Here is a 72,089-nt window from a genome sequence, read left to right on the forward strand (position 1 = left end):
CTATCTTTGCATTTGGCTTTTTCTAGTGTTAGTTTTGATTTTCCTTTTGGTAATTGTTTACTGTGCGATGGCTCAGCAAAATGAAAAGGCACTTGTTGGGCAGAATGTTTATTAGAGGTATTTTCATCACCTGTTTCGACTAGTTAATGTTATTGTAAAGTTAGCTCTCGTATAAACAGTAGCCGTAGATCTGAGAGCTCAAGTAGGTGGAAAGTGTTGTATGACTGTACAGTATTTCAGACGCATATCATACTCTGCGAGTCTCTCAGGTTTCCAGTGTTTGGTTATTTTGCTGTTTGTAGTATTGGTCCTAATTCTAAAATACCTCTTTTTTTTTTTTCTTTCTTTTCTTTTTTCTGCAAAACATTTGTATTCATACCTGCAAGAGAATCATATGCTTTTTATTTGTCGCATGCATGTTATCGGTTCATTTCTTAAATTCAGCAGCTTGACTATCAGTGACGGGCAGAAAGAAGAAATGTGGGCTTCGTTACCATTTCAAACTGTGAGAAGGTTCTTAGTCAGACATGAAATGATAGTGTTCAGAGTTTTTCCACACATCTAGTTGAATGAGAAGCGTAAGATGCCACCGTTTTTGGATATGACGGGAGCAATTATAATAAACTCAGCTGAAAAACTAATGAGCTTTTGTGTGTTATTTTCAGACTTTACACTTTTTGCAAAAAGCCTGGGAAGTCGCAAGAACTTGTTTGGTTTGTTTTAATCCGGGTTAATGCTTCTGTAAACTGTAATATTGTGGGAAGATTATCACTGATATATTGAAATGTATGCTCTACTTGGTAACCATTTTAAAATTGAAGTGTAATTCAATCCTGTGATGTTACAGCTCTGTTTTCAGCATTATGATCTTTAAGAAATCATTGTGGTGTTATCCCCCAGATTCTGAATACTTTAAATAAAACAAATATAATGTCAATGTTTTGCAACAATGTTGTCAGTTTCTTATTAATTGCAGTTCAAGAAATATATTTTTAAATACTTTTAAAAAATGTTTTCAAGCTTCGATTTTTCTTTGTGTAGATCTGTCCTGTTACAGTCACCAAATAAAACTCCTTTTTTGAAATGCAATTCAACTATCAAAGGTGTTAATGGTCAATATAGTAAAGAAATTACCAATTTAAGGCTCATTCTGTATGATGTCATGCACCATATATTTAGATTCAGGTAACAAGCAGTGGGCAAAAAGAAAAAAAAAAAGTTGAATCAACAAAAAATATGTAGTTATTCGTGAGATTAAATATACGCCATAATGCATGTGAATTAGGAGTCCGTTTCTAAAATCTAGAGTTTCTCATACAGTACGTTATGGGTGATTTCTTTAATATCAGCTTCTAGTCAGGTAAGAGGGTTTTGCTGAGAAAAAAAAAAACTGCTTAAACCAGCCTAAGCTGTTTTTAGCTGGTCGACCAACCTGGTTTTAGAGGGGTTTTGGCCATTTTAGGCTGGTTTCTAGCTTGGTCTTAGCTGGTTAGACTGGAAAATGTCCAGCCAAAATCAGCTTGACCAGCCTGGTTTAAGATGGACATAGGTGGTTTTCGCTGGGCTCCTAGGCTGGTCAAGCTGGTTTAAGCTGGTCGTTTTCCAGCCTGACCATGCTGGAAATGGCTAAAACTCCTCTAAAACCAAGCTGGTCGACCAGCTAAAACCAGTCTAGGCTGGTTTCAGCTGTTTTTTTTTTCAGCAGGGACATTTCTTCAAATAGTCAATTTTGTGTGGATTAGCAGCGTTTGTTTTCCTACAATGCGATGGCTGACTCATAAAATCTTATTCAACCAAAATTCTTCACAAAAGAGCAAAATTACATTTAATGACACCCACATAAATGAGTTACATAATTGTAGTCATGTATCAGTTTTAAATAGTGTCTGTGGTATTTTGTTAAAACGTGCCAGTTAATCAAAATAAGACTTTCATATGAAAGCTTTCATGTGTCAGTTTGAAGTTGGCAAGCAGCTTTTAATGTGCCCTAATTCGGTTGTTAACAGCTGTCCTTCATGTCTTAAGCCTTGGGGAAAAATATGAATTAAAAATTACAAAAAGGCTTCAGTCAACAAAACCGCCCTTTTAGCGTTAGCATAAGCTTATTAGCATGACTTACGATTTACTTTAACCCTACCCTGTATTTAAATATTTATTGTAAACTTTATCCACTAGATGTCACTAAAGCACCGTACAACAATCAACCAGATCTCCAGAATCTGCTTTTGATTAAGAAACGGAGAGATGTGAAAGATATCTTTTTTTTTAGCCATCCCTTTGTTTACATACGAGTCTGTTAACACTAGCCCTCAGGCACTGCCAAATGGTTCCTATATAGAAAATGTGTTCTGCTATACATTTCAGAGACGGGTTGTGAAGTGAAGAGCTCTGTTTACATTTCTCAGCTCAGAAAGAACAACGTACATTCTAGAGGCCAGAATTTAAGACGGAGATTCAATGCAGATGTAGATGCACTTTGTGTCCATATGGTCTTTTATGTACATGTGTGTGAAGGAAAGAAAGGGGAAAAATTGTTCTACCACATGCATTAGTTTTAATGGAGCACAAATCCAGGGGTGACTCTTGTTGGTGCTCGAATGTACCACTGCGCATTGCTTCCAGATGGACAAGAATCGGTCATTTATTTCTTGGTACTTGTTAAATTGTTGGAACATGCAGAGTGACAGCAGTTCTCACTCGTGAAGAAGATTGAATTTAATAGGGGGTGTATATGTGGTTTCTTCCTTTGAAAACAAATATGTGTTATAATAACTTGAGATGAGATGGTTTGTATGCATTATACCATGAACTTCAGATCTAAGGCATCTGCACTGTGTTATATGTAAACCGTCTGCTGCTATAGATTTATATCTATTACTAAACAGTCCCACATTTTCCCTACTTTCACCTTTTGCAACAAAATTCTAACAAAACTTATTAAATCACACTGATTATGTATAATTTCTATATATAAACTTACATAGTGTGGACTCGTGGACAGATATCTCTTAGGTTTTCTGACTGTATTTGGACAGATATTGTCCATAGCTATATGATTTTTTTTCTTTTCTGTTCATTTATTCATTATTTAGTTTGGGCATCATGGTGGTGCAGTGGGTAGCGCTGTCGCCTCACAGCAAGATGGTCACTGGTTCAAGCCCCGGCTGGGTCAGTTGGCATTTCTGTGTGGAGATTGCATGTTCTCCCTGCGTTGGTGTGGGTTTCCATCAGGTGCTCCGGTTTATAAGTGAACTGAATAAACTAAATTGGTTGTAGTGTATGCGTGTGAATGCAAGAGTGTATGGGTGTTTCCCTGTGCTGGGTTGCGGCTGGAAGGGCATCCACTGTGTAGTAACATATACTGGATAAGTTGTCGGTTCATTGCGCTGTGGCAACACCTGATTAATAAAGGACTAAGCCGAAAAGAAAATGAGTAAATATATTATACAGTTGAAGGCAAAATGGATGGCCCTCCAGTGAATGTTTTGATCCTTTTCAAATATTTTCCAATGGAACAAGGACATTTTCACAGTAGTTTCTATATTTTTTACTTTATCCTCCTAGGGCTTGAGTGTCCACATACGTGGACAGCACATTTTAGCTTATAAGTGGCTATTTAAAATACTTTGAATGCTTTATATTTTGTTACAGACATACAGTGTAATCCTGCAACTGTTTTGCAGCATATGAAATGTCCCAAACCTGATTTTGAACTGTCCAAAATGGGACAAAATGTTGTTTTTACTCTTTGATAGTCAAAACATATGTTAAATATGCATTTAAAAAAATCAGAAAAAAGTGTTTTATGTAAATTTGGACCACGAGTCCTCAAATATGGACATCATTTCTCTCTAAAAGTACATCATATCAAAAGATGATACTTATTTTTTTATTCGAATTAGGTTCTAATAAGGCCAAATAGCAAAGAGAAATTAAAAATGCATGTAAAAAACACCTTGGGCCTGAATAGATTAGAGTATTTTGTCTTTTAGTTTAGCTGCAATTAAAGCAGTTTTAAACATTTAAAATCAATATAAAATACAGAATTTTTTTTTGATTGGCTACAGAACAAAACCACTGTTGTCCAATGACTTAGTTAACCTTATTAACTTAGTTAAGCCTTTGAGCTGCACTTTAAGCAGAATACCAGTATCCTGCAAAATAGCTATGAAGATATTATGTCTTCATGCCAAAGACAAAATTACCTAGAAAAGTAAAGTTCGTATACAACCTTCATGGTGGTTTGAGAAAGCCTCGTCTGAAAGTGTCCGTTAAAGTAGTTTTAAAAAAGTTTGAAACAGTTGGCATAGAGAGATAACTACATACATGTTAGTGTGTTTCTAGTATGGATTGGCATGTTTCTTGCTAGGTGTTGATAGGGGGTTCTCAGTGGTTGCTAAGGTGTTCTAAATGGTTGCAAAAGCGTTGCTATGGTGTTCTGAGTAGTTGCTAGGACGATATTAGGATGTTTTGACTGGTTGTTAAGGTGTTGCTAGACGGTTGCTAAGGTGTTCTGAGTAGTTCCTAGGGTGTTCGAGGTAGTTGCTAAGGCGCTGCTAGGTGGTTGCTATGGTGTTCGGAGTGGTTGCTAAGGTCTTCTAGGTCATTGCTAAAATGTTGCTAGAGTGTTCTGAGTGGTTGCTAAGACATTACTAGAGAGGTGCTAGATTGTTCTGAGTGGTTGCTAAGGCATTGCTAGGGTGTTCTAGGTGGTTCCTAAGCAGGTACTAGGGTATTCTGAGTTGTTGGTAAGGCGTTGCTAGGTGGTTGCTAGGGTGTTCTGAGTGGTTGCTAAGGCATTGCTAGGTGGTTGCATGGTAGTTCTGATTGGTTGCTAGGCGGTTGCTAGGGTGTTCTAGGTGGTTACAGAGGTGTTACAAAGGTGTTCTAGGTTGTTGGTAATGTGTTGCTAAGGGTGTTCTGAGTGGTTGCTAAGGCGTTACTAGGTGGTTGCTAAGGCATTGCTATGTGGTTGCTAAGGCATTGCTAGGCTGTTCTAGGTGGTTGCTAAGGTGTTCTAAGTGGTTGCTAAGACGTTGCTAGGGTGTTCTAGGTGGTCGCTAAGGTGTTGGTATTGTGTTCTGAGTGGTGTCTAGGACGCTGCTAGGCGGTTGTGAGGTTGTTCTGAGTTGTTGCTAAGGTGTTGCTATGTGGTTCCTAAGGCGTTGCTAGGCAGTTGCTAAGACGTTCCTAGGTGGTTGCTATGGTGTTGCTAGGTGGTTGCTAGGATATTCTGAGTGGTTGCTAAGGCAATTCTATGTGGTTGCAAGTGTTCTAGGTGGTTGCTAAGGTGTTGCTTGGGTGTTCTGCGTGGTTGCTAGGGCGTTGCAAATGTTGGTTGCTAAGGCATTGCTAGGCAGTTGCTAGGGTGTTCTGAGTGTTTGCTAAGGCGTTGCTAGGCTGTAGGGGCCAGAAGGGCTGGTCTGTCTTCAAATGGCCTCCACAGTCAGCAGAACTCAATCCAATAAAGCACCTTTGGGATGTAGTGGAATGGGAGATTCGCATATTGGATGTGCAGCCGACAAATCTGCAGCAACTGCGTGGTGCTATCATGCCAAAATCTCTGAGGAATATTTCCAGTACCTTGCTGAATCTATACCAGGAAGGATTAAGGAAGTTCTGAAAGCAAAACTGGGTCCAGCCAAGTGGCCGGTGAGTGTATATTTCCATTTATTTCATACTAGCTAAACATCTCACATTAACATAACAGCCTATCAAAACTGCATGCTTTTAAATTATGAAATGCATCAAATTGCACATTTTTGTCTCTTGTTTACCTCTATATTCATACCTCTATATATAATTATATTGTCTCTAACCTCTATATTCATATTTGGATCCATATTTTCAAGCTTTTGCCTCAACAAAACACAAATGCAAATCATTTTCTTTTTATTAAAATTTGTTTTCTCTAAAGGTTTAATACAACAGGTTTTCTGACTTTTATTTCATTTGTAGGGGTCATTAACTTAATGAAGCAGATAAAAAAAAATCCCTGTTGTATATTCTGCCAGGGAACAATGCTGACCTTCCTCATGCTCTTTTTAAGCCACCTGTCATTTGAGGTCTATTTACTTATGAGCCATGATTTAAACTGCTCTCATCCTGAAGAGTGGAGGATGCATATTGTTTTACAGAAAACCAGTAAGGACATCCATGTAAGACTACAAACTAAAGCCTTCCAGCAATAATAATCAAAAACCCTCCCAGTTCAGCCTGTTACGCTATTCGTCTCTCCGAGGGTCACTGAGTCATTGTGCTCCTGTGTAGTCAGAGCTAATGCATACCAGGCTTTCATCACCTCCCCCTGATCCCAGACCAGTTATAACCACACTTCAATCCAGAATTGCAATAAATCCTGGTCTGAGCCAAAAACCCACTATATACTATAGATGCTGATTACTCTTCTTGATGTTGAGATTTGGTGGCACCCTGCAAGCAGTGAGTTTCATTAACCCATTCAAAACTGCTTATAAACTCCTTATGCTGTCCGTCTCGTGCGTATACACTGAATAACAATAGAAAAGTGTTCTGTCAACAGTTTAAACACAGATGTTGATTAATAGTCAATTGTGATGTGCCCCTCCAAGTAAAGACATGACATTATACATGAACAGATCATGTGTTCAAGTTGGTTGCATTTAGCATAAACTTAAATGTTAATTAATAAATTAATAAACAACATGTACGAACAAGTTATTAAGGTAGCCGTTATTTACACATGAACTCTTGTGTTGTAGTTAAAGTTAGTTCATGATTAGAGCTAGGCATGGGCCGGTATAAGATTCTGACGGTATGATAACCTTGGATAAAAATATCACGGTTTCACGGTATCATTGTATTGTGATTGCTGCTCTAAAATATATTCTTTCTAATTGTCTGGGTAAAAAACAACACTTTGAAAACAATATATTTTATTTTTTGAAAGATTTAAAATATTTTGGAGCCGTGAACATATTAGGCTAGATAATGAAAATGATTCATTGATTTCTGCAGTCATCATTAGTTAAAAAAAACAGATTTATTTACATTTTAAAAGGGCATCTTTGGATATCTTTTCTGATGAAGATACTGTTAACTAAAAACAACAACAACAAAAAAATATATATATATATATATATATATCACTCATACCTAGGGCCAGACGGAATCTGCGGATTTATGTGGAATGATTTTGGGAGTATCATAACAAAAACCTTAATAAATGAAATAAAAAGTATACCTTTTAAAATGTTATTTAATCATTACAATGCAAATCCAATTAGATGCACTTTATTTGGTAAAAAGCAAGTCTGTCATATAATAAATAATAAAAATACTTTACAAACTGTATTGTAAATAAATCAAATGAACATTTTCACATTAGTCAATAATATTACTGAAATTAATTAAAAAAATGAATAAATATAAATTTACATACATTTACACAAATAAATAAACAGAATCAATGACAAGCTAAAAATCTACGGAATTCTGCGAGCACAGATTCCGTGTGGGCCTACTCATACCTTGAATATCTATATAGGAATGGTATTACAGAAAAATTTTGCGGGATTTTAAAACCTTGACATTTCCAAACCGTGGTATACCTTGAAAATGGTAATCGTCCTATGCCTATTAGAGCACGCCTTAACTCATCATTAATACATAATAAAGTAATGTTAATTTAGACATGAACACATTATTCCTGTACTGTTATTGTAAAGTGTTACCAACAAAACAACTGAATTTACTTCTGGATCTCACTAAAATATTCTTGATGATGGAAACAGCAGGGTCATTACCTGAAGGAAGACATTCGTCAAGTGAGAGAAACTTGCTGATCATTTTTCATTATTCTTAGCCTGAAGGAACAAACAGTTTATTGTTATTCACTTTAAATATCTATATTTCATCTTTAGCCTTGTTCACAAATGTCATGTCTGAAGCGTAAAACTCCAAGAGATATAAAATAAAACTGGCTGAATCTGTTAAAATGAATGTCAGGTAGTATGTGTGAAACAGGCTATGTAACCATCCAAATGTAACCAAAAGCTTTATTTGTTCAAAGCACAGAATGAGTGTGAATGAGGACCCACCTGGTGCTGCACCAGTGCTGAGTTGAGAGCAGGTGAGCAGAGATCCAGTATCTGGACTGCAGGTGTTCTAGAAGCTCAGCAGCAGCCGCCAATAGTATCTGGATGCAGCCTTTATGATGCAAGCTGAGATTGCATCACTCAGCGATGCAATGTCAGATACAATGCACTCAATGGAGTGAGTGACGTCACTGTGACAGGTGGGGTTAGGTGAGCGCATTAAAAAGCATTGGATGCAGCTCAGATTGCACTGCGTCAGGTCTTCATCCAGACCCCTCTCGCAGCAGCAGGTATTCCCAAAGCTCTCCAATTCCTGTCTGAGGGACTTCTTCCTGTGCACAAGAGTAAAATGTCTTTGAGCATCTACATCTGGACAAATTCAGTGTGAATGTTTTTTTTTTTTGTCTCTATTAGAGCAGAATCTGGCGTGTGTTGATTCCATTCTAATCCATTTCCAGTTGTTTCTAACAAAGCAGCTAATCTGACAGCTTGACACTGGCAACTGGAGTTTTTAAATGGTATGCAGTATACAGTAATAACTATTAGTAATCGTAATATGGTAATAGCAATGCCTAGGTCACTAAAAACTTGGTCAATAATAACTGGTAATGAAAACTTTTATTTAAAAATGAATAAAACTACTGAGAATTGCGTAAAACATTACCTTTAAAGCCACACGACATCTTTTGTGTGTCTACATTCTGAATGAATCCGTGTTTTAAACCAGGGGTGCCCGAACTCAATCCTGGAGGGGCGCTGTCCTGCAGTCCAACTTGCTTCAACAAGCCAGGGAGTTTCTAGTATATCTAGTAAGAGTTTGATTAGCTGGTTCAGGCGTGTTTGATTAGGACACCAGCAATCCAGCAACCAAGTTTGGGCACCCTTGTTTTAAACAGTCCAGACAGCTGTTTACTTCTTTGTTAAATGATTCAGTTGTTTGAACGAATTGTCTTACTCATAGGCATTACTACCACCTACTGGAAGTTTTAGATACTTTTTATAACAAAATGATCATATGTTCATATTAAATTCCAGTAAAATAAAACACACGTCATTCTTTGAAATAAAGGAATGGTTCACACACAAAAACAAACATTCTGTCATCATTTACACATTCTTGCCATTTAAATCTGTATCCATTTCTTTGTATAGAGGATGGGAATGTGTCATAACAGCACAATGCATTCTGGGTATTAAGGACAAGAGAGCTTGATTCCCATTGCCCCAGCCATATCACCCTACATTCCAAGACCGGTTACTCACTGAAGCTAAGCAGGCTTAGTATCTGGACGGGAGACCACATGGGAAAACCAAGTTGCTGAAGTGGTGTTAGTGAGGCCAGCAGGGGGCACTCAATCTGTGTCTGTGTGAGTCCTAATGCCCCAATAAAGTGAAGGGAACACTATACTGTCAGTGAGCGCCGTCTTTCGGAGGAGACATAAACCGAGATCCTGACTCTCTGTGGGCATTAAAAATCCCATGGCATTTCTCATAAAGAATAGGGGTGTAACCCTGGTTTCCTGGCCAAATTTTCTCCATCGGCCCTTACGATCTTGGCCTCCCAATCATGCTTATTCACCGAACTGGCTCTATCACTGTCTCTCCACTCCACCAACAGCTGGTGTGTGGTGAGCGCACTGGCGCTGTTGTCCTGTGGCTGCTGTCGCATCATCCAAGTGGATGCTGCACACTGGTGATGGTGGTGTGGAGAGACCCCCCTCATGATTGTGAAGTGCTTTGGGTGTATGGCTATATATGTATGTATGGCTATATAAATACACATTACCTACTTACTTACTTATTTACTTACTAATTAATCTCTAATGATTTATGGTATCATATATACAATCATCAGCAATAAACTGTACGCGCTCCTAACTACAAAAAATGAAGAAAATCATATTTGGAATTATTTTCTTACAGCAGCTCGTTGATACCCTGTCAGTTACAGAAAAACTCGTACATTTATTTGTTTCGCTCTGGATCTGCATCTGTGCTCGACTTCTCAAGCTCCACATTCACCGTTGGAGATAGAACATTATGAAATGCATATTATCAGCTTCTCAGACACAAGAAGAGTGTTTATAAAGGTATATACATGTTTCATTTCATTCCGAGTGTCTGTGAGATGTTTTTCAAAAGATATTACTTTAAAGCAGTAGTTTTATTCTGTTGTGATTTCTATTGGTTTGCAATTATTTAATTCAAGATAACCAATAATAACCTTTAAGCAGTCACTTATTTTAATTTTCCCCATGGTCATAAGTATTGCATGTTTAATGAAATAATCAATTAATTTCATTTAAGCGTTTTAGTGAAAGTTGTCTCACCCATTTAAAAAAAATTTAAATTATTCTTTAAATTCCAATAAATATTTAATTCTTGATGTATGTAAGGTTTATTGTGTGTAAATGTGTGTGTTATGAATTAGTCCATCTGTAACTCCACATACAGCTGAAGTCAGAATTATTGGCCCCCCTTTGAATTTATTTTTCTTTTTTAAATATTTAAAAAGTTTGGTGGTTCATTCCGCTGTGGCAACCCCGGATTAATAAATCGACTAAGCCGACAAGAAAATGAATGAATGAATGTTTAACAGAGCAAGGAAATTTTCACAGTATGTCTGATAATATTTTTTCCTCTGGAGAAAGTCTTATTTGTTTTATTTCGGCTTGAATAAAATCAGTTTTTAATATTTTAAAACCCATTTTAAGGTCAAAATTATTCGCCCCTTTAAGCAATATATTTTGATAGTCTACAGAACAAACCATCGTTAAACAATAACTTGCCTAATTACACTAACCTGCCTAGTTAACCTAATTAACCTAGTTAAGCCTATAAATGTCACTTTAAGCTGTATAGAAGTGTCTTGAAAAATATCTAGTCAAATATTATTTACTGTCATCATGGCAAAGATAAAATAAATCAGTTATTAGAAATGAGTTATTAAAATATTACATTTAGAAATGTGTTGAAAAAAATCTCTCCGTTAAACAGAAATTGGGGAAAAAATAAACAGGGGGGCTAATAATTCTGACTTCAACTGTAGGTACCTATTTTGAAGTTTCTTGTTCATTCAGGTCACATCTTCTGTCTGGAGCCTCAGGCCAATCTTCTGCTGTCCAGAATCAGGTGGTTTGTCTTGGTCGGGCATCTCAGCTGAGACCTATCCACTATGGGTGACCCTACTGGTAGCTGTGAAGTACCAGCGGCATAGCTCTCAGAATCACTGATACACACAAGCCCTCACAGCAGATCAAGCTGCAAACCGCGTGAGGGACCCTAACCTATCCTAACCCAACACTAACAACCATTAACGTGTCAAAGACCACTCAGAGGAGAATAGCAACAAGAAACCGCCTAGACAACCTTGCTAAACGCATGCCAATATCCAAAAAAACCATCCAAAAGAACCCAGCAACCCAAAAGTAATGTGATAAAAACTTGAATGAAATATAAATGTTATGTATTACAAACTTCTAGAACTATATACAATATATACAGTAAGTACAAACGTGCCCTTGATGCTACATATGGCACTAGGATGGCTCAGTGCCTTGGCTTCTTTCTTCGGGTCTCCTCAGGTAGTGGCTCTCCACTGATGTCCACCATGATTTGAGGAGCAACTCTGGATCTGGAACTGAATTCTGTGATGAACACACGTCCATCAGGCTGCTCGGTCTACATCAGTGCAGGCCGGTCCAGCTTGTCCCACAGTCGCTGCTTGCCCTCTAGGCCTCGCTGCAACCTGTAGAGACCACCACGTTTCTTCATGATAGAGCGCGTCACACTGCGATGGATGTGCTGATAGTCCTGCACACTCCGGCCGTGGATGGAGAGCGGCTCCTCCTATTGACACTCACCCACTGAGGAGACTGAGGCTGCAGGGAAGGAGGACGGGGAGGACAGCCGCGTTTCTCAGATATCGCTCCTCCAGAGATGCGTCCGAGATGCAGCTGTAGCTGTGGCCTGACCGCCGCAGCGCGCTCCTCAACGGAGGAGACGTGCTCCAGCAAGAAGTCCTTCAGGTGAGCGGGGAGAGCTCTGGTCCTTCTTGAACGCCGCTGGTTCGTCATGAGCAACTTCCCAAAATAGACAAACTGATGAAAGTTGCCAACAGGAGGTTTGTTGAGTTTTGTAGCGCGATGATCAGGATCGATAAATTTATGGGCAGTTGTGTGGATTTTTAAAACAACTCAGGTTGCTATGGTGACAGAATGACGAGGCTCATTTAAATGTAAACAATATTTGATATCAGAGTTAAGTCAATTAGAACAGAACGGTCACTTGTATTAACTTAAAAAAAATCTTAATTATTATTAGTTGTAGTGATAGAGGGCCTATATGCCCCAAACAATAATTAAATAAATTGTCCCTGTTTTTCTTTTCTTATGATAGTCATACCTTTGAACTTGGAAATCGTCATATCCCAGATAGCATACAGTTCTGGGCCACATCTGGGCCAACTAAGGCAGATATGGCTCACTTCTGGCAATGGCAGGAGACATATGGGCCAGATCTGGCCCACACACAGCATGCCAATATTATCGTGAGTTGTGGCTCGTGGTATGTGGGCCAGATGTGGCCCGTGTGTGTCACACCGGGTGTAGTGTGAGTTGTGGCCTGCTGTATGTGGGCCAGATGTGGCCCGTGTGTGTCACACCGGGTGTAGTGTGAGTTGTGGCCTGCTGTATGTGGGCCAGATGTGGCCCGTGTGTGTCACACCGGGTGTAGTGTGAGTTGTGGCCTGCTGTATGTGGGCCAGATGTGGCCCGTGTGTGTCACACCGGGTGTAGTGTGAGTTGTGGCCTGCTGTATGTGGGCCAGATGTGGCCCGTGTGTGTCACACCGGGTGTAGTGTGAGTTGTGGCCTGCTGTATGTGGGCCAGATTTGGCCCGTGTGTGTCACACCGAGTGTAGTGTGAGTTGTGGCCTGCTGTATGTGGGCCAGATGTGGCCAGTGTGTGACACACCGGGTGTGGTGTGAGTTGTGGCCTTTTTACTGAGTTGTGAGTTGTGTATTTTTAGTTCCCATTTAACTGTGAATGAATGGGAGACTTCTCTGAAAATATTAACATTGCACGTTCTGATTTAAGACTTTCTAAGTTTGAAAATTATTCTTTAAGTTATTAAGAATAGGAATAAGCTATTGCTTGTTATTGCAGTTGGCGTTTCTGTGTGGAGTTTGCATGTTCTCCCTGCGTTCACGTGTGTTTCCTCTGGGTGCTCTGGTTTACCCCACAGTCCAAAGACATGCAGTACAGGTAAATTGGGTAGGCTAAATTGTCCATAGTAAATGAGTGTGTATGGATGTTTCCCAGAGATGGGTTGCAGCTGGAAGGTCATCCACTGCGTAAAACATGTGCTGGATAAGTTGGCGGTTCATTCCGCTGCGGCGACCCCAGATTAATAAAGGGGCTAAGCCGAAAAGAAAATAAATGAATGAATGTATTGCTTATCAGGGAAAGTATATGTTTGCAACCTTATCACTTATTAATTCAGTTAATTTCCTCAATATTGGATTTATTTTTACTTTAATGCTGCTATGAATATAAAATTATATTATCTGTTATATGTAAATGATCCAGCATGAGTAAAAATCGTCATTATTTTTTTTTCATATTATCTGGTATATCTATAAATGTCTATGAATGCAATGAGTTTCATCATTTATTATGTTTTGATCCATTAATGTTTTGTTCAGTTTCTCCATTTGAATGAATTAAGAGAGTGTCCTACTGCCACCTACTGGGTGGATTTAATTTGATATTAGTACTACCTTCTAATTAATAATTTTACAAATAATTCATAATCTAATAATACTGAATTAAAATGCATTCTTGGTGTTATTTTTGCAATTCTGCATTTGTGTAATGATTTTGTTTTTGATTTTGTCAACATTGTTGTTCTTTTTTATTTAATTTGAAAATTAAATAGACATAAATGTTTTATGTTCATGAATAAAACTAACCTATATAGAAAAAAATGGCAGAGAACTGAGCAGTAGAATGTGAATAACAGAATAACATGAATGTGTTCGTGAATCAGCTGTTCACTGTAAACAACAACAGTTTTATTTATTACTTATTCTTCAGAACACAAAAAAATATTAAAAATAAATCTGACAAATTTTAATACGCACACCTAACCCCGCTCCTAACTCTACCCCTCACATTAACGTTACTGGCTTTATTTGAGTGCATTGTGTCTGAGATTGCATGTCTGAGACAGCTTGCATATGCAAGTCTGCAGTCAGATACTAATGCTTCCTTCTGCAACACAGCCCTGAGGGTACAATCCTCAATGCTGGGAAACACCACACATTATCTTATTCACACACTACAGCCAATTTAGTTTATCCAAAATTCACCTATACTGCATATTTTTGGACTATGGAAAAAACTGGAGGAAACCAACACAAACAACATACAAACTCCACATAGAAAGGCCTAAAAGTCTCTCCTGGTTCTGTGTGTGTGCACCTGTAACCGGGTCATCAAAAATGTATAGACAATATGCTATTAATAAGCATGTTAATTAGCAATTAGTTAATTGTTAAAATATCTTAATTTAAAGTGTTATAATATTTATATAATACTGAATATTAAAAATGGCAGTAAATATTGTAGAATTACAGCATGTTATATTGACCTCAGTATCACATAAAAATAATATATATATACTGAGGTCAATGTAACATTACAGTTTTATTTCATGTTTTTTCATGTTATTCTGAAATCTTAAAATAACTGGAAAATACTATAAATTTACATATTCAGTGTAAAATCACATGAAAAACATGTCAAAGATTTTTTACACAACACCAATAAACTACCAGTACACACAGGGTGTTTTTGTGGATTATGGGGACTTTCCATAGGTTGCCATTGTTTTTATATTTTATATATTGCCTAACACATAATATAATTTTTTTTGACAAGTTGTGAATAAATAAACTAACCAGTTTTCTTCAGAATGTTCAAAAACATATTCATAAACTGCCCCCCTGGTGGCGAATATGTGTTTCGCTTCATCCTTGCATTCCTATTGGTGGACTGGGCGGAGCCTCCTGAGTGACGGTTATTTTTTTCAAACGAGGAAGTGAAGTCAAGTCCGCCATTTCAGCTTCTTCTTTACATCAGGTAAGTTATTATTTTTGAAAGCATATTTCTGAGATATTTGTCGTCAGGTGATGTTTTTTCTTTATTAGAAAAGTCCCTGTTTTAAATAGTGATAAAACTTTAACTTATATTTGGCTAATATGGATAAAAACGGCTGAGTATGATGGCCTTGTAAGCCGTTAGTTCAGTAACCTCTGTTAAGTTGATTGAGCTCAGGGTTAATATGAATTCATTTACAATTACCCTTTTATTCGCTTGTCAGTCTTAATTAAATGATCAATAACAATAAGACAGCTGTGTTATATAAAGAACATTGTTGAAACGGGAGCGTGAATGAATGAATCATACGCTGTCCGTTTTATAGATGTGATAGGTGCCGATTTCCGCTTTTGTGCTGTTTTTAGATCAAACATTGAATGAATTCGGTCACTTTTCGGTAACGTTAATCCTAATAATCTTGATTTGCTTATTAATGTGTGTTTTATCAGGTTTCAGCTAAAGTTTGCAGAGTAATGTTAGTGGTTATTGCTGGCCACTGTTGAGACTGGTCTGCATTAAAACGGCAAAATGTTTTAAAGCCAAAATGTTTGAAAAAATCCACAGTTGAAACATGATGTGACTTATGAAGGACATTACTTAGCTAAAAAATGTAGTCTAAATGTGTTATGAAATATTAAACCTTGTTAAAAAATGTAAACAATTGTTTTAAATAAGCTTAAAATCCATATCTTATGTTTTATATTTCTTATATCTTGTACTCTGTATGTATCAAGTCCAAACAAATGATATTGTGGCAAGTAAAAATAATATCTTTATAAATTGATTGTAATGTATTCATTTGTTACAGAAAATAAAGAATCATGCATGGATGCAAGCTGAAGGAAAGGACAACTCTCACATTAGTGCATTACTAATTGTTTGACTTCATCATCAAGCACACCAGGTACTATATTGTACATATTTTGTAACTTGCATATGTCAGACTGGTTGTTGGTTACTGAAATAATATATTTTGTTTTATTTATTTTTAAAAGTACTACAAGATTTAATGCTGCTATTTTATCACTGTGTGAAGTCATAGCTTATTTAAAATATCTTTATAAAAAAAATCTATTTTGAAAGAAAGTCTAAATGTTTCTACATGGTACCTTATTGGATTGTCTGGAGTCTGATGGACTTAACTTAAGGCAAGTTTGGTTCAATATATGTTATTTTATGTCAAAAGTAGATTAAATTAGTTTTTTTTTTTTACCTTGGATTGCATGTTTAAGTTTTAATTTCAGAGTGAAAAATGTAAAAGAGAACCATTGAATACAATGGCATAATGATTCTGCTTGTTCACTGGATTTAGTTTTCCTCTATTGATACACAAGTTTTTAAGACTAATGCTTGACACTTGAATTTTAAAGAGATAGTTCACTTCAAAATAATGGCATCTTTTATCCTCCACTTGTTTCAAAATATTTTTTTGTTTGGTTGAACATAAACTCAGGTGGTGCGGTGGTACAGTGGATAGCGCTGTTGCCTCCCAGCAAAAAGATTTCTGGTTCGAGCCTCGACTGGGTCAGTTGGCATTTCTGTGTGAAGTTTGCATGTTCTCCTCGTGTTGGCTTGGGTTTCCTCCGGGTGCTCCGGTTTCCCCCACAAGACATGCGGTACAGGTGAAATGGGTAAGCTAAATTGTCCATAGTGTATGTGTGTAAATGAGAGTGTATGTGTTTTTTCCCAGTGATGGGTTGCAGCTGTAAGGGTATCTGCTGCGTAAAACATATGCTTGATAAGTTGGCGGTTCATTCCGCTGTGGTGACCCCAGATTAATAAAGGGACAAAGTTGAAAAGAAAATGAATGAACACAAACCCAGATTTTCCTACTATGTATATCTATAGTTAAAGGTTTCTAACATTCTTCAAAATATCTGATTTAGTGTTTAACAGATTCAAACTGCTTTGAAACAAGTAGAGGATGAGTAAATGGTGGCAGAATAGTAAACTATATCTTTAAATGTTTTATTCTGAGATGTGTATTCATATTTGTCTTGTCTTTTGTCATATTGCCTTTCTACCTCAGATTGTGATGGACCTGGAATGTTACACCAGTTACTCTTAAGTCAAGAACCAAATGAAGCACACTTTTCCAGAGTACAGATTATGGAAGTATCTGCAGCTAACTGGAAGCAGGGAACCATACTAATAAAGTTCATTTAGGTAAAAGCCCCTGCTTTATTTAGATAGGAAGTATTTTATTTGATATAGAGTTCTATTGTTTTATTCTTATTCTAATTTTATTTTATGCATATACTGAATGGAGAACATTCAAATTTCACAACAAATGATTTGCAGATTAAATATAAAATATAATCACATTTTAATACATTATTTATTTTGGTTATTCTTTACTTCTATATATGGGCAAGTATTTAATCAATGAAAATTATTTTAAATAACTTGACTAAACCAAATGTTAGGCCCTAATATTTAAAATAGCAAAAAACAGTTTTTATTTAGCTTGTTCTTAAACACTTCTCTACTTCAGTGAAATATTGGACCAGATGTTCCATAAAGCGGATGGGAAAACCTTGTCCTCTGAAGTGGACGTCAAAGTAGACCCTGCATCATTTGTGTGGTACGTTTGCATCATACATGCATCCTCACATACACACACACACATATACACATACACGCATCCTCACATTCTCAAATACCATCACAAACAAATCTTCACACACATGCATCCCCATATTCACACACACACACACACACGTTTGTTTTTGTGAAAAGTGGGTACATTACATAGGTTTCCATTCATTTTATGCAGCCCAAACCGTATATTGTATTGCCCTCACCCCACCCTACTCCTAAACCCAACCATCAAAAGAGACAGTGTGCAGCTTTACTCTCTGATTAAACTCATCCTGTGGGATTTTTAAGCTTTTTAAGAAATGAGGACGTCACCAATGTCCTCATATTTCACCTCGTTTTTGTAATACCTTTGTGATACCTATGTCATTATACAGATTTGTGTCCTGATATGTCACAAAAACATGTACACACACACACACACACCCTGACAAATTTACTCAGACACACACTCTCACACACACCATAACAAGAAAATGTTCACACACTCACATTCAAACACATGCATCCTCACACTTGCATACACACACACTTATACACGCTTCCTAACATTCTCACACGCCCTCACACACAAATCCTTACAGTCACAAAAACACACTCTCTCCCAGCCCCACAAACAAATCCTCACACTCACATCCACACAATCTCACAGGCATTTCCACGTATACACATTGCACAAAAAAAATCCTCAAACTAACACACACTCTTGTGAATGCATTCTCATATACATACACTCACAAACACACATTCATACAACAATCTGTCTCAGTTTGTCTCACACACAACATCCTCTCTCACAGGTTTTTCTAGCAAACCTCCACCACAAGCTTGTCCTGTTACTCTGCTTTTATTTCAAACATTTTAGAGCATGATGTAGTCCATGTTTTATCACTAAGGATTTTTTCCATTCAGCAGGTTCCTTGTAAAGATGAACCCAGAGAAGGATCGAAAGTGAAGAAGACCAGATCAAGAAAGACCACATCAAGATCTGTGGTCAGTTCAAAGGTACTTTCACTAGTTACCAAGATTTCAGACTATGAATGGATGGAGAAAACTTTGAGTGTCAGATCTTCCTACATTGCATAGCAGAAATTCTTGCCAGTGTCTTAAAGTGGAAGTGATGCAGTTAATCAAGTTTACATTATTTCGTAAATTGCTTTACGCTTTAATGAAAATATAGTAAACAAACTCGATTAATGTAACAATTTTGATGAAAAGAGCATGTTTTACAAGAGCTTTTAGCACAAGGGCGCCGCCATCTTGGAATATTGCTGTGTCTGACGTCACAGGGTTTGTTCCCCTTTGTACCCCTTGGGTTGGTTTTTGTACCCCTACCCCTTCCCCTTGGCCCTTAAAAACGAGTGTTAAGAGGAAGGGCTTCAAAATTTAACCCTAAGAATTGGGACAGCACCTGCACACCATCATATGTCATCGCGATCTCATGTTTCATATGAGATTAGACAATCGCGACTGCTGTAGTTATTCTAGTTGCATTATTTTTTTAGTATTTATCTTCAGGAAATCACTGATGGCATATATTATGTTATCATAACGATCTAATGTGGCAATTCGATCGTAACTGTACTGCACATTTAACACCGTGGCCATATTCATCAATGTAAACACACCAAACACAACACTAACATTATAGCAGACACTGTGAACAGCTCATTCCTAGCCACTAGACTTTTCTGACAGTGTATTCGAGTGTCATCGAATATAGTAAAGTGAAACTTAGCCTAGCAGAGTTTTTTTTTGCCTAGCAGAACTTTTAGCAAAGGTGGAACTTTAATTTCTTTACGGCAAAAAATATGCTGGAAATGTTTCTGAATGAGGTATATGTATGATTTATACAGGCATTACAGGTCAAAGCAATCTGTTGTAACATTTATCAAAATAAACAATAAGGCTCTAAAAACACTATTTTGAAAAATGTAGTGTTGTCATATTTCAAATACCTCAAGTGAAATAAAGTCATTTGTTTTATTATTTTTAAAATAAATATTTTTGTAAAGTCATTTGTTTAACGTCATGTAAAATAAAATGTCCATGTACTGTAAAGTTATTTAAGCAACAAATATGCCAGATTGTAAAGGCAGACACAGAATGAGCAAATAAGAACAACAGTGTAAAATGTGTAAATAAAAGGCAAAATTTTTACATTTCTTTTCATCATATACTTGAAACCTTTCCAAGTTTAAAAATATAGTTCCTTAAAATAAACTTCCTTTGTTAATGCAAATTTCTATAAATGTAGTCTTGTAATTAAACAATTAAACCATTTGAACAAGTTTACACTTAAAAAAGGTCCGTAATGAAAATCAGATTTAAAAAAAAAATTAACTAAATAAAAGAATACCATGTACTTTTATTCCCTATTAGTATTATTTACTAAAATTTGTTTTATTTTAGCAATGAAATAGTATTTTTAGTTCTTTAATTTAATGTAATTTAATTTTCAGTCCTCTTTCCCAAAACATCAACAAATTAAAAACAAAAACATTTTTCACAAGCACATTTAAAATAGGTTTAATACTATGAATTATTATATTATTATCAATGTTTTTTTTATAAATTGATAGGTAGTTCCTATGGAATGTTTTTATGTATTGCTGAGAATACATTTCAGGTGTTCAATACCTTGTGTGTCAGTCTTGAAAATAAAAATAGGTGCTTGAAAAAGTGCTTAAAAGTCCTTGATTTTAATCGAGTTGTGCCTGTATGAACTCTGCATACAGCACCTTGTAATTGTTGTCTTCTCCTATTTTCAGGATGTTTTGCATTGGACTGTTTTTTATGGCTTTGTGTAGCGAAGGCTACCTGATATCAGAGGCTAGCTCGATTATGTATAGCAGTGAACCAGGTGTGTCTGTTAGAACACGACAGAGGGAGGGATGAAATCAAACACATTTATTGTGGCAAGTAAGTATGAACATGAGAGAGAAGAGCCAACTGTGAATATTAGCAGATGTACACTGAAATGTCCAATTGTTTCCGGTGCACAGGTTCAAAGGACGATGAATTATAGAACACTATTACCAGTAGCCCACGGACCTGACGTTTAGGCCCAGCCTTGAGATTGGTTTGCGGTATGTGGGTAAAACAGTGTTCCAAAGAGCCTTCAGAGTGCTATGAGCGTATCACTTGGCCATAGACAAACATAAGAGCCTTTCCTCACAATGTAGATTGCCCTTGCGGAGCTGTTAATTTACTGATGTCCTGATTAAATGAGTGTGTAGCCGATGAGTTGTGCTTATAAAGGTTGTGGTTTCTCTGTAACAGACAAATAATAACACTCCAGCATCAGCAATCAGTCATATACATCCTTACATTAGCAATCTTACACACCATTAACATATACATTTTAGGCTCTTCCCTCATGAAATAAACATGATTAGATGTAATCACAGACTAATATCCACATTTACTAACAAAACATTATGCATATGAACACTTGAACAAACAGTGAATATAATCGCGATCGCGATGCTAACGCATGCTAATTAGCATAATGACATCGGGTATCTCTGTGGTAACTGAGAATAATAAGCATAACTTCTCAATAAATGTTATAACATGAACTGTACTCACTCTCATAACACGCACAGAAGCACAATTACATCCAGTCAGACACTCAGTATAGCAGCAATGCACGTTTCCAGTGCTACTTCAGACAACGAGCCGCGCTCGGCAATGACTGATGCAACAACAGTTCTCTCTGTATTCAATAGCGCCTATTCCGGTTTCGGTATGTGCCGCGATTTCAGAATAAAAGTCTCCGAAACTCAACATTACTCAATGGCCTTTTACACAGCCGCCCCCAAATTGTGTGCAATTTGCTCATGTAAAAGGCTCACTTTTTAATCTGAAGTCACTGGAGGGTGTTTCTTATCCTCCTCCGATTCCGGGATTTCTGGGAGAACAATTAGTCGGACTGCCGGGCGGGTGTAGATCTTGTCTTTGACCTTAATGTCTACTGATCTCACGTGACCATCTGCGCTAGGATGCACTTTTATCACTCTACCAATTGGCCAGAAAGCTCTGGGGAACTGGGGGTCCATCATCAAGACTACTGTACCCACTGTGAGGTCAGCTGGGGTGCCATGCCACTTCTGTCGGCACTGCAAGGATGGTAGGTAATACTTAATGAATCGGGACCAAAAATGATCTGCCAGAACTTGGCAGTACCGCCATCTCCGCTTGCTTAGGCCCTCATCTTTACTGTACACTACAGGAGGAAGGGCTCCATCGAGCCGCCCCATCAGAAGAACATTCGGGGTTATAGCATCCAAGTCAGCAACACTGGATGAAGTGTAGCCCAGTGGTTTTGTGTTTAAAATGGCTTCAACCTCAAGTAACACAGTGTACAGTACCTCTTCTGCGACTGATTGAACACCTATTACGGTATGTAAAGCAGACTTGACTGACTTGATCTCCCTCTCCCAAGCACCCCCAAAGTGAGGAGCAGCAGGGGATTAAAGCGAAAGTCAATCTTCTGTTTAGCTAAGAGCTGTTGAAGGTCTGAGGACATGCTGTTGAAGGAGTCACGGAGCTCTTTCTCTCCTCCTTTAAAGTTCGTACCCTGATCCGAAAGAAGTTCAACTGGAGTCCCTCTGCGAGCAATGAACCGTCTAAGACTCATAAGGAAAGAGTCAGTATCCATACTGTGCAGAAGATCCAAATGAACTGCGCGTGTGGTTAGGCATTTATAGATGATTCCCCATCTCTTTTCTGAGCGCCGTCCGATTTTGATTTGGAAGGGTCCGAAGCAATCGACCCCAGTGGAGTAGAATGCTGGCTTGTGTAGACGCAGGCGGGCTAAAGGCAAGTCCGCTAACTTCGGCACTACTGGCTTGGATTTCCACCTGCGGCATTCTTGACACTGCTGTTGCACCTTTCGGATTGCCTCCCTTCCATGAATGATCCAAAGATTGCGGCGCATCTCTGCGAACACTCGCTCAGGGCCTGGATGACAAAGACGAGCATCATAGTCTTGTATAAGAAGCTTTGTGGCAGTATGTGCAGGATCCAAGACTATAGGATGCTTCAGGGCAGGATCCAACCATTCCGCCCGTCTAAGCCTCCCTCCAACGCGTATGATTCCCTCATTCAAATCAAATTCCGGGGACAGGGTCAATAAACGACTACTTTGAAGCACTTCCTTTCCAGTGCGAAGGCGACACAATTCCTCTGGGAAGCACTCTGACTGAATCCTCTGGAAAATCATCATCTCTGCCTTTCTGTAGTCTGCTGCATTTGGGGGCCCATCTGCCACCCCATGCAGCTCCTGGGCTGTGGCCTCAACCATTTCCTTCCAAGATGCAAAAGACTGCCCCTGCAGGGTTTCTTGTCTATCAGCTCTCGCTATCATTCTACATGAAGTAAGCTTCCTGATCTCAGTGGTATCTAAATCAGGTTGTTTTCCCGGTGATGATGGCCATTCTTCAGACCCTTTGAGGAGAAAGGGTGGACCTCGACTCCACCGGTTATGTCCTGCTAACTCTGCTAAGGTCTTTCCGCGTGTAACATCGTCCGCGGGGTTCTGCAACGAATCAATATAACGCCAGGAACTCCCTCCTGTAAGCTCCTGGATTTCAGCGACACGAGTGCCCACAAAGACTTTGTAACGACATGACTCCGACTTTAACCAAGTTAGCACTGTTGTAGAGTCACTCCACAGGATTGTTTGATCTATGTCCACTGTTAATTCTCGTTCAATAGTCTTTGCTAGTTGGGCAGCTGTCAGAGCACCGCAGAGCTCAAGTCGGGGAATTGAATGCTGCCGACGGGGTGCCACCCTGGACCTGGCCGCCAGGAATGCCAAGGACACCTGTCCCTGGTTGTCCTCAGTTCGAAGGTAGGAGACAGCTCCATAGGCCCGTTCGGAGGCATCACTAAATACGTGAATCTGCCTGGAGGCAACCATCTGACTAAGAGGAGTATATGGTCGAGGAAATGAAATGTGAGGCAACAAGTGTAGCTCTGACTCCCACTCTTTCCATGCCTCCTGCAGTTCTTGGGGAATATGTGGGTCATCCCAGTCCCTCGGTTTGTCCCACATGCGCTGCACTATCAGCTTTGCACGCGTAGTATAGGGCAAAATAAATCCCAGGGGGTCGTATTGTCGTGCTAACACCTTGTAGATATTCCTCAGTGTCAATGCTCTATACTCCAGAGGTCGACTTCTGTATCTTAAAGTATCGGTCTCCCAGTGCCAGCTGAGTCCAAGGGCAGGTTCCAGTAGATCAGGCTCGTCATGGGAGAGCCATCGCTCCATGCTGTCAGACCTCGCTTCGGCAGGCAAGTGCTTGATGACGTCAGGTAAGTTACAGGCCCACTGCCGGATCTCAAACCCTCCAGATGCAAGGATTTCCCTCAGCTCATCCACTAGTTTCCTGGCCTCATCTGCAGTATCCACACTTTGAAGGCAGTTATCCACATAAAAGCATTGTTCAACTGAGTGCCTGACTCCATCTCCTTCCTTGCTGTGATTCCTCGCATGCAGTTGGAGGGCAAAGGTGGCACAGCAGGGCGAGCATGCAGTCCCAAATGGTAAGACCTGCCATTCATAGATATCCGGTGGTTCCAGCCGCTTCATGTCTCGCCAAATGAACCTGAGGATGGGCCGATCCTTTGGCAAGAGCTGAACCTGATGGAACATGCTCTTGATGTCTCCACTGACTGCTACTGCATGTTGCCTAAATCTCAGTAAGACACCCAAAAGGGAGGCTCCCAGTGTGGGTCCAGGAAGGAGAGTGTCATTTAGATTTCGACCTTGGTGTTGATAAGAACAATTGAAGACTAAACGGTTCTTTCCGTTGTGGCTCACCAAGTGGTGTGGTATATACCACGACTCTTCAGTGCTGGAGGCTTCACCTGGGTCAATCCTCTTGACTGCTCCAGTTTCTACCAGCTTGCGGATAGCTGCTCTATATTCATCAGCTTGTTGGGGGTCCCGGCTCAGCCTTCTCTCTGTACTCCTGAGGTTTGGGAGGACAGCTTCTTTGTTAGTTTTTAGAGGGGGAATGTCTCGTTTCCGAAGTAGGGGTGTGGCATATCTGAGAATGCCTGCAACGTTGACTCGTCTCGTCTCAGCCTCTAGGAGCTCCACCGCTTCCTTATCCTGCCTTGATCGCATGGCTTGTTTATCACTCTGACATGGTAGAGTGTCCATCCTCCAGAGCTTCTCCACATTCCGCATCAGTTCTGTTGTCTCAGGTGAGATGCTTGTGAGTAGACATAGACTGGGGTCTGACACCCAATGGGCAAAGGGTGTGGGTCCTTGGAGTGTCCATCCAAGTCTTGTATGAATAGCTACCGGTCCTCCTGAAGGGCCCAGTCTTACTGGTTCAATTGGTGCAAGTAGGTGGGGGTAATCAGCTCCGATTAGAACAAGTGGCTTGACACGGCTGAATGGATGGAGAGGGATGTTTGCCAAGTGCTTATACTTTCTCTTCAGACTCATGATGGGGTAGGAGTGGTCGGCTAGATCAAGGCGGGGTGAAGTGAATGCTTTCACGATCCGGAAAGGTTTCCTGGGATTGGTGGGAGATGAGACACTGAATGAGACAGAGGATCCCTTAAGTGTTTGGACCTCCTGCCGTATGGTACGGAGAGCAATGTCTTCAGCCTTCTTGTGTAGGCCAAGCTTCTCAGCAGCCTCTGTGAGGAGCATTGTACGCTCTGACCCATCGTCCAGAATAGCGTACGTGTCGAGTGTCTTGTCTTTATTATGCAAGCAAACTCTGACCACTTTCAGCAAAACTCGAGAGGTCGTTGTGGGCCTGTCCAGATAAAGCACTTCTGTACTAGTGCTAACAAGACAGCTCTCTGCCTTCAGATGCTCATCCTTGGGAAGTGCATTGACATCATGCAGAACTCTCAGATGCTTGCCTTGACATACACTGCAGAGCCTCTTAAGGTCACACTGAGCAGCCTGATGTGATCTCCCACATCTCCAACATCTTTTCTTAGCTCTTATCCACTCTCTCACTTCCTCCGTAGTGAGATTCTGAATCTTGAGACACTTATTTAAAAAGTGCTCAGTACAGTCGCAATATGGGCAGTAGGGTTTCACCTTGACTTTTCCCTTTTCCACACATGAGCTCTGACTTTCAGGTCTGATTGTTTGGTTCGGCATATAGCTCTCTGCTCCATGTAGCACAGTGGCTGCTGGCTTGCTGTGGCGTTTTTCAACCCGGTAGCTAGGTGGCCTTTGGAAGCGAACCTCTGTGGGGTTGTCATAGCCCTGGCACCACGACTCATATCTCAGCCATTCTGCCAGATCAAGTAGTGTGTGTGTATGTCCATGGCGATTGAACATCTGACGCCGAAAGTTTGCTCTCATCTCCAAGGGAAGTTTAGTGAGAAGTCTGGCAACATGTGAGCCACATCTCAGCTCCACTTCACCATCGGGGCCCAGGGTCTGTAGCATGCCCACCAGTGACTGTATGTGCAAGGAAAACCGCTCAAAGCCGAATGTGTCTCCCCTTCGGACCTCAGGTGAATCCATTACTGCTGCAATCCTTTTCAAAGCTACATGATGCGGTTGACCAAACTTTTCATTTAGGGCCGCCATAGTGTCTGAATAAGGCGTGGGGGAGTTTATATACGAGTCAGCAATAAGACAAGCTTCCTCAAGTCTTAAATGGTCCACCAGAACCTGATATTTAAAGAGCTCTGTGGCATCAGCGGGCAACAAGTTTGTTAAAGCTAGTTTTAGCCTGGAGAACTCCATCGGGTCTTTATGAACGAAGAGAGGGATTTTAGGGGTTGGCCCTTTGTACTCTCCTCCACTTAAAGTGGTTAATACTGGCGTGAACTGTCTATATTGGTAAGGGTTTGGACTGTTTTGGTGGGGCCTGGGTTGGTAGTGAGATACAGGTACCTCCGCATGAGTAGTTCGACGTTGGGAATGAATGATGGATGGGTAAGATTCTGGCGGCCGTAACCAGGACTGTGAACCGTATTGTTCATGACGTCGGCTAGGCAAAGGGTGGCCTGAGTCATGAGGTGTGGAGTGCAAACGTGAATGTGCTGTAATACTAGATGTTGCGTTGTCCCGCATGAGCTGCAACTCTCCCATCATCCTATCTATAACAGTGACTACTCTTAACTCCTCCCCTACTATGGATGTTGGTGGATATTGTGAGGAGGGCCATGGTGGTGGTGGCAGTCTATCATCACATTCCTCTTTTCCCGGTGAGATAAAGTCATCAGATAATGGAGGTGGCGGCACTGGCCAGGGTTCTGTGACTCGTTCCTGCTGTACTACTGTGTGCACCCTGTCTGATGATTTCTCTAGGTGTCCTACCCTTCTATGCTCAGGAAGTGATGTATAACTATGCTGTAAACTCTCATCAGCCCTTTGTCTTGGCATGTTCTCTCTATGTGACACACTCTGTTCAGTAACCTCATCAGTATAGGGCATTGGGGTGCTTGGCCATCCTAAGCTCATAGATCCAAGGCTCTCATCCTGATGAAAGGAGTAATCATCGTGCTCATTAGGTGCGCTACTCCACCTAACATGAGGCTGCGGGCTCCAATGTTCCTCTCTATATGTGTGGTGTGTTGGGCTGTTATGTATGGGCTCACGCACCTTTGTTCGCACTGCACCAACTTCATAGTCTCTCAAGTAAGATGGCTGTCTTATTTGCCTTTTGGGCCGAGTATGTGGGGCCCTACCTTCACCACTCTGTTCCATACTCCCAGCACAGCTGCAAATCCGGCTCGAAGGACCAAAATTGTAGCGAAGGCTACCTGATATCAGAGGCTAGCTCGATTATGTATAGCAGTGAACCAGGTGTGTCTGTTAGAACACGACAGAGGGAGGGATGAAATCAAACACATTTATTGTGGCAAGTAAGTATGAACATGAGAGAGAAGAGCCAACTGTGAATATTAGCAGATGTACACTGAAATGTCCAATTGTTTCCGGTGCACAGGTTCAAAGGACGATGAATTATAGAACACTATTACCAGTAGCCCACGGACCTGACGTTTAGGCCCAGCCTTGAGATTGGTTTGCGGTATGTGGGTAAAACAGTGTTCCAAAGAGCCTTCAGAGTGCTATGAGCGTATCACTTGGCCATAGACAAACATAAGAGCCTTTCCTCACAATGTAGATTGCCCTTGCGGAGCTGTTAATTTACTGATGTCCTGATTAAATGAGTGTGTAGCCGATGAGTTGTGCTTATAAAGGTTGTGGTTTCTCTGTAACAGACAAATAATAACACTCCAGCATCAGCAATCAGTCATATACATCCTTACATTAGCAATCTTACACACCATTAACATATACATTTTAGGCTCTTCCCTCATGAAATAAACATGATTAGATGTAATCACAGACTAATATCCACATTTACTAACAAAACATTATGCATATGAACACTTGAACAAACAGTGAATATAATCGCGATCGCGATGCTAACGCATGCTAATTAGCATAATGACATCGGGTATCTCTGTGGTAACTGAGAATAATAAGCATAACTTCTCAATAAATGTTATAACATGAACTGTACTCACTCTCATAACACGCACAGAAGCACAATTACATCCAGTCAGACACTCAGTATAGCAGCAATGCACGTTTCCAGTGCTACTTCAGACAACGAGCCGCGCTCGGCAATGACTGATGCAACAACAGTTCTCTCTGTATTCAATAGCGCCTATTCCGGTTTCGGTATGTGCCGCGATTTCAGAATAAAAGTCTCCGAAACTCAACATTACTCAATGGCCTTTTGCACACTTTGACCCTTGCTCGCCCCTGACCTCACTCTTGGATTGTCTTGTTGGATTTTCAGTTTTTTTTTTTATTGGTTCTGGTAGATACTTATAAATATTTAATTGTAATTATTTAAATAATATGTTTTTTGTTAAATATGCGATTTCTGTGTTTGTTTTGTCTACTCATACTTGTTTATCTTGTTTCTATAATTATAATTTGATTATTTGACCCTTCCCTCGCCTCTGACCTTGTTTTTGGATTGCCCTCTACATATTTTTTAATTATTGGTTCTGGTTAAATGGTTATAAAATATTTGTTAATTTAATTAATATGCATTTTATAAAAAAAATGTTCTGTGTTTATTCTGTATTTATTTATCTAATTTCTATATACATTTGTGTTTGTATTTTCTTCTTATTCTGTATATATCCACTTAATCTAATTTTAACTTTTTTAATATGTTTATTTGCATTTAATTTGTCATAATTCTGTATGCATCTATTTATCTAATTTATATATTTATTTGTATTGCGTTGATCAATCTGTTTTTTTTGTATGCATCTATTTATATAAATTATATAAATTATATATTTGTGTGTATCAATTTATATGCTTCCTTTAAAGCCTTTTTTTAAAATAAATCAATTTAAATTAAGCATTCCTTTTAATGTGATTTATATAGCTACCAATTGTAGATGTGAGCCACATCTAATCCAAAAGTCAGCCACAACTGAACCAGATCTGGGCCAGACCTATGAAATTGCATGGCTCGCACCTGGGCCAGATCTGAGAAAGTGCATGGGTCGCATCTGGGCCAGATTTGAGAAAGTGCATGGGCCGCATCTGGGCCAGATTGGAGAAAGTGCATGGGCCGCAGCTGGGCCAGATGGGAGAAAATGTATGGGCCGCATCTGGCCCAGATATGGACCATGCTTTTTCTGAGATGTGGCCCTGATCTGGTTCAGGTGTGGCTGACTTTTGGATTCTTATGTCAGCCACAATCAGGTTGAGTCATCGCCGTCATTCCGTGCGGTATGTGGGCCAGAAGAAAGTGGGGGATGTGGGCCATATCTGGGCCAGATGTAATTTGCTATCTGGGATAGGCCTACATCTCACGCCAGAAATTTGTTTACATTTACCCAATAAATACCAAACTAGCTAAATTTAATAACAATATTTCCCCTAAATGCTCATTCTGTTCTCAATATGATAAAACACTAAACTGTTTATTTTGGGAGTGTACTTACCATAAAGTTTTTTTGGGTTGACTTTTCCAGTTTCATTAAAAAATTCTTATTTCCAAACTTCTGTATTTACCCCAAAATTTTATTCTTTAATTACTCGCAGAATGTAGATCCTTCTCATTTTAAATTTATTATTAATTTATTGCTTTTTTTGGCAAAATTTTACATCCATAAATGTAAATTTACAAAGAAACACCCTTACTTTTTATTTTCAGAAAGGACTTTGAATTATATGTGAACTCTTTAAAAGACTCTTTCTTGGTGTAAATCATTTAAACTTGTTTAATTTGCTGGAATTTTATTTATGTAACCCTCTTTGTCTCCTTGTTCATATTAATGTTCTTTCTTACATAATAAATATAAAATAAATAAATAAATAAAAAAAATTCTGTTACATTTGGTTAAAGACGTTTTTAAACAACCCAACGACAATTTGAAAATTTTATTCCAAATTATATTTTTAGCTTGGTTGGATGTTTACATTTTTTTGTTGAGCTGTAATCTTTAAAATACCAAACTCAACTAATTTTCATAACTGTCTTTTTTTTTTTTCTTTTTTTTCTGTTTTTAGTTTTTTTGCAAAAAAAAAAAAAAAGTATGGCGATTACATTTTTAATTTTTTTTACTTTCTTTTATTATGCAAGAAAGAACATTTACAAAGATACAATATGAACAAAGAGATATAATTTTGCATAATAAAATTGGAACAAATTAAACAAGTTTAAATGATTTACACCAGGAAGGAGTTTTACAATATAATTATTAGAGTCTAAATCAAAATCCTTTCTGAAGTAAGGGTGTTTCTTTGAAAATGTACATTTATGGATGTAAAATTTAGCCTTAAAAAGCATTAAATTAATAATAAATTTACAATGAGAAGGATCAACACTCAGAGAGTAACCAAAGAATACCATTTTGGGGGAAATACAAAAGTTTGCTAATAAGAATTTTTAAATGAATTTGGAAAAGTCAACCCAAAACACTTTACAGTAAGTACACTCAACAATAAATAATTTAGTGTTTCGTCATAATGAGTACAAAATGAGCATTTAGAGGAAATATTGTTATTAAATTTAGCTAGTTAGGTATTTATTGGCTAGTAATTATGAATGATTTTGATTACATATGTTTTATTACCCGCATTCTAAAAATTATTTCACTTGACATTATTGTTTAGTTTTTTCTAGATCTGTGGTATTAATCTATGCTCATTGCACCTTTATACTCACATTTTGTTGAAAAATACCTTTTGGGGGCAGGCAGCACGATCGCCTTAAACAAGAAGGTCACGGTTTGAGGCCCGGTCAGTTAGTTAGTATTTCTGTGTGGATTTTGCATGTTTTCTCCGTGTTCGCGTGGGTTTATACACACACACATATATATATATATATATATATATATATATATATATATATATATAATTAAAATTAACTGATAGACCTAGCAGTTTTGTCCTCTGGTTCTAAGTTTTCATGTGAAGTTTCACATTAAGCGTAATAAGTGATTCGGCCTACGCTTTGAGGTGTTCCGCTCCACCTAGTTCTGTTTTTCCAGACCATCTTCTAGCTTTGCTTACTACCACGAGAATTTTACTGCTGGTGACCTAAAACTTTGTTTTTTCTTTCGCATGCAGGGAAGAAACTACAGCACAAACATTTGACAGAAAAAGTAAGTTTAGTCTTCTTCTCTGAAAAAACAACATTCTATTGGGTGTTAACTAATGTTTGGGTTTGTTGAAACAGTGCAAGGATTCGCTGCCAGTACAGTTTTGTTATTTACAGATTTATTTATTTTTTAATTTGAATAAAATCAATAGAAGAGTTGCACAAACAGTCACATTTTCAGAACAGACGACGCGCACAACTGAAACTATCAAAGACAAATGGCATAACTTGCAAAACCATAATAAACCAATAAAATAATAGCCTTTTTCAGACATGGTTCTTCATTTGGTTATAAGCCTTGCAGTTTTGCAGCCATGCCTTTGACTGAGCAAAATGACTGTGTGGAAGCAAAACAAAATAGAATCAACTAACCACTTCCTGTACATTTTACCTGCACACTAAAACGAAATGTAAGATGTAATACCATTTTTAAAATAGCCAAACACATCTTTCAGACTTTTCCCACAATTTCAGTTTTTGAGGAACCTTTACTTTACCTTTTTAAGATTCAATTGGTCAAAAGTGACAGTAAAAACGTTTACATTGTTAGAAAAAGATATTAGCTGTCATTTGCACTTCGTGTTTATCAACATCCTGTCAGAAATCTCTCATAATTTCAACAAAATTATAAAAGATATTAAGCAGGACATCTGTTTAGCAACTTTGAGAGTATTACAATATATTCCATCTGTAATGTTACTATTATATTTAACATTAAAGTTACCATATTTACTTTATTTGATTTTATATTCTATATTTTAATCAATGTAGCCTTGTCAAGCATAAGAAACTTCTTTTAAAAATCCCACTGACCCAAACTAGAGAGGGAGAGCAGTAGAAATATTAATAGTAGGGCTGAACAATATATCGTTTGAGCATTGATATCAGAATGTGTGTATCCACAATAAACAAATCACGTTTCGAAAAAAAAAAAAAAAAATATATATATATATATATATATATATATTTAATTGTAATCGTTTATTCAATGACAAGCATGCTGTTTTACATTTGATTGTTCTATTTCTGTATTTGAATAGTGTCAGACTCTGCAGAAAACCATACAGCACTGTTTATTTATTTATTTATGCTCGATATTTATTTTTATTTATGCAGATGCACTGCATAGAAAAGAACTTGACCATCTCTGTTTATTTAAATTAATGATATCTTACTATTAATCGAGATATTCAAAGTCATCTAGTGAAATTATATTCATATCGCAATCGATATCGTAGTAAAGCAAAATATCGCAGTGTCATATTTTTTGCAATATCCTACAGCGCTAATTAATATGGTAGTAAAGGGATATGATTCAGTACTTTGCATTACTGGTGACCTCATATAGAGGGATCTTGTCTCTAAGCTTTTGCTTCTTTTGAAGACATTACTCTTGATTTGAGCCAGAGCTTTATTAAAACATACTGAAAAATTAAACTCATTTCCTGTTCATCGCTGTGGTATGTACACATCTAGTCATGTTTCTTTCACTTGTCAGGGTCTCCTCAACTGCTCATGATTGCTTTGGAAAGGACATTGCAGATGCTTTAGTGCTTAATTAAGCAAATCTTTTGCTTTTCACCACAGTATTATACTGTAATATAAGACTTGGGACTCGTCTTCATATTTCACTTGTGAGGAAGAAGAGTGTTGGGACACATTGATGTTTTTAGATCTAGTTAAGTCTAAGCGGAGATAAACAGTGATCTCATAGGATGTTAAAACAACTTAGATCTGTTTATCTTTAAGACTGTTTGTCTGTTTGGAAGAATAAACAACACACAAGTGACATCATCATCATCTTTAATCACATATATGCTGTCATTTTATATTAGATCATGGCCTTTTCGTTTGAGTTATTTGTTTCTCACAACCACTGTGGAATGTTCCCAGATGTACTTGTTATAGATATGTATTTATGTTTTTAAAGCTAATCTTTACGTCGTAATCTTGCCTTATTTTATTATGATTTTTGTCATCCCCGCTTCTGCTGATTCAAAGTGTTTTCTTTTTTAAACCAGTGACTCATCTAGAATACATTGTTTTCCCTGTTCTTTTAAAATGACTCTAATATATCTACACATGAAACATAATGGATCTGGTTTACTTCAAGTGAAAGCCAAGAACAAATTGGCATGATGTCATTTGAAACAAAATGAAGTTTACTCGGGGTTTGTTTCAGGAGATTGGCACAGCTTGCAAAACCAAAATTAATGTAAAAAAGATGAAGTTAGCTTTGGCTGGTAAACACCTTCAGACTACCACTGGCCTGTAGTGATTACATCATCAGTGTGTCTCTGTCTTCTCCAGTGTTCTCCGTTCAGTTTATCTTGGTCAGATGTCAGTAAGTAAAACAACACACCAGAGAGCTGCTTTAAAGTACTGCATAGTAGTATGTAAGTTTAATAGTTAGGGATGTGATGATGAACTTCAAGCTGGTTAACAAAAATAGGTGACGATTCAAATAATTTGAGATGCCAAATAAATTGCGACAGAATTGGAGTTTATATGAAGGAATCTCTAAAGGGGAGATTTCAACATAGTGAGGTACATGGTTTTCATATATGATTCTGCTGATCTAAATGTATAAAATTATTTATGACAGTGTTTAATTTTGTTAAAGTTGCATCCGTATTGTGTTTGCAAAGTAAGGGCATAAAAACCTGATTTACTAAAGATTTTTATAAAATAAATGTTATATATTAAAATATACAGTGGTGTGAAAAAGTTTTTGCCCCTTACTGATTTCTTATTTTTTGCTTGTTTGTCACAAAAAGAAAATATTAGTCAAAGATAACGCAAGTAATTGTGCAGTTTTAAATACAGGTTTTTCTTGGTAAGGTAAAACTAATAAAAAAATAAATAAAAATCACACACAATTACCCCAAGAGCACATTGACAACTCATCAAAGAGGTCACAAAAGACCCCACAACAACATCATCCAAAGAACTGCAGGCCTTACTTGCTTCAGTTAAGGTTAGTGTTCATGACACCCCCATAAGAAAGAGAGAGGGCAAAAATAATTGGCATAACAGAGTTCCGAGATGAAACCACTGCTGAGAACATAAAGGCTCATCTCAGTTTTGACAGAAAACATCTTGATGATCCAAGATTTTTGGAAAAATACTCTGGACTGACAAGACAAAAGTTTTTGGAAGGTGTCATTATGTGTGGCGTAAAAGTAAAACCTCATACTAAAAAAGCATGTTAATGTTAATACGCACAGCTGTCGATCAATTCGGTGGGCGGGGGGACCGCACTCCTACGTCAAGTTGCGGTCAATCTGAAAACCACTCCAATTGGTCCACCATTTTTATGTTGTTAAATTTGAAAAAAAAAAAGGACTGGGTGTGTTAATATCACCCCAATATGACTGTCTATACACTACATCTACACACATGTCTGTCCAAACAGCTTTAAAAGTATATTTTTCACCATAGGTACCCTTTAACGCTCCTGTGAGTTTAATGATCTTAAGGGTCTATCTATACACCATTTCAATGTGATCATGTCATTGGCCCATGCTTGTTATTAAACTATTTCATAGCTGTAACAAGAGGCAATTCAATCATAACTTAATGTTAAAACAGCCATCATAACATTATGTATCAATATGTGACTCTTTTTAGATTCTCGGAAGCTATAGAAAATTAAACATGTAAAACAGGAAATATGTTGGGACCATTGTTTTTGTTTACATCCCTCAAAACGGTCAATAGACTGTTCACCAATCCTCTGCTGATTTCCAGTCTGACTCTCTTTGATTTTGACCTCTGATTTCCCAGTGGTCCACCTTAGGGTCAAGAGCACTGAGCGTACAGTCAACAACGTGTTGAATTCTTTTGAACTGAAAGAGAAAATGTGTGGTATGCTGGAGGCTGAGTGGACAGATCTTGTGTTATTTAAAAACAAAGGCTGCTAGGTTTGCTTTGGGCGATGTCCTTTTATCTGGAGAGTGTATGTTCCCCTACGGGACGGTCACATGTCCCCTGGGCTCATAACAGACTTGACACTTCCCTCACCCCCTCATTAGGCTCCCTTTGAAGTGCACTACCAGGAAACATTAAAGGTGAATCACCAGATGATTTCTGTGACAGCTAAAAACAAGGTTGTTTTTCATGTATACCTGTACAGAGGGGTCCGATAGTCTGAGGTCACAAGTTTGAACGTATTGAACTTATTTCTGGTTTAAATGTGGGGAAAATATGTATAATGATATTTTATGGCATAGCAAAGTTATGATGTAAATCAAAAATAAATATACTGGACTTCTAGGTCAGTGGTGATATAAGTACATTTGTTACACTGGTCATGTGAACTTCTTGTTTGATAAAACATTTTTGCTGCACCCTACTCAAATATTCAGTTTGAGGATTATTTTTTCCACAACAAGAAATAAAGAAATGTTCAGCAGCCAGATGGAGCCATTTTAAACATTATCGCTTTGTTTTTATTAGTTTAGGAATCTGGTTAAGATCTATGTCTGATCTTTCATTACATTAAATCTGTTTTCAAATATCTTTTTTTGTCTGTTTATATTTTCATGTGATATGGATTTTTTTTCTTGTGCTGTAACTGAAACCATGAAAAACTTCATTATAAGACCAAAATTACATTTGAATTCTATAAAATAGGCTTTACAATTTTATTTCTGGTTATTTAAAACATGGTCGAACTAATGTGCAAATCTTTAACAATGAAACTGCCATTCATTGACAAACAGGCACACAGTTCATGTAAGAAAATGCATATAGACCATAACAAATGGCCTTTTTACAGTTTAATATTCACAGACACTAGTCGATACCACAGCTTGTGTGAGGGTACAGCACTATATTTTAATTTATTCATCAAAACAATCGTTGAAATTTTATTCTATGTTGTATAATAGTTCCATTTTTTTATGACTGAATTCCACAATTATGTAGCTTTTCCACATGACAGAATGGGGCCCTAGAAAGAGGTGGACAAAGTTTGCAAAGTTTTCGCTGCCACATTGCTAACCGTGTGTAAATTAGAGATGTACTGTATAAATCACTACTCTAACGGAAGTAACTATCAAACAAACAGCTTTCTGTTTTCCATTTCCCAACCCTGTAAATTTGTTGGACCAGTTTTTAACATGAACTTTTGTTGTCCACACACAAATCTCAAAATTGCAGGTATTTTAGCTTTTTAAAGCGTTTCCTTTAGCTTTATTAGCACTTGTAAATAGCCACTAAATAAATAAACATATACATTGAGTTTTTTTTTTGTTTTTTTTGCACAGGACAGAACATTTTAGCAAAACGTTACCTTTGATTATATTAAAATATATATGTTTGCTGCTTTATTTAATGCAATAATTTAAATATGTTTTAGTTCTCATTTTATAAGCTGCCTAACTAATCAATCAGTGATGCGTTTCCTAAACAACGACATAACTCACAGCTGAACTGTCATAATATGATGCACCATTTGGGAAAAGAATGATGTAATGATGAGTGTTCCCCAAAACCATAGTTTCTCTGTCGCAGATCTATCGTTTGAACCACGTAAGTTATAATGTAAAGCGTCCATAATGATGCTCTAAATGTGGTGGAGTGACAATATACATGTCATATACAGTACAGATACATTTCTTAATAAATAACCTATTATAAATCAAAACCATTGACCTATGCTATATGTTTTTGTTTTCACAAGCTTTGAAGACGTAACGTAAATTCTTCTTTTAAATAATAGGTCACCTATAGCTTTCATCATGAGCCACGGCTGTGTTCAAAATGGCATAAATGTTTTCAAAGTGCACTACAAAGGCAATGCAATTGTCAATATGAAGATCGCTAAAACTGCACTGTAAAAATACTTTGAAAGCAAATTACACATAAGAGAGATGACTTTAATTTTTTTTTTTAATCAGTCCAAGTTTAAATGTTAGAATGTTCTATATGAGTAGGGCATAGGGGGATAACTGGGAATAAAACACAGCCAGGAACTATGCTTCTAACTTCAGCTCTAGAGTTGTAGTTGAAAGCATACAAGTTTGCGATGCAGTTTGCAAATTTTTGTTGTAACGACGGATTTGGGAAATGCCAAATCAACGAACTATGTTTTTAAGGACAGAACTTGTGACCTTAGTTGGCTAACGATGGTTTTCAGAAACGCACCCTAGATGCATAATTTTACGCACTAGACCTGTTCTTCGTTTAAACAAACAAAACTATATAAAGAGCCAAATCAAAACAGCAGGTCTGAGTTGTATCTTCAAGACATTCTCCAGCCAGTGTCAAATCTCTTCTCTCTTCTGTCTGCGCAGGTGTGCAAACAGCTTTATTTGTCAGGATGTTCTGAAGAGAATGATTTCATGGGCTGAAAGCGGCTCAGACTGGATCTGATCCTCATGAACTCTGGAGCGGCTCCTGTTTGAAGAACCTCCAGGCATTTCCTGAGCACTCATGAGCTTCCCAAATGACTTGATCGTATGTAACTGACCTACTCTCTGCTGTTGATTAATATCCTCCAAACCGGTTTCTCCCTCCTACATTTATTGATTCATTTTTTCCTTCTTTTTAACATTTATTTATTTATTTAGGCTTCATTTTTGGACGTTTACAGCTAAATAGTCTGACACATGTTGAACCATTTCTGTGTCTGAAGGATACATTTATTTCATATTGTAGTATTATTTATAAATGGTTGCTGTATTATAATGTAGCTGAAAATTTTCCCAGTTTGTTGCAAAAACATTTCCGTTTTTTTTTCATCAGCTGTATTTATTATTTAATAGCAATATTTAATAGTTTAGTAATAGCAGAGTTGTGAATCATTATTGTCTGGATTTAGCATTAAAAGTTTATTCATTTAACCCCCCAAAAAAGTATTATAATATCAGATGCCTATTAGTTCATATTAATTTTATCAATTTTTACTGTTACATTTATGCTGAATTTACATTTACATAAATGCAATCTCTAAAACACCAATTTAATTTAATAACAATCATGTTGTTTAGCAAACCTCAAAATTTATGTCCTATTTCATCCTCCGTTTATGCTTAAATTCACTTGTAGCTTCTAAAATTATTGGTAACATTACTTTGATGGTCCATTTGAGTATTAGTAGACTGTCTGCTTAATATCTGTTGATACTACACCTTCAACAGACATTTAACTGACTATAAAAAACTTTGCAAGTACATGTCAACTTACCCTAACCATAACCCCAACCTAACAGTCTACTTCTAATCTAACAAGAATTAATTGGCATGTAGATGCAATGTAACTTAAATTCAACAAACGGACCATCAAAAAAAAAAGTGTGACCAAACTATTATTACTGTTTTTATTGTGTTTTTGATCAAACAAGGTAAATTACATTACAGGTATTCAGTAATAAAGGTATTCAGTAATTTCATTTTTTCATTTTTGTTTTTTTGCAAATTAAAGACAGAAAGAAATGAAACTAATACAAATTGATAAGAAAAAGAAATGAATTAAATAATGAAATGAGATAAGAATAAATAAAATAAAATAAAACTTATGTGCTAGGGGGAGAGGATGTTGGTGGGGTTCATGGTTGGAGGAGTACATTATTCTAAATATGAATTTTTAAAGAGTCCCATGTTTTGTTTTGTTCAAAAATAACATGACATCACTAAGCCAAAGTGACAGTTTAGGTGGCATTGGTGATTTCCACTCTACAATAATTCTTCTTTTAGCTATTAACATTACAAAGGCCAATGCGTTCTCTATGGCTTTAGTTAGAATTATTATTATTTTTTATCTAGATGTAGAATTTAGAATTGAAATATGTCTATTACTGTTTATATCCTTCATAAATTGAGAATAATTACAGTCTGAATTACTTTGCACTGGAATTTAGATAAAAATGGTCTTTTTATACTGTGTGATTGTAAGCTGTAATTCAGAAGCACTGGTATGCTTTCATAAGATGCCCTTCGAGCACATATGGCTCTGTGTTCTCCTGCAAATCAATAAAACAGAGCTTCAGGAGGGAGAGACAGATAGAAACAGAAGGGCTGATGGAAGCTTGTCCGTATTGAAAACAGATGAGACAGAGTTTTCTCTAATAGCTGAAAGGAAGCTTTGAATGCATCGCTGCAGTCCACAACAGGTGTTCCTTATGCCTAATAATCATATTACAACAACCGTTTTATTCATAAATGATATGGCAGAACTCATTCTAGAAAAACTAGGCTAAAATAATTGGTATTTTTTGGCGGATTAACCTGATCAATCTGGCTAATAAAATGGTCCTGGAGAGCAATAATAAGCCGTGATTCCCTCAATTTCAGGTTATTTTAGTTATTGAGGCCTGTGGTTTGATATTTGTGTCTGATAAATGGGCTAGGGTTCTGTGATTTGAACAGATTCTGTGATAATTGAACTGAAATAGAGATGTAATGAATCACTCAACACTCTCAGATTTAAAGGTATAAATACTGTCACTGGGGTGGTCCCTACACTTTTGTATCTTACAGGTGCACATTGTCACTTTAAAGGTACAATTTTGTAGAATACTCCAAACTTTTAGAGTATACTGCTCTGGTTGCACTGGTGCACCCAAAATGTTTTCTAAGGTGCACCAGAACAAAAGTTAGGTGCACCTGTTTTTTTTGACCGCATCGCATTTAACACTGCATTTTAAAAAAAAAAACATGCTTTCCATATAGGCAATATCAACTTTTAAATGATTAACTAACAATCTGGTAAATAAAATTCTTTATTTAGAGCACAGTTCTACAAGAAATGTAACTTTCTTCCGCCCTTCACTTTCTCTGATTGGTTATGCTCATATTGACCGTTTAACCCAGTGGTCACAAAACTTTTTCAGCCTAAGAACCCTAACTTCTTGCTAAAAGGCACGATCTACCCATTTTTAAAAAGACCAAAAATAAAGCTATATTTTTCAGTTGCATTTTCAGCTTATTTCCTTCAATTTAATATTTTGAACTATGTCAAAAGCACTAGTTTAACCTACTTAACATTTTTTAATTGATGCAACCAAAACTATTTGTGACAAAGTTTGGTAAAATGATTTATAATGATCTTTTGCAGGTACTGCATTAGCATTAAAAACATAGCTGTAAAAAATCTACAAATAATAAAAATAGTAATAACTATGACAACAATGATAAACTAAAACAATTTCAGAATAAATTGACAATGTTATAAGAATGCAAAGTGCTCCTTACAGCTAGATATTGTTGTGGGAGTTTAAGCGCGAACACACCGATTGCATTGTTTGAGGTTAGATAAGCCCTTTTAACCTTACCTTCCTGTCATGTTCGGGTAAAATCTGACCGATTTACATTCACTCATAAATATCATGTTTTACATCTAATAGGCCTTGTGATATTCTCCACACTATGCACTTGAACATGTAATAGTGATGATCACCCTTTTCATTGAATTTTGAGTGTTTTAAGTGACCGCCATAGGAAATGAATGGGCATCCAGACTATATTCAACAATCAAACAGAAAACATCCCTATACACATTACCCCAACCCGCTAACTCACTCACTCACTCACTCACTCACTCACTCACTCACTCACTCACTCACTCACTCACTCACTCACTCACTCACTCACTCACTCACTCACACATTTCAGATTGAGCAATGTTCCTCCCACATGATTACCCTCATGACATTACATGTTCGTTTTGTAAAACATTTTCAGTGCCTACTTGTATTTTCACTGCAGCTATTTTATGTCTAATTCTATAAATTCATGTTAAACACTAGTTTAAGGCATTGTTCACAGCTAAAGATTGCTTTTTGACTAATTTAAGAGCAGTTAAAAGAAACTTGTCAAATTTGACCAGGAACACTAAAGTAAAGGCGGGAGGTGAACATGACAGGAGGGTTAAACGCTGTTTTTTTATTTGGTGCCTTACATTTTTGTAGTAATAAAAATGAGCATCCCTAGTTTGTGTCTATTGAACCACAGTCGGAGACTTTTTAAAAATGTATATATTTTTTGCCCTCGAATGGCTGGTGGCACTGGTGCGACCTAAGGTTTTTTTTTTGCACCATCGAGAAATTACATTGCACTCTAGAGCCCTGCTTTAAGGTACTATGTGGTACACATCTATAATTTTTAGGCATTAATATTTACCTTAAAAGGGACAAATGTGGACCTGTATGGTACAAAAGTGTACCTTTTGAAAAAGTACTGCCCCAGTGTTAACTATTAGATTAGACCAGAGGGAGTTCATTGCCATTCATACAGGTAGAATAAACTAGAGATACATTGAAATAGCTTTTGTAGAACAATGAAGTACTAAAATAATAAAGAATAATATAAATAATTAACATGGGCTGCTAGTAAATAATAGAAAGCAATACATTTAATATGAGATAAAACTGAAGTTGAGGAAAAAAGTAAAAAAGAAAAGTTTATTTCACAGGGTTTCTATTTTTTTATATATAAATTGTTGTTCAATTAAATAACATTCATAATTCCAATTAATTAGACATGTTTTAAAAGAAAAAACTAACATAAAGCAGATAAAAATGAGTAATTTAAATAGCAATACAAACAAGCAAACAAAATAAAGTAAAACTAAATATAATAAAACAGGGCTAAACTAAATGACGCAGATTGATCTTGGTGTAAAAGAGCTTATAATCCTGGATTAAAAAGCAAAAACATTTCTACAGTTGTTTTCACAGGCTTCTTCTTGGAACGATATCTAAATGTGTGGTTTACTCTCATCAAGTGGTTTTGGGAAAAAGGTGAATAACAAAGTCAAAGTAAAAAAAAACACTACAGCAGCAGAACTCCTACGTTTGGAAGCAGTGTTGATGTGGGGAGGTCAGATTTGTGCACGCAAAGAGATAAAAGCTTGTAGTTCAACAAGGACATTTTCAACAAACGCTCACGTGAAGACTCTTTCTGAGACTTTATATTGGCGAGGTCAAAGATTTCTGATGTTTTTCTTTCATTATTTCACATTTGCTGATTGATTGGGAAAGCGTTGATGCTGTTAAACATCTCCTGCGAATAGCTTGGAGTAATTTTCTATCTGCTCAGAGAGAAAAATAAATAGTAAACCCGTGAGAGTGATTAAACATGAAATATTTCAACGTTTTCCCCAGTTTCTTTGAAGAGGCTCCAGGTTGAAACTATATCAGTAATTCTTGCATTTGGCAGGACTGTGCAATGCAGGTGAGGGATAGCCTGTAAGTTTTCTAAGGGAGTCTTACGTAAGACTGCTTAAGTGAGGTATGTAAGACTATTTTTCTGCTTAAACTAGTTAGGACTGGCTTGTGGACTCTGTTTGGATTTAAACTGAATGAAATGTTCCTCATGGAGGTAAAATTAAGCGCACATGTTAAGATGTGTGCTTGTTTGAAGAGCAGAGTCGTGCAGAGTTAAGAAAATAAGAGCTCCGGAATACAGTACACCCAGGTTGAAGGCCGTCAGCCTCGTGGGAGGGTTGATATTTTTGCTTGGCCTTGACCGAACGTCATTGCTTTATCTGCAAAAAAGTAATCACCCAGGAAGCGTCATATTAGGAGATATGTCATTTATGATTACAGAGACAGAATGTTCCAGAGTTAACTGTTAAAGGAAAATTCTGTCTTCACTTACTCATCCACTTGTTCCATGCCAGCTCTGTTGAACATAAAAAAAAATATTTGAAGAATGTTGGAAACTTGAAGCCATTGACGTTCATGTTTTGTACTATGAATGTCAGTGTCTGCTAGTTTCCAACATTTTTAAAAATGTTGGAAAAAGGTTCAAACAGAGAAAAGAGACTCATTCAAGTGTTTTCTTTTTCTTTTTCTATTCAAATGTCTTGAACTGCTTGCGTGTGAGTGCATGGGGGGGTTAAAATTGTTTTAAGCTTCTTTAAAGGAACACTTTAAAGGAACACACCTGGAGAGTTAAAATAAATCATATCTACCATTTTTTTAATCCATTCAGCCGATCTTTGGGTCTGGTGACAGCACTTTTAGGTTAGCTTAGAATCAGATTAGACCATTAGCATTATTAAACCAAACAATCGAAATCATTAAATTGGATTAGACCATAAGCATCTCGCTCAAAAAGAGTTTTGACAATTTAACTATTTAAACTCGACTCTTTTGTAGTTACAATGTGTTTCAAGACCAACAGAAAACTAAAAGTTGCTATTTTCTAGGTCAAAAAAGCTGAAAACTATTCTTTCATTCCATAATAAATAATCTGAAATAATCAAGGACAATATTCAAACATTCCACCAACCCCCTGACACTTAAATGGAGCCCCCTGGGGTATACCTGCGATCCAGTTGGAAAACATCTGTGCTTAATAGGGAGTGCCTGACTGACTCTGATCATTCAGACATGCCTTCAGATCTTAACAAGTGTTTTAGCTTCACTATGTTTGGTTGGCACCAACATATTTGGAATGAGTAGGTTACTTCTTCAGTCCCATAGTGTCATCATATATGCACCCTCCTGTCCTTAAAGCATTATGCCACTTTCTTTCTGTGGAACATAATCATAGACATTTTCCACACTGTAAAAAATACTTATCACCTTAATATTTCATGATGAATTAAGTTAACTTTGAATTACATCAAACCTACTTGAAGTAGCTTATATAACTGAAAAATCTACGTTATAAACATGATTAACTCAGTTGAATTAAGTTATATTAAAGTAAAAACATATTTACAGTGCTGGAAAGCACATTGAACTGATGTTTTAATGATCCCTTGATGTTATTTTTAAAGCTTGAAAAATTTTGTCTTCATTTTAAATTCAAAAAGGTCATTTTTAGGGCTGGGCAATGTGGTGTAAAATCAAAATCTCGATTAATTGAACATTTGAACTCGATTACGATTAATAAATGATAATTTTATTCATTTATTTACTGACAGGTTTTGTACAGTAAATGTGCTCGCATATTACTAGTGAGAGATTTCTGAATGAAGGATGCATTACTTGATTTTAAAATAACTGAAGGAAACACACACTATCTATGATTATTTATTGAACATCAACGATTGTTGAGCTAAAACAAACTTTTCATATGAAAAAAAAATAATGAAAATAATTAACTTGCACTTTTGGAAACAAAATAAATTATTTTCAATGTTTTAAAATTAAAAGCAGTATCTCTTCTAAATCAAATAACTCTTGCATATCCTGTAAATAATCTTTTAAACAGTGCATTTCTTGAGTCTTCTGTAAACAAATATTTTAAAGGGCACATAGGTTACCCCTTTTTTTTTATATTTAATATAAGTCTTTTGTGTCCCCAGAATGTGCCTGTAAAGTTTCAGCTCAAAACACCCATCAGATTATTTATTATAGCTGTTTGAAGTGTCTATATTATAGCTGGAAAAAAGTTTTTGCTGTTTTTTTGTACTGGCCCTTTAAGGCTAGTCCTGCCCGCCCACCGTTCCCACGTGCCTGTCAGCAATCGCCGCCCTCGGCTGCCTCAGGAAGCAGATCTCACATAACGTGTGTGAGAAATACTACAGTAAGAACTTTAACAATCACTATTTGATGCAGTTTTTTTGTGGATTTGCAACAATGAGTCACACACAATGTCATTACAAAGTTTACGCACACACACAGCAAGGACACGAACACATAGCGCAGACACACACACACGCACGCACGCACGCACGCACGCACGCACACACACACGCGCGCGCGCGCGCACACACACACACACACACACACACGCACGCACGTGAGGATCAAAACACAGCAAAGCAAGACAAAGGAAACGCGTTGTATTGTCACTAAACAACAGTAAACAAGACGCAGCAACAGTGAGTGTTTCTGTGTTGTTTAAATAGTCCATGTAATCAGTCCATGAGCAGCATCGGCTGTGTGAGTGATTGCAATCAATTTAAATCAATTTTTTTTAAAAAGCAATGTGATGTTTGACATTTATAGACTTTTAACTTGAAAGAGTAGGGAATTGGCCATAATTTTGAAGGTATTTCAGATGTCATTGCATTAAATTACATGAAATAGGGTACTGCATACTTTAAAACTTAAGTAATGTTCGGTGGAAATGTTTAATTTGACACAGGTTGATTAGTTTAAGATAAAATTTCTAAAATTTAGTTTTTAAAAGATTTAAAAGTGCACTTGTGTGTCTGCCTTTTTTATCGATCAAGCGGTAGAGGTTGATATGACATTTAGAATGTAAGCAGAACTAAAAAATTATTTTAGAGTAATAATGTAATCTAGTTACAGTACATGTCCCTGTCGAAGGTCAGTGAATTTAAGCTTATTATTTTTTTTGCAGTAATATCAAGGTAAAACCTAAAACTATGGTATTGAATCTAACTATAATTTTCCAAAAAAAGTACAGCCATTCTCGTAACTTTGTTCTTTGTGTGATTGAAATGGGGGCAAGGAATGACAAAGGCTAAGGTGAGAAATACCAACAGAAACTCTAACAGAAACTCAGAGTTTAGAGAATAAAACCTGCTCCTGACCAGGATAGGTTCACAGAATAAGTTACCACGGTAACTGACTCAGTAAAATGTATCTCTCTTTCAGAAACAGGCTTGACTTACCCTGCTTTTTCCAGATTGAGAAACCTGCAATTTTTGAAATGGAAAACCCAGAGTTTCTCTCATTTCCGGGTTAGCATAGTTTTCACTTAATCTCCTTTCTGAAACGGAGCCAGTGTCTATCGTCCTTCTTGACCGGAGATCAGATGTAGCTGCAAAGTGGCCGCAGAAGTATAAATCAGCCTTAGAGCGGGGTCACGTGACCACACGCGGTAGGGAAAGTATTTGAAAAAATTGACCTGGAAAAATTAGATCGATAGGTCTGAATGCCAATTTCGATTACTTTTTCGATTAATCGCCCAGTTATTGATCAAATGTACAATAAAGAACCTTAAAGTCTAAACACTTTTCATTTCACATAAGCTTCGTCATTGTGACGTTATATAATATATAATATAAATAAGAAATATAATTTTCCCAGTGATGGGTTGCAGCTGGAAGGGCATCCGCTGCGTAAAACATATGCTGGATAAGTTGGCTGTTCATAGCGCTTTTGCGACCCTGGATTAATAAAGGGACTAAGCAGAAAAGAAAATGAATGAATGAATAATATTAACTTGTTTTTTACACTAGGTAAAAATGGTTGGCATCACTACATAAACTGTATTTTGGAACTTTATTTTTAAAAGTGCCGGGAAAGGAGCGACCAGCACTGTTCAAAAACTCGCCTTCTTTGTTCCTCAGCAGAAAGAAAGAAATACAAGTCTGGAACAACATAAGGGTGAAAGTACATGGCAGATGAGTTTTATGAGCCCAGGATGACATTATCTAACCAACTAGGCATATGTCTACATCAAAAGATATTTCTTGGCATATCAGAGCAATTCAAAGGGATAAAATAACTTTTTCCACATGAGCTCATGGCTGCTTCACCTCATAAGAAAGGTGCTTTGGAACAGAGGGAAAAATAACGTCTGCAGCTTTACCGTGGAGGTGTTTTTATGCTAATATGTTTTGCACAGATAAAGTACATGCTCATTTCTGTACACTGTAGTCTTAGTACTGTATATTTAGAATATTTTAGTATATTTTTAGGTGTGGCATGGTGGCTCAGTGGTTAAGACTGTCGCCTTACAGCAACAAGGTCGCTGGTTTGAGTCTCGGCTGGGCCAGTGGGCATTTCTGTATGGAGTTTAAATGTTCTCTCCATGTTCACGAGGGTTTCCTCCGAGTGCTCTGGTTTCCCCCACAGTCCAAAGACATGAGCTATAAGTGAACTGAGTAAACAAAATTGGTCGTAGTGTATAAGTGCATGTGAGAATGTATGGGTGTTTTCCAGTACTGGGTTGCACCTGGAAGGGCATCTGCTGCATAAAACATATGCTGGAATAGTTGGCGGTTCATCCCACTGTGGCGACCCCTGATAAATAAGGGGCTAAGCTGAAGAAAAATGAATGAATACTAAGTGTAATTCTTGTTTCTGTGCTGAAATCACTGCTCTGGGGATTAAAAGTTTCCAGACACATCAAAAATGTTTTGAAATGATAAAGAAATTTGTTCTCACTGCAGCAGCATGTGCTGTTGAGCAACTGCATTTCTTTTAGATCCGAGCCAGGACATTGTTCGTAAAGAATGAAAAGATAATAAAAAGTCATTCGCAGTAAGTGTTGTGACTTACAGTGCAGCGTGCTTCATATTAATGGTGTAGATAACATTTAGTCATGGAAAAAGAGGCCAGCTGGAATATTCCGGACAGCTGCGGAATGAACTGACTAAACATCTCTCACTGTTCCTGCCGATGTTGGGAACCACATCACTGTCGACACTGAATAATAAACATCAGTCGAGTGTGAAAACACTGGGACTGTTCGCATCAGTGTTTGTAAAACATCTTCAAGAGTGTGGGAATATGAAACCTATACAGCTAAAGGCATTGTGATAATTGGACTAGTCTTCCATTTGTGTGGATTTTTTAATAATTTCTGATCTTTCATGAAGATTTTATGTCTGACTCTTGCGGTAGACAGCGCACAGCAGAAGAGAGATGAGTGAGTGAGATCTAGGGCTGGAATCTCATAATTGAATTAGAAACATCAGAAAAACTTTGATTGGAGGGAAATCCCTCCTGACCCTGGGGTACAGCTCTGAACAGATGCGTTTGAATGAGGCTTTTGAACAGGACGTCCCAGTGGAATCTAACTCTATTCTCTCCATTACCTCCAAAATTCTGTCAGATGTTACAGTCTTCATTAAATTTAATAAGGATATCAATGTGTCATTGTTATACTGGCTTCAGACCACAAAATATCAGCCAGATTATAGCAAAATCCATTTGATAGTGAGTCAGGGTGACAATGGGTGTTGTAGCAGACAACATTCTTTATTGGCATCAACTTTCCAGTATAATGAATGGTCCTCTTTGCTAAGCTATTCTAATCCATGCCAATACAGGTCAGTCAGCATGGTTGCGACTTCATTTTCCGTGGTGGTGCTGCTAACAGAACCCTCTGGAATGTAATTTAATATGGCTGATGGACACTGATCAGATATTTCTGCTTCAGAAATATTCTTATTTCTGATATTTATTTGTTAAACAACAACAAAAAAAGCTCTTTTCCATTTATCTGGCTATGGAGAAACTGGGAACCAGGCAACAGAATGACATGTGGCATCATGCGCACTCTGCCAGTCTATCAGAATTCAGCATGGTTGTTTAACCGCGCCTTGAATTTCGGTCGAGAATGATTTATAATCATGTCACATAGTAACAGGCTCATGTGGAAATACGACTGGGACCATACCTGACTGTTCGCAGAACCATTCGGCACAGTTTCTTCTTCTGTATAAATGAATGAATTGTGATTTTGAGGGTCTAAACATGCCTGAAAACTCACGAAACTTTGCACACGCCCCAGAAGTGGTGAAAATGTATGTTTGTTATTGGTTTTCGGAAGTGGGTGTGGTAAAATGACTCGACAGCGGAACCTATGCACATTTGATGGACTGGCCCCCGAGCTACGATTCACGTAGATTTATGAAAATTGGCACACACATCAAACATGCCAATACTTACAAAAAAAAGTCTCTTGGAGCGAAATCTCAAACCCAACAGGAAGTCATATATTTTTAACTTCCTATGTCGAAAAAGTGCAGTTTTGCCATTTCCAGGGATTGTATTTTAACAAATTCCTCTTAGGTATTTTATCAGATCAACACCAAAATTTGGGTATTGGCATCTAAAAGCCTTGGAAATGTTAAATTGCGAAGATCTAGAGTTTTTGTCGAAGGGCGTGTCCGTGGCGGCCTCTCAAACTTCGATGATTCGCCACGAAACAGGAAGTTGTTATAACTCAGGCATGCATTGTCCAATCTGCTTCAAATTTCACACGTTTGATAACAGTCCTGACCTGAACACGTTTACCTGCCAATATCCAGTTACAGTTATAGCGCCACATGTTGTACACTGTAACAAACTCCTACAAATTTTATCACATCGAACCCTTGTTCCATTTGTTTACGCCTTTGTGATGCTAATTTTTGAAGATCTAAAGTTTTCGCTGAAGGACGTGTCTGTGGCGGACTGACAAAGTTCAGTGCTTCGCCATGGAGGTGGAAGTACTTATAACTTAATGTCTGATCTGCCTGAAAATTAACAGGTTCGATGAGATTCCTCTCCTGAAGACATCTACATGCTAATATTGAGTCACAGTCATAGCGCCACCTGTTGACAGGAGAAAGTTTGGCATAAATCTGTGGTTTTATCAAGTTTTTTAAAAATATATCAGCTTAAATAAATGAGTTAAATTCATCGTTGCTTGCCACTTTAATTGAAATTGAAATTGCAATTTGGACTTGCATGATTTCTAAATCGCCTTTCAGCTCAATTTTCCTGCAGTAGCCTATGCTATTTGAACCAATCATAACGCAGCGTGCCTAAATAGAGCATGAGAACAAGCTTAATGACAAATAGCCTGCATTTTTTGGGGTGTCCCCAAAAAGTTAACATCTGTGGTGTGGGATTACTTTGGATACAGGAAGGCTGATGTATTGCAGTTTGTAAATAAAAAAGAATTTAAAGATGTTGTTTATTTCTTGTGCATCCGAGCCACCAGCACTCCATCTAAAACAATTTTAGCATAGAGGGTGATACAGTCATTCAACTTCTGAATTTGTAGTGTTGCAGTATGCATTTGAATAATAATGGTTGGTTCCTTTACTTGAAAGCTCAAATAGAATTATCATAATTTGTTTTGTTTACAGAGTTTGAAGTATACTGTATCATTATTATTCACACCTTACAGATGTTGATCTACCATTGCACTCTCTATTTATCAAGTTAAAGAGTCTGTTTAACACTTATGTATATTTTATTATAAATAGATGACATATTTTTGCTTAAATATTTTTGTTTTTGACTATTAAACCTATTTGCCTTATTAATGTTGGTAAATTAAAATAATGTGATAAAAAATCCTAATATTCCTAAATGGATTGTTAAATAATATTCAATAATTATTGATATCGAAGGATATGAAACATGAAATCATGATAAATGTTTTTTTGTAATATTGCCTAGCCCTAATGTGAACAGCCTATTTCATGACAGCATCCCAAAGAGGGGTATTATCTATGCATGACAAATTTCTGATATGTGGTCAAGCAGAACATCGGAGCCCATCGAACATCTGTGTGTGTGTCAGAATCATGATTAAAATCTAAATCGCAATATTGTTCAAGAAAATCGTGATAGGTTTCCTTTGCCCATATCGCACAGCCCTACTTTATAGTGGAACATTTTAAGTCTTTTTATCTTGTTTTTATTTTTTATAGCTCTTTAAAATAAGTTTAAAAAAAAGGAAATTGCTGAAACTAGTAGTATGAGTCTAGTAGTATGTTTATTTTCCTTTCCTTTTACAGTTGTTAAATAAACACCCGACACTTCATTAAACAATAGTTGTTGACGAGGCCTGACACAGTCGTTAAACACAGATATACAGTATAGGTGGTTCACTAAGAAAGCAGCAAGTTTACAAACAGCAAGCTTGTGTGTCACTGTGTCTCTCCCAGATTGTTGCATCCCTGGTTCATCACTGTCAATCACGGTCAGTAATGAACCACTGGAACATGTCAACAATTTCACATACCTGTATATTTCATATACACATAGGAAGCCTCATCAGCAACAGAAAAACACGTAGAAACAGAAAACTGGAGGTGAATTTACCATATAGACAATACAGCTCCACCACAAAGCTACTTCTGTACAACAGATTTGTCTAAGCAGTCCGCCTGTTTGGCTCAAAATGTTGCAGAGTAGCTACAGTTCACATGAGTGAGATGAGTTGCCTCCACAATAGATCCCTCAAGAGGATATGCCAAATATTCTGGTTTATGAAATTCATAGATGTGTCTCCCATACAGGAGAGCAAAAAGTTGTCAATGAGTTCAAAAGCTGTTGCCATCAATGGCTTTGATGTGTGCTTACAAATGAATTCCCTGAGTTGGACACCACTACAAAAAAAGGCACAGTGATGGCAGAACTGAAGGATATTGGTCTTGATTTAAACGCTTATTTTGTGGTTCAATAGTTTCTTGCGGGAAACTGAGAAGTTTTGTTATTAAGAAGGACATTTTGATTGTCGTATATAGATCACTTATTGAGTCTGCCCTTACTTTTAACATTGTAGCCTGGTTTAACTGCCTCTCTGTAACAAAAATAGACATTTAAGGTAAATATAGCGAGTAAAAATAATTGGTGAGAGACAAACATCTCTCGCTGATTTATTTATAGCAACGACAATAAAACAACCCTTCACTATTGTAGAAGACTTTTCCCATCCTTTACATGGTTCCTTTAAGTTTCTTCTGTCTGGTAGACGGTATAAAGTCCCTTTAGCAAAAAAGGCTAAGTAAAAGATGTTTATTTCCACTGCCATTGTTTTTCTTTAAATAGGATTTATTAAATAATTCACCATCTTAGAATTATATGGTTCTATCTGACATTTTTGTAAAAATTGAGTTAATTTAATGATAATTCACATATTCTTAGTAAATGACAACTTATTTTCATTGTTTGATATTTCTATAAGTTGTTTACATTTTAAGACTTTTTTATTTAATCAACAAAAACGGTTTATCTACAAAGTCAAACTCTAGCTTGGCTCTATAAGGTTCTTTCTGTGAGCCAATCAGCATTTTTAATGCACACACTAGGACCAATCAGGATCAGCTTTCTTTGTCATTTCGCCAGACTGCTCCATTGAAAGCGGGAAAGACCAGAAAGACAAAATCACACAAAATAAGAGTCTACTAAATAATGCAGCACCACACAAAATTGAGATGTGAGATGTGTGTAAATGTGATGATTTAGAAGCGTTTCTTGACATTAAGATGAAATGTTAAATTTTACATTTATTAAACTCATTTGCTCATTCTCTGTTTCTCTTGAAGTCTTTACATTTGATATTAAGCTTTGAAGGTCAAATACTTCATTTAATTCATGGGGCTTATAATTCAATAAATATAATTCAATAATTCATATAAAGCATGTAAATATTAACATATTAATTAGATAAAATTAACATCTGCATTGGACAAAATATTTAGCACAGTTTTGTATGTTTAATTTGAAAAGAAAAAATATTCATCCTAAAACATGAAATAAATGTTATAGAAAGCAAAAATTTAACTTTCTCAAGCACCAATAAATTGTTACAACATCAACTTATATATTTTTTGATTGTATTTGTTGAAAAGTAAAGCTTCAATAAATAATCTGCCAGATAAAACCTTATAATTCCAAGTGGAAAATGACTTTTCAGAATTAGAAGGTTCTATCTGCATTTACTGTGGGTTTTTTACTCCAATTTGTAAATGTAAGAGAACTTTGATAATTTACATTTAGAGTACATTGAGGGTCTCTGTCATGTTAATGTGTGAAACAGAACTGTCACACACATATTGCTTTATGGAATGCAAAAACTTTGAAGCTCAATATCTCAAAATCATTTAGAACACAGACAGAACCTTATAATTCCAAGGTGATGAACTGTGTATTAATAATAATAAGTGTATTAATGTTTTGTTGTTTGTGTTTGAGCCTATGTCTAAAGACAGTTTTTTAGATAGACAATAAAGTTTATTAAATTGAACTGAATTGACATGGGATGAGGTGCAACACACCACAACTGATCCAGCTAAGTGAAAGCAAATCGAGATACCTTATGTCCCACATGCAACAAAGAGGAGAAAATATGATACAGATAATTCACTGAACGTAAGCCAGGGTTAGACAACTCTGTCTCTCAGGATGTATTTTTTTTTGCAGAAACTACCACCAACACTGAACAAACTCATGCCTGTAGCTTTCTTTGTATTCCTGAAGCTCTTGATTAGCTTGTTCAGGTGTGTCTGATTAGGGCTGAAACTAAACTCAGCAGGAAAGTGGATCTGGAGTTGCCCATCACTGGCCGAAGGTCACAGATACACATGAACAGCAGTCTTCTGTATTCTTTTGAAAACTCTGAGCTCCGGAACATTGTTAGTATGAGCATCTAAAGGCATGTTCATCATTTGTTGATTTCTATTGTCGCCCAGCTTGAGCTGTCCTTACTACTCTAAAAATGCTTTTCTACTTGTGAGATACACAAGGAGGGGCCGGGACCCTATAATGCTGAAATGTAGTAAATATGTAAGATCTTGACTGAGCTCCCCAGCAGACCTGCTTATTCTGGCCCCATGCCCTGATTCCACTGTTTTCTCTCTCCGTCGGTCATCCCTACTGAAACATGCAGAGCAGGCAGATCAAAGCCGCTCCTCCTGGAGGCCTGAAGATGTAGATAGATCGAGTTTGCTCTCGCGAAACACAAACCCTTTCAACTGGTGTTTTGCTCCAGTGGCGTTATGATCTTTGGAACTGGATGATCAAAGTGGCGCTCCTTTTGGGGATGTTGTTTCCAGCGGTAGCGTCTGACTCTTCACACGTCACTGGTGTGCAGGCGCTCCATCAGCGCAGTGTGTATTTTTAGAAGGAATGTTAGTTTGGGAACATTCTATTGGCATAGACGTTTATCCATCTGCACGATGGTCCAGTGCCCACCCTCTCATTTTTCCTTCCTTTGATTCACCACGTCCCACTCTAATGTGCAGCAGCTGTGAAACCTGTGCTTGTTTTGTTCTGGAGATGAACAGCGCTCTTATGTTCCTACCTAGAGATTTTTTATTGACTCAGGGGTTTGCGTTAGGCGTGTGACTGGGCTGGAGAAATGGCACCTTGTGTAATTGAGATTTTCCTTGCTAAGAAAACACATACATGGCGTTCAACATTATGTAATGCTCTGTTGTTTGGGAAACCTGTCGGTCAAAGTGTATATTATTAGTTTAAATCAAGGCTTGATCTCCTGGGTCCAGTTGTTTTTTTCCTACACTGTAAGAAATGCTGAGTTCCACACATGGACTGTAAAAGATATGGATGTAGTATCTGTGACATCACTTATAGGTTTCTGAAGGGCGCAAATAAAGCTACAAGTGGACGTGACCAACCAGCGCCATTTTGTTTACGTGACATAACTCCAACCGGGGTAAACAAAAAGAGGGCAAAGAGGCAGCGTGTGAGCAGAGCTAAAGACGCCTGCTAGCATTTTGCTTAGACAGGCTTTTCTATGGGAGAAACGCTTAATACTTCATTACCTGCGACTTGTTTGTGTTCTGACCATATGTGCTTAGCTGTGTACTGTATCAATAAAGTGTTTAGACTTTTAAAAACACTGTTGTAATACATTACGCCACCAAACTTTGTTCTTATGACGTTTTTCTACAGGAGGAAAATGCAAATTACATCCAAATACTTCAAATATAGTCAGTGTGTTAGTAAATCCAAGGCTATTAATGAAATTCAGGCATAACACTGTATGACAACATTTCAGATGACTGTTCTAGAGCCTACAGCTAATCAATCTGTCATATTCTGGAGTGCATTACAGGTCTAAAGAAAACTATAAATGATAAATGATCTTAAATAAAACAAATGCATTTATAGATAAGGTATAGTATATAATTTCACTCACCTGGGAAGTGGAGGCCATGTGAATGGTTTGTGAGCACAATTAAGTGCACACAGCATGCCATATTATCTGATAATTGTAGGAAATAATTCCAAAAAGAAATTGACTGTGTAAAGCTACATAAAACAAAAAAATACGATGTATATGCTGAGTTCAGCGACTAATCAGCCGGAATCAGCTGAGGTAACAAGACAGCGAGCAGCGAGACCTAGCTGTCACTCAAGTGGCCACGCCCTTAATTATGAAGACTTAATATAACTTAATATATACAAAACGGATGAGTTATAAAAAATTCACCAACTCACAGTTTTCATGAAGGGTAATATTAGCTATATGAACCAAAATCTTCTTTGTACCATGCTGTAAACACCTTTTTTTCTGCTGTAAAGTTGGCCATTTTATCATTGGGCTCAATAGAAATCTACTGTATTATGGAACCAGAACTAGCAGAATTTCGATGAATTGCAGTTTCAGTTACTTACGTATTTGCTTCAAAAGGGAGAGCAGGAGGTTGCCACTTGGTTTAACACAATCGATTTGTGTTGGGAAAACATCTAGGAATTAAGTGGATTGAAAATAAAACATTTAAGTTGTCCCCATAAAAAATCAAGAATTGTGTTATTTCAGCTTATTTTTAATATGTAGTTTAAATAAATCAGCAAAGGTAATTTTTTGAGTGTATTTTCCATCAGAATGGTTTGCATTCTGAACTTGAGGAATGGTTGATGGTGTGACATTACTGTGTGTTCTTTATCACAAGTCTAAAAACAAACATTGCACATCCCAGTGTTTGGCTCTTTTGTTTTAGTGGTCACAGTAAATTTAATTTTAGGTCGATTTAAACTGAAACCCTTGAATCACTTGCTCTTTCGCACACTGGGTCTCGGAGTAAAAATTCTAATCAAAATAGGTCAGTGTTATTCCATTTGCTCAAAGGGACTGCATTCAGAGAGTCTCAGCATTTTTCCACTCCTAAGCTTTGCTTGAGACCAGCAAGTTTTTAGGGTTAGAGTTGAACTAATGTTTCTGGCATGAAACCACTTGTTCTGTTGTGGAAACAGAATGGTGTGAAAGTTAAACGTAAGCCATAAACCTGCACCATAACCATGTCAGTAGAAAAGGGCTATGACTACTTTATGTATACAGTGTGACTGTACACCATACACTTCCACAGTCGTAATTGTATTGTACAGTCGGAATTTAATTGTATTATCTTTCAATTTCTAAATGTGTTTGGTTACTAAAATGTTATTTTCACAAACATATCTGTTTAATAAACCTGTTTTGTTTAAATGCACCAAAATACATTGCCTATTCACTGAGAAATGGATAAAAATATTCGTTTTCAAAATGGGATGTACTCAATTATGCTGAGCACTATACATTAATCATACTAAAGTTTTTATTTTTGGTGGCAGGAAAAAACTAAATACAGGTTATGCTGAAATATAGATTTCAGTTCATTATGCCTAAAGCTACAAAAACATAAAAAAAAAGCTAACAAGAAATGAATTAGACTGAGTATAAATAGTCGGTTATTAATACCTTTTGCTCTCTCTCTCTTGTTTCTGTAAAGCAGCCATTCGTCTGCACATTTCCTAATAAGCATGTTTCCTCAACAAATGAAACATTATACTCGTGTATGATTCTCCAAGACGATAAGAGCAGCAGCTGAGGTGAAGATCCAGCAGTTTTAAATAAAGAGGGGCCTGAGTGAGATGGAGGATGTGATTGCTATTTCCTTCCTAGGCCTAAATAACGGTGTCGCCCGCTGCCCTAATCAGAGATCAATGTCAGAACAAGGGATGGTGTTATTTGCAATTTGCAGCAGGGTGTTTCTCTTCATCTGTGACCGATCTGCTGGATGACATGAAAATGACCCATACAGGGGCCTGTAGAAGTGCATGGCCATGTCAAAATGTGTTTTCAGTTTTTATCAGTGATGAGGAAACACATTTCACAGGTAGAAAAGCTCAACTTACAGAGTGCCTGGAAAAAGACCAGGGTCTGTGAAATCAGTGCAATAGCTCTACGGGCTTAAACATCATCTCATTTTGGGTATTTTTTTTAAACAAACATATTTTGGTGGCTATCTAATCTAATTCTGCAAGCCAAATGTGTATGGAATACTGTTTCAAGGCTCAATCCTCTACTCATCTGAATTGAGAAAACTTTCTTTTTATAAAGATTGTCTAATCATATCACACATTAAAAGCATTTTTTCCCAATACCATGATTTTTTTTCACCAAAGTCTCAGCTGAATTCCAGACACCAAATTTTTTAAGGATTTAAAAAAGTTAAATAGGGTAAAATTTTACTTAAAGAGGGTGTTCATAATGTTTATAATCATGACATGTTGAATATGAAGGAGATTTTATACATGTTTCTCCCAACTGTCATTAAGTGTCATTGGCAAGTTATGAAAAAAAATCAACCCAGGCTCATTCTGAAAACGTACCGCTATATACATTTCTGGAGAGGGCCAAATACATCCCAGGAGGTACGTTTTTTGCAGTTTTTTTGCAGTTTAGATCTCAAATTTCCCTCGTGACCATTAGAGGCCACTGTTGACTAACTGACCGATCAACTGACCCACCCTCCTCCTTTCCTAAACCCAGCCAATAGTGTTTTCAAAAGCACCGATTGACCCAAACACCCATTCTCCAAACCCAACCAACAGTTTTAAAAAGCGATCCAGAAAAAGAAAAGAATTTTTACCACATTCTCACCTTGTTATTTACTTGTTTTATTTTATTTTTTGGCTTCTGTTTTTGTCTTACCTGATTTCTGGAATTGTTTTTCGCCAGACTCGAACCTCATCATCAACTCCTCTCTGCGTCTCAAGGTCATCGACGTACGTGGTGAGCTAACTGGACAAACTGGTAACAGCAGGAAAGCCGTCCACACAAAGTTAAGCAGTCAGCTGGTAAGTGCGAAAAGGAACGTTGTCATACCGCGCCATACCATTCATTTTAAAAACTAAATGCAGTCATACATACTTCTGGCAACATAATTCGCGATCTCAAAAACGTACTGTTGAGGTCAGAATTATTAGCCCACCTTACAATTTTCACAGTATGTCTGGTAATATTTTTTCTTCTTGAGGGAGTTTTTAATTATTTAAAGACCATTTTAAGGTCAAAATTATTAGCCCCTTTAAGCTAGATTTTTTTTTGATAGTCTACAGAACAAACCATCATTATGCAAAAACTTGCCTAATTACCCGAACGTGCCTAGTTAACCTAATTAACCTAGTTAAGCCTTTAAATGTCACTTTAAGCTGTATAGAAGTATCTTGAAAAATACCTAGTGAAATTGTATTTACTGTCATCATGGAAAAGATAAAATAAATCAGTTATTAGAAGTAAGTTATTAAAACTATTATGTTTAGAAAAATCTTCTTCAGTTAAACAGAAATTGGGCAAAAAAATAAACAGGGGGGGCTAATAATTTATGGGAGCTAATAATTCTGACTTCAACTGTATATAGGGCTATGTTTTCAAAATGAGCCTGTGTTAAAAACAATTATACAAACATGACATGACATGTATTTGTTATGACAACTTGACATAAATACATCACAGCCTGTCCGTGGCTTTGTCATGACAACTTGACATTAGCAAGACTTGTCATAAATTTGTCATAAACATGATTGTCATGAGTCCATTATTCCTGTATCATGAATTTTTTTCTGATCACATTTTTCAAAGAAAAAATTATAATTTCTCAATAAAAATTCTCATCAAAAGTGTCCATACTCAAAGAATAGTCACATATTTTTAAACAGTGTCATTACTATTTAATGATGAATACAATTTGAGTAACAATGTAGTTGAGGTCAGGAAAAAATTTACATTTTGATATTAGAAAATTTATGTTTGTGACAGATTTATGACAAAGTATGTTGTCATAGTAATGTCAAATTCATTAATTTTCCTTCGGCTTAGTGCTTGAATTATTAGGGGTCACCACAGCTGAATGAACCACCAACTACTCTGCCATTTGTTTTATGTAGCAGATCCCCTTCCACAGCCGCAACCTTGTACTGAGAGATCATGTCAAGTTGTCATGACAAAACCACCAACAGGTTTTGATATTTTTGTTAATGTCAAGATGTCATAAAGACATCTCAAACAATGTCATCTTTGCATTTAAAATGACATACCTGAGCCAAAGAATGACATTCATATTAGGCATATATTAAGACATGTTGTGTTACGATTATAAAGTTTTCATGACAGTCCTATTAACACCCTCTTTAAGTAAAGTATTAGAAGATAAACCACTGTCTGATCATCTGAGAATGGGCATGAATACAGCATAAACATTATGATCACTGTTTTCAATAGAATTACATCACACCGTGAGCATATAAGTACCATTTATTGTTTGCTTTGGCATCTGATAGAATGATTAAAAATAATCATGCAGACAACATTGTTTGCGATTTTATTTGGTTGTATCATTGACAACCCAACCAAACCCTGACATTTTACTCATATATGGACATTTACAAATGCCTGTAATCACATTAATCAAAATATGGTATAGATAAGTTGAGCCGAGATCAAATCAAGCCAGTATTTGTCTCTGCGCAGCAGCACGATGATGTTAATGTGGATTAAAACGATCTGATATTTTAGAAATCCTTAAATCTCTCCAGTTATGTTCAGTTTTCTGGATGAGAATTGCAGTGTCTGTACTGAAAGGTCGCGGCCTGGTTGTAGAAATCTCTGCAAACCACAAACTGTTCTCTGTCTGTGCCCGGACTGGCAGGCTGGCATTAGCACAGTGCCTAAATGAACATAATTGTTGCTTTCAGTCGTGTTTATGGAGTTCAGCATTACCGGTGCTGTTAAAGACACATTTCAACATCCTGAATTCATTCATGCTAAATACTCTCTTATTGTACGCCCTCATTTTGTGTGGGGGATGGTTAGAGAACATCAGATGAGTCTTTAGAGAGGAAAATGGCTAAATGTGTGCACAGGTGCATTGATATTTTCATATGTAGAATATGACTTAAAAGTATTGCTTTTGAGTGCTCTTTACAATTTTAATAATTTCTTAATTATAATATAATTATAGTATAATATAATGTTTAATCAAACATATTTTTATTGTCCATTAAATGCGTTTAAATAATTTATTAATTATTAATTAATTCAATATTTTTATAGTATTTTTACAGTAATACCCTGTGCCATAAAACGTTCTCAAAGGGTTAATCTTAATTTTTTATATTATTTTTATGATTATTGTTGTTGTATATTAAAATAAACATATTTTGATTAGGTATATATAACTTATTTATATATGTATCTACATTTTTATTTACTGTTAACCCTGTGTCATAGCAGTCCTCGCTTCCTGGAAATTACGTTGTACACAGGCACTCAATTGTTTAGCATTCGCAGGCTGTTATTGTCATGTTGAGCTGTAGGGGAGTGTTTTTCCTGGTGTGCAGCCACTTTTCTCCCACTAGTTTTCCCAGCTCTCCCAGTGTGGATGTAGTTCTTATAAAGGCCAGTGTGTGGATGTTCAGATCAGTCTGGGTGACTATGTCAGCACACATTTATTGTTTCATAGATCAAGTGTAGTGCATGAGGTATTGTTTCGCTGAGCAGTGGGGTGTGGAGCTCTGCTTAAGCTCATGTAAACCATGACTCAACGTTCATTCAATCCGAAACCATGGCATTTTCACCACAGCTCTGTTTACGAGATGTAATCACACTAAATTATGCATAATTGGAAATATGTCAATCTCTGTTCACAGTTAACTGAGATTGTAAATAAACAATCCTCCGATGTTGGGGAGTAGTGAATTAAGAAGACACTGATAAATAATTTTTTTAAGCAGTTTTCTAGTCTTTTTAACATCCAGCTATATTTTTCCAACAATAACAATCATTAAATTTGCAGATACACAGCCAAAGTTGAGCTCTGATAAATGATATATTGATTTCAGTTTGTTCATACAATACCGTTTTGTGTAAATACAGCACACAAATATATTTGTGAAAAAATTGCATTGATAATTACATGAAATGCTTCATCGGCAGTGTACTTAAAGGACCGAAAGATCAGATGACACTGAAGACTTTCTATCAGCTTTACCATCATAAATAAATTAAACTAATACTATCAAATAATATTGCAGTTACTGTTTTAATGGTATTTTGATAAATTAAATGCATCATTAGTTAAACATCTAGTATTGACTGAAACTTCTATTCTCTAAAAAACTCGAAATCGAGAATGGAAGGAATTGTAATAGAAATTTGGAGGATGGAAAAACCTTACTCTTTAAAATAAAACAAACAAACAGAAAACAATGGGTTATTGTAAGGAGCAAATAGAAAAATGTTAAATATATACATAATTATATTTCAGCTTTGTACATTTAATGTAACTATGCAATGGTCACCATTACATAGTAGCTCTCCCTGCTGAATTGATCAAATATTATTATACAAAATTGAACATAAAGAGTGTTTTTCAGGTTTTTCATGAACCTACAGTAAGAGTAGTTCTCATTGATGGGACATTTACTCATGGGAAGCTGTATTTCAGCACATGGACATGCATTCTAACATGCACAGAGTCAGTTCAGAGACTAATTAAAGCAATAACTTTAAAAGGGTAGGTACAAAAAAAAGCAATATTCACATGCTTATTGAACCATGTGGGTCTTACCGAACGGTTCAATATTATATAGAGTATTGCAATATTCCTGCGCATATACATTTAGACCTCTTCTGGATTTAGAATTAAATACATTCTCTTTCTGAAATCTATTTTTTGCATGATAAACATTCTGTAATTTGCTTCAATTCATTGGTGTTGCACTCTTACTCTCTGTCTCTCCCTCTTTCTCTCTCTCTCTCTCTGTCTAAATCAAATGACATGTGGTTGGAGAAAGAGATGAATTGTTTTGTACATCAGAGAGCTTAAAGAACAAAAGAGCATTTGGGTAAATGGAGGTGGAGGGCTCATTTATCTTGCTTATGGCACAATCATTCAAACTCCGAGTCCAACACTGTCAGTTCAAATGCGCAGGACTTGGTACACGATGCTCTATAAGTACTGTAGATGAATAGTATTCCTTAGAATGTGGAGTGTGCATATTTACCTCTGTCCTCATCTTGAATGGATCTGTGTTTTCTGATGATCCTCCTCGAGCACACAGGGCCATAATGTTTGAAATGTGATCTCTGATAATGCCTTTCAGAGGAATGGACATGCTTACTTTGTGAAATGCGATGCTAAAGAGTCTGAAACAAAGCAAGTGTACATGCTGTTTTCTAGATAATGCGGACTAATGTTACTTTAGAATGTGCAGATGTGAGATTGTTTTTGTGGATCTGTGAAGATTGCAATTGAAGGTCTGTTTTAGCAGAAGCTGTTTTCTTTGTCGGCGGTCGGTCTTCTGTATTTAGGATGAAATAAATAAAGAAAAATGATCTGTTTCCACAGGAGTGGATCTGAGCTCCTGGAGAGTAAGAGGTGACTAACACTTGCAGAATGTTTAACAGGGAGGGAGGACTCTCTGTTCTCATGAAGAGTTTCATATTAGCTGTTTGCCTGTGTGTTTTTCAAGTCTTAACAATAAGAATGGGCACATATTTTACACTGTTTTTTCTATGACAATAAAAAGGTTGCTATGGTTTCATGCGACATTGCACAGGATTATAAAAACAAGGAAAAATACTGCAAATAATCCACTATAAAAACATTAAAAGGTGACACAAAACACTCTAGGGTGGCTCAGTGGATAGCACGATCGCCTCACAGCAAGAAGGCCGCTGGTTCGAGCCCCGGCTGGGTCAGTTGGCATTTCTGTGTGTAGTTTGTATGTTCTCCCCATGCTCACGTGAGTTTCGACAGTGTGCTCTGGTTTACCCCTACAATCCAAAGACATGCACTATAGGTGAATTGAATAAGCTAAATTAGCCGTAGTGTATATGCACACATCCATAGTGCATGGATGTTTCTCAGTGTTGGGTTGCGGCTGGAAGGGCATCTGCTGCATAAAACAAATGCTGGATAAGTTGGAGGTTCATTCCGCTGTGGCGACCCCTGATTAATAAAGGGACTAAGCTGAAAAGAAAATGAATGAATGAATGAATGAACAAAACACACCACACTAAGAAAAAAAAAGGTTACATTTATCTTCTGAATGTAATGTTTTTGCACACAGGTTACAGTAAAATTAATGTATGGCATGAGGTAAAATCTTTATTTTTTACTTTTAGTTATTTGAATTTACTTTGCAATATTTCTTTTTCATTTAAACTTTGCTTTTTTTAAGATTACTCCATTGTAACTCTGAATTAAACCACATATGAAGTGTATTGTTAAGAACATATAACACTATGTTAAAACGTGAGACAGATGAACTGTTTTTTGGTCAAAATTGCACCAGTCAACTTTATCAAATGAAATGAGTGTAGTTAACTCAGAATTTACTGAAAGTTAATTTTACTCATCTGAAAAGAGTTTTGAACTCAGTGTTGAAGCACTGCAAGCTCACAGTACTCTTAGATATTAACTCAAATGGTTTGTTGCAATTGGTTTCCTCAAATGGTTTGAGTTACCTTAACTTACGGGTTTTACTGTGTAGAAAGACTTCATTGCTTGTAATACTTGGCAGAAAAAAATGTTTTTGAGTTTTGATGTTCTCTTTTTATACAGTTAGGTCCATAAAATAGGTACACCGACAGAATTCTTACATTTTTGCCTCTATACACCAACACAATAGATTGAAATGAAACAAACAACATGTGCTTTAACTGCAGACTGTCAGCTATTCTCTCTCTCTCTCTCTCTCTCTCTCTCTCTCTCTCTCTCTCTCTCTCTCTCTCTCTCTCTCAATATATATATATATATATATATATATATATATATATATATATATATATATATATATATATATATATATAAATATATATGTATATAAAAATTTTAGATTACATTTTCTACTTGAGTTTGTCCATGTCTAAATTTTTAGAATTGTATTAATCAAATTAATATTAACCTAATTAATATTAATAGACCATTTTCACATTTCTGGGTTTCTTAGTAGCAGAAGGCCTCATGGTTGGATAAACTTATAACTTGGATAAGCGCAATGAATCAGAGAGTACAACAAATAATTTTTGTAAAAAAACTCCACCATGGTGTTATCACTTTCATAAAAAGGAAAAAAAATAGTGTGAGACTGATGACGGCAGCCAGAGGAGAGAATAACCTCAAATTTGCTCTCAGCCCCATAGACGCTGCATTAGAAAAACCTCGCACAAGCAGTCATTTGTTTTTTGTAATTTGAGGCAAAGATGATATAATACATTCATAAATGCATATAAAAGTTCATACGTTTTTGTTTTTTTTTTTATTCTAAATATTAAAAACTTTCAGGTATTTATGATTATTATGACCATTAAATGCGTCAGAACAGTATTGTGAAAAGGGTCCGATGAACTATTATGTTATTTAAATTTTATTCAAAAACATGTACCTTGAACTTGAGTTTGTCCATGTTTTACCCTATTTTTAGTTAAAACAATAATTTCTAAGAATTGCTGAATATTATACCAAAAATGTCTATTTGTTTTATTAAACCTATATAATAAATCAAACTACATCTATACAAAGTTGCCCATACTTCTTGGATGGCTTTAATTTGAATAAATTAAAGGGATAGTTCACAATTAACACAACCTCAGGTTGTTCAAAGTAAGTGACTTATTATTTATTAAATGCAAGTGAATGGTTACTGGAATAAAACAAACAAACATACAAAACATATACAGGAAAAAAATGAATGCTTTGGAATATTAGTTTTAGCTCTTAGTTTTATATTCTTATATGCTTTCTGTGTAAGAGAGTCATACAATACAGTGTGTGTGTGTGTGTGTGTGTGTGTGTGTGTGTGTGTGTGTGTGTGTGTGTGTGTGTGTGTGTGTGTGTGTGTTTAAATGCGAGTTGATGTTGTGAGTGGGTGAGATATTGTGACAAACTGACTCATGAATACCTCCACAATGCCTCACCCACAAAAGCACATCTCTTAACCTTCAAACTAAAAGAACGCACAGCTCTCCAGTAGAACTGTACGCAGCAGAACTCCTCCATCTGCTCCAGTGCTTTATTTAATAAAACATTGTGTACTGTACCCTCTTTGTGGTGATGAAGGCTTTGCACCTTCAGCTTTTTAAGTGAAGTAAACAATGACATCCACTCAATTTCAAAGCCTCGATATCTAGCAGATGTTTTTTGGAGCCCGGTCTCTCCATAACAGCCGTAACACACACTCTCTGGCAGTCTGCTATGTTTTTTTTTTTTTTTTTTTATCTCTCAGTGGCCTTGTTCTCATCCTCTCCTCCTCTCAGACTGACATTACAGCTCTTTCTTCTGGCCTTGGTCTGGATTATCTGCACTAAGACAAGGGCTTTATCAGTGAATCAGACAATGAGCGATTCATAATAAAAGCTGAAGAGCTCCGCATGTCTCCAACATGGCCTCTGATGGGGCAAGAAGTCAAGTGTCCGCTGTGTTTGTCTGGAATTTTTTTTGTATGGAATTACCGATTGAACATCGTTGCGCAATTACTGTCCTGAGTGTGTCTGTTGTTTTCTGTGATGAATGAATGTCATCTATGAAGGTTTTTGTACTTCTTTATTCCGCAAAAAGCAGATAACATTTTTTTTCTGATATCTGCTGGAGTCTTTGAGCTCTGCCCCTTATTTTGTTGTCAGCTCTTAAATGTCTTTTGCTTTAGCTCTTGTTAAGCTGTGGTGGTTTTTACTGGCTGCTTTTGTTAAAGCAGTGCTGCAAGATCTGGATTTAATATAGGACAAAACGTGACAATGCAACACTATCAGTATTTGTCTTTAATGATAGAATTTAGGAATAGAATTAATAGAATTTATTAAAGGAAATGCTTATTGATCCAATGAATGGGAAACCTGTCAAAAAGGTTATTTAATAATGGTTTTAGGGTTTTATTTATTTATTTATTTATTTATTTATTTATTTATTTTTGTTTATTTATTTATTATCTTGGTTTTAGTATTTATTTATTTATTTGAATGTATCAAATATATCAAATGAATATATCAAATATCATCTATGTGTATGTTTGTTTTGGGATTTATTTATTTATTTGTGTTTATTTATTTGTTATTTATTATCGTGGTGTTAGTATTTATTTATTTATCTATAAATGTATTTATTTATTTTAAATCAATCAAAAAAGTTATGCGTTTGTTTTGGAATTGATTTTTTTTTATTTCTGTTTATTTATTTATTTTTATTTATTTATTATCTTGGAGTTAATATTTATTTATTTTAATCAATCAAAAATGTATGTGTTTATGTTTGTTTTGGGATTTTTTTATTTCTGTTTATTTATTATTTATTTTTTTATTTCTGTATATTTATTTATTTATTATCTTGGTGTTAGTAATTATTTATTTATCTATTTATTTATTTATTTATTTATTTATTTATTTATTTATTTATTTATTTTAATCAATCAAAAAATTTATGCATTTATGTTTGTTTTGGGATTCATTTATTTTCATTTATTTGTTTATTTTGTTTATTTTATTATGTTTTATTTTTATTTATTTTATTAAATATATATTTTATTTGATTATTATTTATTTAATTTTAGATTTTTTAAAATTATTTTTATTTATTTATATTTGGGGGATATATTTATTTATGTTTTTTTTTTTTATTTAATTACTTTTTGTATTTTGTTTACTATTTGTTTGTTTGTTGAGTGTTGTTGAGGTCATTCTCTTCTTGTCTGGGTCATTTTTGGGTCATGTATTCAAGCACGACTTTGGTTTGTTTCATGTCATCAGCAAACAAATTATACAAATTTTTCTCCCATTTGGTTTATTTCTTCTTGGTTTCTGATGATCATTCCTGCTTGATGAGCATTTGCGATTATAGATAACAACTCGCTCAAGTCCTCTAATTCAAAACAATTCCTGGGAAGCCCTTAGAGAAACAAAAAAGTAATATCCATAGCAACTCATTTTTTTCCAAATACCACAACAGCTTATTTTCGCCCTTTCCTGCTGTCTCTTGTTCAGTAGATTTCTTTCTCTTTGTCCATCTCTATATTTCTGTCATCACATATCCAGCCCATCATCCACCATGGTGGTGTTGTACGTCTCTCACACTGTCTGCAGATACAATCTTCCATTCTCACCATTCCTTTTCCTCAGAAAAAGTGATACTCAGTTCCTTTTCCTGTGATTATCAGTGCTGCTCCGCATTATTAACTTCCCAGTGGTGTGTTTATTTTCATTTCATCTCCAGCACTGGGCAAGGAAATATCACGTCTCCTTCCAGCTAGTGTAGAGACATCAATCTTTGATGGCGGGTTATGTCTCGCTGTCTGGCAGGAGAGGCTCCACCATCAGCAGCTCTGCTTCTGATTACACTGATCCACTGAGACACAATTACTATTAACAGTATGACTTACAGCAGAAAATCAAAACATGGAAATAAATATGTAACACACTTTCTGTGCAAAGAAGTCTGTAATACTTGAGGAAAGCTATCAGTTAGCATTCCCATTTGTCTCAAGGAGTTTTTTGACTTAGTTAACTGTTCATGCGACAATAATAAGTGACATTATAAATCTATTACTTATGGCAATAAAAATGAATCTAAACAAAATGTACTCTATTTTGCAGTACAGGGATTGATATATCATTTACTATGGCCGATGTAAATAAATCCACATGTGTACCATAAATTGAGCTATTCAGTAGCTTTTGTTTATACAATGTACTGACCCTGTTTGCACCTCGTATTAAGATGTATTTTCATTAATCTGATTTCAAATGGATTGCAAAAAAAAATTAGGTGTAAATGTGTTCTAAAATGTGATCCTCGACAACAAAACCCCTTTGAATTTTTGTTTCTTTTTAAAATATTTCCATTATTTCCAATATATTATTAAGAGCAAGCAAATTTTCACAGTATGTCTGATAATATTTTTTTCTTCTGGAGAAAGTCTTTTCAGGGGGTTTAATAATTCTGACTTCAACTGAGTATAAATAATAATAATAATAGTTTTATTATTATTATTATTATTATTATTATTATTATTATTATTATTATTATTATTATTATTAATAATAATAATAATAATAGTTTTATTATTGTTATTATTATTAATAATAATAATAATAATAATAATAATAATAATAATGATAAAGAGAAATAAATACTCCTAATATTAAATAAATAAACTTTTCATTGATGTATGCTTTGTATGATGGGACTATTTTTGACTGAGATACTGTGTTTATTATTAAATATTTGATAACTGTTGATATACTATGTAAATATGGAATCTGAGGGTTTCAAAAAATCTAAATATTGAGAAAAATCACCTTTAAAATTGTCCAAATTAATTTCGTACCTGAATTTCTAAACCAAAAATAAGTTTGGATATATTTACTAAGGATTTGTTCATGGAAGATGATCTTATATGTTTTGGCATAAATCGACTCAAACTATTTATTTTTGGTAGCTTTTTTTTATACAACTTACTGCCCCTGTTTGCACCTCGTATTTTCATCAATATGATATCAACTGGATTGAAAAAAAAAAACAGTTGTAAACAGGTTCTAAAATGTGACCCTCGACAACAAAAACAACCATAAGGGTATATAAATAATAAAAATAAATAAATAATTATAATAAAGAGAAATAAATACTCCTCATAATAAATAAATAAACTTTTCATTAATGTATGCTTTGTATGATGGGACCATATTTGACTAATACACGTATGTATATTTAGTAACTATATAACTGTTGATATACAGGGTGACTCAAAAAGAATACCAAAACTTTGAAAATCTATTTAATCAAACATAATGGAACCTTGAGTTATTAATCAATGTGAAGAGTACTTAACAAAGTTTTTCAAAACTTTAGAGCTTCCTTAAATCGACGACAGAAAGAACTTTGCTCTCCTTTTCTTCTTTGCAGAGTTCTCGATTTTCAAAGTTGTGGTTTTCTTTTTGAATCACCCTGTACTATGTAAATCTGGAGTCTGAGGATTTAAAAAAAATCTAAATATTGAGAACAACTCCTTTAAAATTGTCCAAATTAATTTTGTACCTGAATTTCTAAACCAAAAAAAGTTTGGATATATTTACCAAGGATATGTTCAAGATGATCTTCTAATAGGTTTTGGCATAAAAGAAAAATCGACAATTTTGACTCATCCAATTTATTTTTAGGCTATTCCCACATACTGTATATACACAGAGTTTAAAAGACATTTGCTTGTGTGTGTGAATGCATCCAAAATGCAATGGCCACCTACACTCCACCTACAGCGCTGACCCAATACTTTATTATTATAGGATGCGTTGTGAGAAACATGAAGACATACTGTATACATAGCTGGTGGAAATGGTAACTTGTGACTGTATCATTGAATGTTAATAATCAGGGCTATCCAATTTTTCATGGTCATTTAAAATCCTTTTTTTTTATTTGATTTGTTTACATAAAAAATTATTCTGAGTCACGAGCCTTGACTTTCTTCAACTTCAGGTAAAATTTGTGTCTATATTGTGTTAATTGAACATTTTCAGCTATATTAACAGTTAATAATTAAAGTTGGCGTGTGGCTTCATCAATGATAAATTTAATAAGTAATGTCTATATTACTTTGTTGAGAAAACTTAAAAAGATTTATAGAGTTTCTGTATTTTTTTTATCATTGTAATTTTGCCAAATATTCTATAATTTGAAATATCTGAGATCTGAAAAAACACCTCATGTACAACTGAAGTCAGAATTATTAGCCCCCCTTAAATTGTTTTTTCTTTTTTTAAATATTTTCCAAATGATGTTTAACAGAGCAAGGACATTTTCACAGTATGTCTGATAATATTTTTTTCTTCTGGAGAAAGTCTTATTTGTTTTATTTCAGCTAGAATAAAAGCAGTTTTTAATTTTTTAAAAAACATTTTAAGGTCAAAATTATTAGCCCCTTTAAGCTATATTTTTTTGAAATTGGGGGAAATAAACAGGTGGGCCAAAAATTCTGACTTCAACTGTAAGTGTAAAATGTTTTTTTTCTATAGGAAAATCTTCAATTCATAATTACAATTTGCGCAATTTACATTTAAAAATGAATGGAAATGCAAAATCTGTCACAACAGTTTAGTTGAAGGCAAAATTATTAGCCATTCTGTCAATTAATATTATTATTATTATTTTTTTCAAATATACCCAAGTGCAATTTAACAAAGAGAATATTTATTTTTAACACTTTCTTAAGCATTATAGGTTTAATATAATAATTCATTTAATCTGTCTTTGTCGATATGACATTATATAGTATTTTACTAATTGTTATTAGATACTAGTTTTCAGATTGGTGCAGTTAAAAGGCTCAAATACTTTGATTAGGTTAATATTGGCAAGTTAAGTTTTATTTGGCAAGTCCTTGGACAACAGTGGTTTGTTCTTGTTCTGTATCCAATCAGAAAACAAACAAACAAACAAAAAAATTATTTCCTTGAAGGGGTATTGACCTTAAAAATTATTTAATGCAAAACAAAATTAAAAACTGCTTCCATTCCAGCCAAATGAAAGGAAATAAGACTTTCTCCAGAAGATAAATCTGTTAAACATCACATGGAAATATTTAAAAATACAATACAAATTTAATAATTTTGCCATCAACTTCATATCAGTTTCTGTTTTATTTCTGTAGATTTAGATAGCCGTCTAGATTTGTTTAATCTTATTGCACACACCAACTCTTGACTAAATGTTACAGACATAAAAATGTTAAATCTGCAGGAAAAAGGAATGCTATTGATTCATTACCATTTCTTTCACATGTTCCTGTATTTGTTTTTCTATTAATCAGAATAGTGTAGTGCAGTCTAACTTTAGCCAATCCGATCCCATTGAATCTGTATTTAATTAGTGTGGAGGAAAAAAGTGCATGTTATTTTGATATGAAAGGTCACATATTGAGTTGTTTGAGGCCTGAGGATGAGGCAGTGGTAACATGAGGACAGTAGCTGATGGGCACTGCTGACTTCAGGCCCAGCTGGAGCTTCAGCACATTTGACCCAGCTTTCAGAGGAGGTGCACAGAAAGCCAGCTGTGCTAACACAAACATATGGGGCAGAGTAAAGCATGCTCAGGTTGCAGGTGGATACGAGAGGATGGGTTTGTTTATTTAGACTTGGAAATCTGAAGAAACACAGACATTTTTAAAAGCCTTTTTTTTGCTGGTGGATTTCATTGTGGCACAACATAGGGACAGCCATGGAAAATGTTTGTGATGAGCAGATGACAAGCCCTGGGCAAAGTTGGCAGTGCAGAGGTCAACCTAAATATTAAATTAACCATTTTTAATGCAAGACAGATTATGCTTGACCTGAAAGTGAAAGCGATTTCTTATGTGAGCGGTTGTGTAATAGAAGATTTCGTTTCACACAGACTGTAACCAGTGTTATAAATGAAATGTTGAACTTTGAAAATGGCCGTGTAAACAGCTATAAAATGTTCAGTCATCAGGGTTAGCAGGGACCATTTATCTTCCTCCGTAGGGCTGTTTATTTCTGCTCATAAGAGTCATTAAACAACCATTGTTTCTTTCAGTCTAATTGTTTCCTCTGTCAGGCCGAAGAAAACGATCCATGTAAACTTCATAATAAGGGATGAATTATGAACTGTTAGCAAGACCCTATTAAATTGAAATATCTCTTCTCCTTTCTATCCTTTTAAATCTTTTTTTTTTTTTTTTGCCTTTTCTAAATGGACTATTTATATCATCTAATAACATCAGTGTTAACGGCCGGAGCACTAACAGACAAGCTACCCGTACACTGCAGCAGACCAACACGCTACTTCAGATTCATTATTCGCAACACCAACATGGTGAAAAAAGCTCTAGAAAAATAATCATTTGCAGCGCAGACAGTTTTCTGACATATTCTCTGTCTGTTTTTCTCTCTCTCTTTCTATTTTTCCCTCCTGCACCAGTGACCTTTGATACCAGATATAAT

The 72,089-nt window shown here is 36.2% G+C and overlaps 1 protein-coding gene and 3 long non-coding RNA genes across 4 annotated transcripts in view; 2 read left to right on the forward strand and 2 right to left on the reverse strand.

Annotated features, from left to right (window-relative positions):
* The window catches only part of eif5a2 (eukaryotic translation initiation factor 5A2), a 7,148-nt gene extending 6,507 nt beyond the window's left edge, over nt 1-641 (forward strand). The window contains exon 5 of the mRNA XM_056476064.1: nt 1-641. This exon is cut by the window's left edge and continues 1,173 nt beyond it. The gene's annotated coding sequence lies outside the window, so the exon portion shown is untranslated.
* Nucleotides 642-16,077: 15,436 nt separating this feature from the next.
* On the forward strand, nt 16,078-20,638 carry LOC130236066 (uncharacterized). Its single transcript, XR_008838437.1, has 6 exons — nt 16,078-16,139; nt 16,689-16,866; nt 17,265-17,401; nt 17,730-17,819; nt 18,749-18,838; nt 20,605-20,638. It is a non-coding gene; the product is annotated as an uncharacterized LOC130236066 (long non-coding RNA).
* An 84-nt stretch (nt 20,639-20,722) lies between these two features.
* On the reverse strand, nt 20,723-22,292 carry LOC130236072 (uncharacterized). The gene is made up of 2 exons (XR_008838438.1): nt 21,425-22,292; nt 20,723-21,106 (listed from the first exon to the last, which is right to left on the reverse strand). It is a non-coding gene; the product is annotated as an uncharacterized LOC130236072 (long non-coding RNA).
* Nucleotides 22,293-27,661: 5,369 nt separating this feature from the next.
* LOC130236079 (uncharacterized) lies at nt 27,662-28,579 on the reverse strand. Its single transcript, XR_008838441.1, has 2 exons — nt 28,364-28,579; nt 27,662-28,045 (listed from the first exon to the last, which is right to left on the reverse strand). It is a non-coding gene; the product is annotated as an uncharacterized LOC130236079 (long non-coding RNA).
* Between the last annotated feature and the right edge of the window lie 43,510 nt (nt 28,580-72,089).

Source organism: Danio aesculapii, chromosome 2, assembly GCF_903798145.1.
Source record: "Danio aesculapii chromosome 2, fDanAes4.1, whole genome shotgun sequence".
Classification (NCBI taxonomy): Eukaryota; Metazoa; Chordata; class Actinopteri; order Cypriniformes; family Danionidae; genus Danio; species Danio aesculapii.